The 72,089-nt window shown below is 38.9% G+C and overlaps 1 protein-coding gene, 1 long non-coding RNA gene and 1 pseudogene across 2 annotated transcripts; all 3 read left to right on the top strand.

Annotated features, from left to right (window-relative positions):
- The first annotated feature begins 8,507 nt into the window (after positions 1–8,507).
- On the top strand, positions 8,508–9,282 carry LOC131218435 (uncharacterized). Its single transcript, XR_009157733.1, has 2 exons — positions 8,508–8,640; positions 8,792–9,282. It is a non-coding gene; the product is annotated as an uncharacterized LOC131218435 (long non-coding RNA).
- Positions 9,283–28,611: 19,329 nt separating this feature from the next.
- LOC131218167 (E3 ubiquitin ligase BIG BROTHER-related-like) lies at positions 28,612–29,300 on the top strand (annotated as a pseudogene).
- Positions 29,301–50,899: 21,599 nt separating this feature from the next.
- Positions 50,900–61,283, top strand: LOC131218166 (cucumisin-like). The gene is made up of 9 exons (XM_058212845.1): positions 50,900–51,138; positions 51,757–51,848; positions 52,267–52,504; positions 53,439–53,952; positions 56,412–56,515; positions 56,679–56,912; positions 57,638–57,749; positions 59,991–60,204; positions 60,667–61,283. Exons 1-9 carry the CDS (start codon positions 51,044–51,046, stop codon positions 61,281–61,283), a joined length of 2,220 nt encoding a protein of 739 aa, XP_058068828.1. The 5' UTR covers positions 50,900–51,043.
- The last annotated feature ends 10,806 nt before the right edge of the window (positions 61,284–72,089 follow it).

Genomic DNA, 72,089 nt, shown 5'->3' with positions numbered 1-72,089 from the left:
TGAATATTAAAAGATGTTGACTACTTCATAAAATGCTCAGGCCTATAAAGAAATGGAACCAATGTCCACACCACCTGATTGATTTGCATATAAAACAACCATATTACAATGAACTATTTCAATTCCCAAAAAATTTAGAAAAGGGTGTATGAACATCAACCAATGTAGATTGTATACATTAATTCCCAAAACAAATAAGAACAAATAGATAAGTTGGATTACCTGTAACAACAACATCATTGAGATAATCTCCATGTATTAGGCTAATATGCTGGCCTCCTAATCTCTCCCTCCCACGCCCATACGAAGGCGATGGCTCTAACAGGCCATTTCTTGGGATCCTATTCCATCATTCAAAACAAGGAAAAACACCCAAATGAATAAACAAATACTACAACATTTGTAGGCTGTATAGATATGTCTTTAACAATATGTATTTATGGCGCATTTTTTCCAGCCAAGTCTCAACCATCAACATTTTGTCCTTGAGGTTGTAAGCACATCTCTCCAACCATGCTAGTCTCTGCTCTTGTCAGGAGCTATACTGTCCATGATGTTCTCTTGAGAAATTAAATGGACTTCTGGGGTTCTTGTCAGTAGAACAATGATGCTCAACTGCAAGCAACAAATTTAAAAGTGAAACTTATAACATGTTTTAAATGGAAAATGAAATTGAGCAATGCTACAGAGATTTGCCTGAGTGACTTGCATCTACAACAAAAAGGTCTGTGGAGCCAACCATGACATGTATTAGACATCCACTATATCCATCAGTTGCATCATATCATTTTTGGACATAATCCCAAAACTCAGGTTGATATAAAACTCAATTAAGCCACACCACAGGGAACAGTAGGAACGAGAAAGCCCACACATTTTTGGACATAAAACAATAATGACCTTTGATTCATTGATGAAATGATTACAAGACCTAGATGTCAAACAATGCAATGCTGATGTTTTTTCCCAATTATTAAAAAAACATCAACTTCAAAATTTATGGAGTATCATTGTGACACAGATTTATTTTTTTCCCTAATGAGAATAGACCAAGGGTTGCTGTTTGGGAAACAAAAAAGAAGAAAAAGAGAACCAACAATGATCAATTTTGTGAATGGCAGCACAATACCAACAATTTTCCTAAAGAGATAAGTTAGTGGGTGAAGTGTATAGAAACCTTCCCATACACAGTTGCATTTGGCCTCATGAGCACATCACCTACTTGGACCATCCATTAGGTCTAACCAATTCTTCTTCCACTACTATGCACAAAAAAAAAGCACATCAATCATCTGGTAACTATGAATTTTCAGGGCAGCCCAAGAAGAGTGGACTTGGCCTAATGGACAGAGTAGATAGGTGATGCAGAGGGCAAAGAGCAGGGGGAGAAGAACTGTGGAAGTGATGAAGACAATTCACTGCTACAGATTCTGGATTCTTGGTACAATAACAAGGATGATAGTGGTAAGGATCAGTTGCAGAATGGCGATGGGTAAACACCATAAACAAATCTGAATAGTTACCACAGATGATCCAAAGTATATACTGAACTTGTTCCAACACAAAAGCATGCCATGGTAAAAAAGCAGGACTTAAAAGTACAACACAGCGCACAAGGAACTATTTCAAATCAAAAGGAAATCTTCCCAACCTTATTTTCACTTCAGATAAGATGATGTAAAGTGATTGTATATAAAGATTCCAACAGGAAAATCATAAAACTGGCTTGCCAAACATAGGGTTGAGTTTCGTCATGAAAATTGCAAACTCCACCAAAATTGTGTAAAATAGTGAAAGGAATGGCCAAATGGTCATGTAGGTGACTATAGGATTAGGAAATCTCCACTATGGGTGTGTGTGGGAGAGATGGAATAAAATGCTTCTCCTTTTTTTTCTTTTTAAATGCAGGGTTTGATGATAGGGCGAAATTCAAGGCCTGCTGTGGATTTGGTGGTGACCCATTTAATTACAACCCTCTGATTCCTTGTGGGGGAAATCCAGCTGCCAAAGCATGCAGTCAACCAAGCAAGTATATGAGCTGGGATGGCTTACATTTCACTGATGCTTTTAACCAACGGTTTGTAGAGGAAATGATGAAATCCACACCATTCCCTAAGTTCTACTAAGAAACTGTTGCCACTCGAATCATGTCACCATGTACTTTTTATATATAAAAAATAATAATAATAAGCAATGCTTTGATAAAGAAGGCTTAGCCCTTCAATTAGGCTTTTTTAAGTAAATGGGCCCCATTTTGGGTACATTGGCGTGCATTTAATCCAAACAACTAATCTGGCGGTCCCTACCTTCCTTGGGCTGTGCCCCATAATTCACAGTGATCAGATTATCTTAACGATCTGATCAGATGATATATGGGCAATGGACATTCTTTCTTCGACCTTTCATTTTAAATCCTCGAAACTACTCGACTGGTTTGATTTTTAACGTATAACCACCAATCCATGGTAGGACCCACCAAATGAACTGTCGGGATCTTCAACATGTGGAACATGCAAGATAAAGATGTAGTGCTGCCAGCAGATAGTAAGCCATCCACTGAGTGGCAACATAAACCCTTTCCTACTGTCATTGGTGAAGATTTTTGCAACTGCAAAGTTGCATAACCCCAACCATGGAAATGATCTGAGGATGAAAAACGTGCCCACCGCCAGTTCAAGAAACATCAGACGGACCAGAGCCAGTAGGCTGCCCTGATAGAGCTGGTGAATGGTGGAGATTATGAATAATTTCTGGAGGCATGAACCACTTGATGTTTCCATTCAATCCCTATTTGGAAAACCCATTAATTAATTACCATGTTACTAGAACAAAATTTTCAAGCTCAGGTGTATGTGGATGATCAATCTCAATCCAAACCATCCATTAGATTCCTTCCTTTCGAAGTGGGCCACCATGAACGTAACACCCTATCTAATGACAGCGATCCCTGATCTAGAGGCATAAAGCACGAGAGCTCAGCTGAAAAACTACAACATGCTAATGTAAACATTATGAGGAATTGTAGAGGACTGTGCATAACATCAAATATAGAGATCAATGAAGCTGTATGAAGGGCATAGCTGATCAAACATACCTCTTGCAAGCTCAAGAAGAGAGATTCAATCAATCAAAAATCTAAAAATTGCAATTTCAAAGCCGTATGGATGCGAAAAGGGGGAAATCTGATTTTCTCCTTCATTTCAACTCCCATGCTCTTGAAAAAAACAACAAATGGACCCTCTTGCAAGCTCTAATGATCGGCCGAAATCTCCCCTTCAATGTCCTTGTGGATTGAGAGAATCAAAGAAGTGGAAGAGAGCTTGCATCGCATGCTAGGGTTCAAAAAAGGGGTTTTCGAAAACCCCTTTTCAAGACTCTTTTCTTTTAACATGAGTTTTTTAGTTTGTTTATGGTGTAAGTTCAACACCAATTTTAACAAAGAAACACCACTATTTTAAGTTAAAATCAAAAAAGAAATATTCAAAATCAACTTTACATTTTAAGGTTTTTAAAAATATGAGTTTTAAACCATTTAACATAAAGCTTTTTTCTCACATTTACTACCAGACATGTAGCTCATGTGTACCTAGCTAGAGATGGATGGTTCTGTCATGAGCTCTGTAGGAACATTGGATACTATTTCCATTAGGTCCTACCTAGAGATGGATGGTCCAGTCATGAGCTCTGTGGGGCTATTATGATGTTTATATTTTTATCCACGTGGTCCATTCATTTTTTACTAATATTTTAAGGCATGAGCTAAAAAAAGAATGCAAATTGAAGGGTAAGTGAACCACACCACAAGAAGCGGTGAGAAAATGCATGTGTAACATGTGTGTCACTATGCTATTAATCTATTGGGTACATGGCTTAGTGATGATATCTCAAAACAATTAGATTATCAATTGCATCACCATAATTACTTTAATACAAAGATCCATGCTGTCCAAACATTGCCCATGCAAGTCAACGGTTAAACATTACATATGCATACACTAATTAAAAATATTAAAATTGATATAGTAAATAAATTAAAATCCCTCAAATATACTATGTATAACTACTTTTAGATTGCAAGGGATTCTAAATCTAGGGTGCCAAACACAACAGGAGAATTTCAAATCCTATTGGTTCCAAATCCACACTCCCCAACAAGCCTTAAGTGTGATCTCGACGATAGTTTCACTGTTTTCATGGCATGATGTCTGGTACAAGTGATATTTTGTTCTCTTTTCCATACATGTAGCTCATGTTTATGTCAGACAATATCATTGTGTTGGTTCCACAATGATTAGTTCTTACTGCTTAGCCAAACATTACACTAATTTATTATCCAAACTGTCTGAACAAGGGGCTCTAAATGGATGATTGAAAAGTATGGGCAAAAGTACACATTCAATGTGTGTAAGTCCATCAATCAGTATACTAGGATCATTTGATTAGATCATTTTTCAGGTTTTGACCCATCCAAGGTGGGATCCAACTCTTGGACTGTCTAGGTTCATGTACACATGTATGAATGTAGGGGAGATGGCATGGGTATCAACCGTCATACTCGTGCTGAGCTTGTTGTATTTTCTATAAATATTTCTGCATGAACCTAAAAATGAATAAATCTAATTCTCAGATGGACCACATAAGTGAGATTGACTGCCTACTGTTGAATACTTCTTGGGCCCACAACAGTTTAGATCAAGCTGATATTTGTTTTTTTTTCCCTCCATCCAAGTTTATATGGCTTTATAAACAGGTTAAATGACAAATAAACATTATGGTGGGTCCTAAGAAAGTTTCAATAGTATATTGTGGTCTACTTGAGTGTTGGATCTACCTCATTTTTTTATTTATAATCTAAAATTATATGACAAATTGTTGATGGATTGCTTCCTACCACTGTGATTTTCGTACTTGCTCCATCTAAAGTCCTATAAGACTATCTCTTATAGTGCCTGCCTGGTAACTTGCTCCATCTAAAGTCTTATAAGACTATCTCCTATCGCTTTTCAATTGTTGTGGGACGATGAACTTATATACATGTATGGCATGTGTAATGGATGGTTGCCACACCATATGAAAACCTTAACCTTAGATATCCATCATTAATAATTCATAGATACTTTCAAAATCCTATTCATTTAATGGCCCATGGTCTTATCAAAGACGAGTGGATTCCGTTAAGTATCTGTGAGTTTTGACTGTGATTCCGTTAGTTATTTAATGGCCCACCTTGATGTATGTACATGTTGTCTATACGTTTTGCCAGCTTATTTTAAGTGTATGAGCTTAAAAATAAAGCAGGTTCAAATCTTAAGTAGACCATACCATATGAAACTCTGTAAGACCCACAAAGCACGTGCTATCCACTCCGATCATCGAGTCCTCATGTTTACCACCCTTGAAAACTAGTATGATCCAAAATTCAAGTCTCGATGAGGCCCACCTGATGAACAACTTGGATGTGGTGTTCTTGATGGACATTGGTGCAGCATAAAAACATGGTGGACCATGGAGCTTTGATGTACGATGAGAATTGTTAAGAATTCAGAAACTGGTTATCTTGGTTATGTGTGGCAACTACAAATGATTCCATTTTCATTCAGGGATTCATTTTCTGTCATACCTCATTGTTGAGTCTCTCTCCTACGGGGGTTGGGTACAAGTACAGCTAACAATTTGATATGTTGGGAACTTCTATAGGGAGTTACAAAACAGATTGGCGAGACGATGCATGAACTAGCTACAAAAGTTGACGAGTATGCTCGTGGAATGATTAGTGGGTTTGGTTCAACCCTATTTGAGGAGCTCATGGGAACTTCCCATGAGGTCGAGCTGTGTTGGCCCCACCATGATGTGTGTCAAACATCAACACTGTGTATTTGATGGGTCCCCTTTAAATTATGGGATATCCTAAAAATCAACCGTGCACTTGGTGGGGCCCCAACTGAAATTTGGAAGGGATTGAAACTTGGTATGACCTCTCATCCAAGGGGCACACACATAATGAATGCGTTGGATTTGTGAATCTAAACCAATGTGGCCCAAAAAATAATTATGAATGTTTTAATGGAGGGTAACCCCTCCCAACTTTTGTATGTGGTGTGGCCTGCCATGGGATGGTGCATCCGACTGATGGGGTAGATGTTTTACACGCATCATGGTGGGGCCCACAGAGCCATACCAGACCCCGACCAAAATTTAGGGCATGAGCCAAAAAATGAGCCAGATTTAAAGTTCAAGTGGACCACACCACCGGAAAAAGGGAATCGTACACCCACGGTTAAAAACTTCTTGGGCCACTGTTTACCTTGGTGTGGGCCACTTCAACGTTGGATCTGCTTCATTTTTCGGCTCATGCCTCAAAATGCCATGGTAAAGTAGATGGACGACATGGATATGTCATATACATCATGGTGGGCCCACAAATAACCATAAATGTTTTAATGGAGTGTAACCCCTCTCAACTTTTGTATGTGGTGTGACCCACACAAGTGATAGATTGATTTGATTTTTAATCCCTAGGCCCACCATGGGTTGGTGCATCTGACTGATGGGGTAGATGTTTGACACGCATCATGGTGGGGCCCATAGAGCCATACCAGACCCCACACAAAAAATCGGGCGTGCCCTCTTAAAAATGGGCGCTCAAAATAACCCCCAAATAGGCACGCGCTCTCTCACCCAAGCCCCTCTCCTGTCTCTCTATCGCCCTAATCCCCTCCCTCTCCTCGCTCTCTTTATCTCGATCTCTCACCCTCCACTCTCTCTCTCTCTCTCTCTCTCATACAGCTACCTTCGTCTCTCTCCAGCTGCAGCAACGAGATAACTCATCAGGTATCTCGATCTCTATGCTTTGCGAGTTGTTTATTTTTTATTTGTACTGGTTATGGTGGGGATTTACTAGATTTAGAGCTAGGGTTTTGGATTTCAGAAGATTGAAGTGAGAAGATGCTTTTTCATTTTTCATTTTTCTTTGCATTCATAGTTGTTTACCTGGAATGTATTTGTTTCCCTGATCAATAAATGCCCCTCACAAAATTTTAAGTTACAATCTCACAAAATTTTGATTTTTCTGTATTTGGTTGTGTAGATTTGGTGTTGAATTTGTGATGGTTCGTTGGGTTTGATTCTGTTTTCTGTTTGTTTTGATCTGATTGCTGCAAGATATGGGTTTTGGGCTGTGAACGTGGCGCTGCTTGGGCTTCCTTTTGGGTTATTTATTTATTTATGGGAATTTTAGTGATCTGGGGAAATTTTGTGAATTGGGTTTTTTGTTTTATGGGTGGTTGTGGTTGATTTTTTTTTGTTGGGTTGCATTGGACTTTTTGGGGATTTGTTTCTTTGTTTTGTTTGCAACAAGATATGGATCTTGGTTTTAAATGTGGGGGCTTGCATGGGCTTCTTTTTTGCTATGGTTTTGTTGTAATTTGTGTGATTTGGGGAGGGGGTTTGTGAATTCTGTTGTTTGTTTTTGGTGGGTGTGGTGGATTTTTGTATGGGATTTAAGTTTTTTTTTAGCACTTATGTTGGATTTTTAAGTTTTTTTGGTTGGGTTGTTTTGGATTTTCAGTTGGGTGTTTGGTAGCTATGGAGATTTTGGGAATTGGGTTTTGGTTTTCTTAGTGAGCTTAGTTGAAACTGGATTTTCGCTTAGTTGGGATTGTGGTTGCTTTGAATTGGAATTAGGTTTAGACATGCCACAATGGCTGTGAGGGGAGTAGGACACGATATTCATGTTTTTTGTCTTACAAGGAGAGTAAAAGTACCTAGCCCTTTTTTTAGATCAGCAATTACAATCCTATATCGCGTAATGGGTCCCACCGCCACCGCGATAGCTGTTACCTAACCATTTTTTAATACCTTGATTGAAACTGTGTGCTATTTGAAAATTTGCTGCGTGGATCTTATCCTTTCTCAAATGACTGCAATTTTCATATTTTTAACAAGAAGTTTTGGATGATCATTGCGAAGATGTACTATTCTTTTAGTCCGTTCTTAATGCAATGAATGCCAATGCATTTTGGGCCTGTTTGTTTGATGTATGGTTTCTCCAAAATGTCATGGACCAAGATGGACAGCCTTTTCGATTCTACTTCCTATTGTCTTTCTCTCAAAACAAAACTGATATGGCCATCCTATCCAATCTGATTTGATCTGCACCCTACATGAAAATGCTGTTTTTTAGTTCATGTGTTTTGATGGTTCCTGATGCCATGATGTAATGAGACTAATTTTTAGTTCATGTATTATGATGGTTGTTAAAGCTGTGAATGTAACGAATCTAGTCTTAGTTAATCAACTTGTTGCAGTTGTTAAGGACATTTGTAGTTTAAACCATTAATATGTCCATCCACTTCTTTTGAAAAGTCTTTGAAAATCTATATCTATTTTAGTTCATGTATTTAGATGCTCAATTGAACTGAATTGCCAATAAAAAAGATGCAACTTTCAAAGTGCCACCTGTTGAGTTCAACATCAGATCATGAATCCTCTATTTACTTGTCCCTATATTATCTTTTCTAGGAACTCCTTTCCTTCTAAATCTTTTTCTTACTCATTAGGAGGATGATGTCAAAAGCAGCATCATTCGACTGCGTGAGAATATGGATGTGGAGATAAATAATATCATGGTTTGCCATGCAGGTACATTGATCTAAAACCATGCATTACTTGACTTCCTGAGAATGGATATGGTACATTGATCTTTTCCCCATAGTTTTCCGTATCTTGGAATTTTTTTTCCCTTATGTTGATAGATTCATTTTAATATTTTGCTATGTGGCTATCATTGCAGTTGGTTCTGCATGATCTTAAGTTGAATTTAACATCATGAGACTGCATGTTAGATCTGCATCTTGTTTTTGCTGCATGGAGGATGGAAATTCTGCTCGAGATTGTTCAGTTTTAGTGAAAGTGGTGAACTAAACTTGATAATGTAGACTGAGGAGATCTAGTCAATGTGGGAGGATTAAATTTATATGATGATCTGAACCATTCTTTCGATCTGGGACAATCATGAATGGGTCATAGAACAAAATTATAGTGATTGTACAGTCTCAATCATTTGTTGGTATGTTACCCTTACCTGCAATTTCCTATTTTTGACTTTATTATAGACAAGATCTTGTAAAACTCGGTTCCCTAATTTCTGGCTTCTACGAAATGACTGAAGTGAACTGAATGCCGACCAAATACATACTCATACTTTCGCTTTATAAATTCAAGGCAAGTTACATTACTGAAGTGAAAGTGAACTTGACATATCTGAATGACAAATTTTGTGTACCTGGTTTGTTCCTGGAGTTTGGATGAATGGTTGGTGTTGTAAATGAATTGTTCCTCTTATTCAAAAGAAGAAGAAAAGAAGAAGAAGAAAAGAACAAAGAACAAAAGGAGGGAGGGTGGATGGGATTCTTCCAATCTGAAAGACTTTTGAAAGGGCCCTTTAAATGTATGTGTTTTTTTTTTTTTTTTTTTTTTTTTTTTTTTTTTTTTAAAAAAAAATAATTACATCTTTAGCTTATGTGCTTGTGTGGGTGTTGCTCCTTTCTAGCAGGAAGATATTTTTTGGTTGGTTGGCATCCCATTGGTAAAGAACTCCTTGGCTGGTTTTAACACTTCCATATTGTCATATGGATAGGTATGAATTGATAATGTGCATGCCTGTAAATGACATGGGTTTTAAAGTTTGGTGGATGGAAGGTCTTCATCCAAGTACTTATGCCCATTTCATGTTATGCAGGAAAATCACATTGATCCGAACTAGCTATTGCTATGTCCGGTACTATGATTTGTGCCCTTTGGCACTTAGCAAACTAGATTTCTGAGATGTCCTCTTTTCTAAACTGAAAACATAAATAATACTAGCTTGGTTCAAAATTTATATGTCCTCATGAATGTTTCAATGGTGGGTGTTCATTCTCCATTTTTATTTTTTCCTGTTATGTGGCTTACTTGGATTTTGTATTTGCTCCATCAGCTAGACATCATCATGATTAGGAACTCAAATGGACCTTCATCCGTATGATGTAAGGTTTATTTTTTAGTGTTTCTTTTTCATGCAAAATTCTCTGTTTTCATTGACAATTTCATTGAATTGAAGTTGGGTTTCTTTGGAAATTGGTTTGGGATCTGTTTGATAGTATTTTTATGTTTGTTGAGTTGAATTCTTGAAGAAACGATGACCAAGAAAAGGAGGCGGTTGAATGATAAACAGCCCGATGGCAGTAGTGGAGGTTATTCAGGTGGGATCCATGACCTTGAAACACAACTCAAGCTTTATGGTACGGATTCCAAAGAACTCAAGTGGATTTTTCTTTTCTTTTCCTTTTTGACTTTCTTTCTGGAAGATGACTTTAAAATGGCATTTGGTTGTTTTGTTTCTTTGAATTTGGCTCTCCAATGCTAGAAAATGGTAACTTTCATTTTGGGTTTTTAAATTCCTAGGTCCTCAACTGCAGAAATTCAAACCCCAAATCCAATTTTTGATTTTTGGATTCAAAATTGTTTGGCATTTAGAGAGCCAAAGTTTCTATGGCCTAAACATAGATGACTTGACCTTTTGTTGTGTAGATGTAGAAAGAAATAAAGGAGCTAATTCAACATTGAGATCTTGCTCAATCTCCTCTCAAGGGCTCGTCTCTTTTCTCAACACTTTTCAGGTATTTGGGATCTTCTCCTACTTTTGTTTCCACCATTGCTTCTTGAAAATCTGCTCAAGGGGTGAGAATGAGGAAATGTTGGGTTTTTGTCTATTTGATTTGGGCTGGATGAGTTCTTTTGTATCTACTCATGTCTTTTGGTAATTGATCGCAATGTTAACATTTTCTCAAATTCAAATTTCATAGTTTCACATTGAGCTGGCTTGCTAAAAAGGTGGTTGAACCCAATGGTGATCACATAGAGGATAAACCAGTAAGTTCCTCAGACTTTTTACTCCTGGATGGATGATGAATGTAGTTGTGAATGTAAATGAAAATAAAGAACTTATAATATATATATATATATATATATATATATATATATATATATATATATATATATATATATATATATATATATATATGTTATCAATGGAGGATACCTTGTTTATGGGGACATGAAATTCTTGTAGCTTATGGTATGGTACCCCAATATTGGTTATATATTACTAGTATGTAGTAGATAATACTAGGTTCAATAGTAGATAATACTAGAGGATACCTAAACCCGATCCGAAGCCGAAACCGATCCTAATTCCCTAAACCTAAACTTAAACCTATAACCTAAACCTAAACCTAAACCTATGACCTAAACTTATAACCTAAACCTAAACCTAAACCTAAACTCAATTCCCTAAACCTTAACCTATACCCTAACCTAAACCTATTCTCAAATCCCAAAACCTATAACCTAAACCTAAACCTAAACCTAAACCTATAACCTAATGCTAAAACCTAAACCTATAACCTAACGTATTCTCAAATCCCTAAACCTAAACCTACACCTAATCCTAATTTCAACTCCCTAACCTAAACCTAAACCTAAACTTGAAAACCCAAACCTAAACCCGATCCTGAACTTGAACCCGATTTCCTAAACCTAAACTTATAACCTTAACCTAAACCTATTCTCAAATCCCAAAACCTATAACCTAAACCTAAACCTATAAAACCTTAACCTAAACCTAAAACTTAACCTATAACCTAAACCTTAACCTATAACCTTAACTTATAGCCTAAACCTATAACCTAAACTCAATTTCCTAAACCTTAACCTATAACCTAACCTAAACCTAAACCTATAACCTGAACCCGATTTCCTAAACCTAAACCTTAACGTATTCTCAAATCCCTAAACTTAAACCTACACCTAATCCTAATCTCAACTCCCTAACCTAAACCTAAACCTAAACTTGAAAACCCAAACCTAAACCCGATCCCGAACCCGAACCCAATTTCCTAAACCTAAACTTATAACCTTAACCTAAATCTATTCTCAAATCCTAAAACCTATAACCTAAACCTAAACCTATATAACCTTAACCTAAACCTAAAACTTAACCTATAACCTAAACCTTAACCTATAACCTTAACTTATAACCTAAACCTTAACCTATAACCTTAACTTATAACCTAAACCTATAGCCTAAACTCAATTTCCTAAACCTTAACCTATAACCTAACCTAAACCTAAACCTAAACCTTAACGTATTCTCAAATCCCTAAACCTAAACCTACACCTAATCCTAATCTCAACTACCTAACCTAAACCTAAACTTGAAAACCCAAACCTAAACCCGATCCCGAACCCAAACCCGATTTCCTAAACCTAAACTTATAACCTTAACCTAAACCTATTCTCAAATCTTAAAACCTATAACCTAAACCTAAACCTGAACCTAAACTTGAAAACTCAAACCTAAACCCGATCCCGATTTCCTAAACCTAAACCTTAACCTATAACTCATACTTGTAACCTTAACCTAAACCTATTCTTAAATCCCAAAACCTTAACCTATAACTTAAACCTAGACCATAACCTTAACCTATAACCTATACTTATAACCTATAACCTAAACCTAAACCATAACCTATAACCTAAATCTAGACTTATAACCTTAACCTAAAACTATTCTCACATCCCAAAACCTATACATATAACATAAACCTATACCTTAATCTTAACCTATAACCTATACTAATAACCTATAACCTAAAACCTAAATCCAAACCTAAACCCGAACTCGATTTCCTAAACATAAACCTTAACTTGTAACCCATACCTATAACCTTAACCTAAACCTATTCTCAAATCTCAAAATTTTAACCTATAACCTAAACCTAGACCTTAACCTTAACCTTATCCTATAACCTATACTTATAACCTATATCCTAAACCTATACCTATAACCTAAATGTAAACCTTAACCTATAACCTAAACCTAGACTTATAACTTTAACCTAAATCTATTCTCAAATCCCAAAACCTTAACCTATAACCTAAACCTAGACCTTAACCTTAACCTATAACCTATACTTATAACCTAAAACCTAAAACCTAAACCCGATCCTGAACTCGAACCCGATTTCCTAAACTTAAACCTTAACCTATAACTCGTACTTATAACCTTAACCTAAACCTATTCTCAAATCCCAAAACATTAACTTACAACTTAAACCTAAACTTATAACCTATACTTAACCTATACTTATAACCTTAACCTAGACCTTAACCTTAACCTATAACCTATACTTATAACCTATAACCTAAACCTATACCTATAGCATAAACCTAAACCTTAACCTAAACTCAAATCCCTAAACCTTAACCTATAATCCAACCTAAACTTATACTTATAACTTAAAACCTATTCTCAAATCCCAAAACCTATACTTATAACATAAACCTATGACCTAAAACCTAAAACCTAAACCCAAACCATAACCCGATCCCAAACCCGAACCCAATTTTCTAAACCTAAACCTTAACCTATATCCCATACTTATAACCTTAACCTTAACCTAAACCTATTCTCAAATCCTAAAACCTTAACCTATAACCTAAACCTAGACCTTAACCTTAACCTATGCTTATAACCAATAACCTAAACCTATACCTATAACCTAAACCTAAACCTTAACCTATAACTTAAACCTAGACTTATAACCTTAACCTAAACCTATTCTCAAATCCCAAAACTTATACTTATAACCTAAACCTAGACCTTAACCTTAACCTATAACCTCTACTTATAACCTTAACCTAAACTTACAACCTTAACCTAAACCTAAACATTAACCTAAACTCAAATCCCTAAATCTTAACCTATAACCCAACTTAAACTTATACTTATAACTTAAACCTATTCTCAAATTCCAAAACCTATAACCTAAACCTAACATTTCCCTAAACCTATAACCTACACTTATAACCTAAACACCTATAACCTAAACCTAAACCTATAACTTATACTTACAACCTTAACTTAAACTTATAACCTTAACCTAAACTTATAACGTAAACCTAAACTTATAACCTAAACCTAAACTTATTCTCAAATCCTAAACATATAACTTATAACTTAAACCTATAACCTAGCCTAATCTTAAAGCTATTTCTGTAAACTGACTTTAGTCTTTTCATTGCAGACATGGATAAGAGTTGGATGCGAGTTTGGTGAGGGACACAATTTTAGGTACCACCAGAGAGCAGCTGGAGAAGAAGAGTGAGCAGCTAGAGAGGCAGATGGAGGAGCAGGAGAGGAGGATGGAGGATCTGACGAGGCAAAGGGAGGAGCAGGAGAGGAGGATGGAGGAATCTGACAAGGCAGAGGGAGGAGCAGGAGAGGAGGATGGAGGAGCAAGCGAGGGAGAGAGAGGAGTAGGAGAGGAGGATGGAGGAGATGCGGGTGGAGCATGAGCGACGGATGATGGGAAGAAATGTGGGTGGAGCATGAGTGACGGATGACGGGAGGAGATGCGGGTAGAGCATGAGACGGATGATGGAAGTGTTTCAGGATCTCGTTGCACGCTTATCCATTGATGCTTCACCACCTCCGCCTTCATCTTTGTGATTTTTTTATTTTATTTATGATGTTAAACTTATATGTATTTATGTGTGAATGAATGTCATGTTGATGGATGTAGTTTATATTTGGATGGATTTACGTACTTTGGGTTTAAATGGATGTGAATGTGAATATGATGAAATATTTATATAACAGGTGTATATCAGGAATATTGTAACAGGTGTATATCAGGGAATTTTTGCTGGAACGGGTAAAAAAAAAAAAAAAAAGACACTTTTACCAACGAAAATTTTCGTAGGTAAAAGTATCATCATCCACGTTTTTACCTACGAAAGGTTTCGTAGGGAAAAGTTCAATAAAATTGTTTACCTACGAAAATATTCATAGGTAAACGTTTTGAAAATATTTTTACTTACAAAAATATTCGTAGGTTTTGTTTTGTAAAATTATTTTACCTACCAAACAATTCGTAGGTAAAAGTTTCGTAAAAGTTTTTAGCTACGAAAAGACTTGTAGGCAAAAGTTCTGTAAATATTTTTGCCTGCGAAAATATTCATAGGTAAATGTTTTGTAAATATTTTTAGCTACGAAAGTATTCGTAAGGAAAACGTTTGTAACAATTTTTACCTACGAAGAGATTCATAGGTGAAAGTTTTCTAAATCTTTTTAGCTATGAAAATAATCGTAAGTAAAAGCTTTGTAAATCTTTTTAGCTACGAAAATAATTGTAGGCAAAAAGATTTGCCAATACTTTTCCCTATAAAAAAAAATGTTGGTAAAAGATTTTACCTACCAAAGAAAATCGTCGGCAAAAGTCTTATCTTTGCCAACGAAATTTTTTTTTCATTGGTAAAAGTTTTCTCCCTCGGTCTTTTAGCAACGAAATTACTGACGAAAAGTTTTGTCGGTAAAAGCGTTTGCCTAGGAAAAAAGACTTTTACCTACGAAAATTTTCGTAGGTAAAAGTGTCTTTTCTTGTATGCAAATCCCCCTTAGCTTCCAGATTTTCAGACTTTCATCTAATAAGCCTGTGCAACGTCATCTACAAGATTTTTTCAAAGATCCTGGCAACAAGACTTAGCGCTATTCTCCCCAAATTGATCACCATTGAACAAGGTGCTTTCGTGAAAGGTAGAGCGATTACCGAGAATTTCGCACTAGCCCACGAGGCAATGCGGGAGTTAGGTAGGAAGGTCTGAGGAAGTAACATCATCTTAAAACTGGATTTAGAGAAAACCTACGATCGTGTGAATTGGAAATTTCTCAAATAGGTGTTGATTAAGTTCGGCTTCCATGGTAGGCCTGATGGAAACCTATTGAGGAAATAATTGGTTCTCCATGTTCATTAATGGGGAGGCGTCGGGCTTTTTCGGGTCAACCAGAGGCATCCGCCAAGGCGATCCATTTTCCCCTAGGTTATTTTTACTAGCAGCAGAAGCCTTCTCTCGTAGCTTCAAGCAACTTGTATCTCAGGGCTGGTGTTAACCCTTTAAGTTGCAACTTGGATGTCCGTTGCTATCCCATCTCCTGTTCGTAGACAACACGCTTCTTTTCCTGAACAGTAGTCAGACCTCGCTTCTTACAATCAAGAATTTCCTCCATTCATTCCAAGAAGCATCAAGCCAAAAAATTAACTACAACAAGAGCTACTTCATATGCTCAGACAAGCTATCCATGGGTAGAATTAGATATTGAACGTCTCCTAGGTGTTGTCAAATCCAGCACAAGGGTCCATTACCTAGGCGTGCCTTTAACCAAGGGCAGAGTGAAGCAGTCTAACTTTCAGTTTCTCCCAGTTTCTCCTAGAAAAAGTCAAAAAAAGAATCAGCGGTTGGAACGTCAGATTCATTTCCCAAGTGGGCAGGGTGACGTTGATCAAGCACATCCTTGGGAGCATCCCCCTTCATGTTTTAGCTATTGTGCATGTTCCTGGCCAGCTAATTGAAAGTTTAGAATGTAGATTTGCTTATTTTTTTGGAGAAGGGCCAAAGGTAAAAGGAAGTTCCATTAGGTTGCTTGGCAGAGAATCACTTCTCCTCTTGAGGAAGGAGGTTTAGGCATCAGAAACCTTAAGGAAGTAATGGTTGCCCTCTAGATGAAAATGGCGTGGGCAGTTAAATTTGGAGTAATTGCTGGCCCTTGGGTGAAACTGATGCGTGCTAAACACCATTCTAACCTAGAAATGTCAGATGAGAGTAGGATGTCCAGCAATGGCTCTCAATTATGGAAGAAAATCAGAGAGTTTCTGCCGGTTTTAGCAGATAATGTGCAATGGGAAGTGGGCAATGGAGAACAAAACATGTGGATGTGCAACCGGACAGGGTTGGGCCCCCTTCACCATCTATCTGCCAGGCCAATCCCGAATGCTCTACAGTCTCTCACGGTTAACAACTTTCTTGGGCTTACTGGCCCCTTCCTCCGTCCTCCATTTTTTCATTTTTACCCCATGAAGTCATTAATTTCATCTTCCATGGAGGTTTTGTCACAACAAAAGGCAATCCTGTTTGCTTTTGGCCCCACGATTCCTCTGGAGACTTCTCTATCAAGTTGGCCTGGTCCATGAGTAGAGCAAGACTCCCTCCCACGAGTTGGTCTAAATGAATTTGGCAAAAGGAATTACCGCCTAAGATTTCTATCTTCACTTGGAGATTATTGTAGGGCGCGGTCCCAGTGGACACAAGAGTTCAGTCCAAAGGGGTCCAAATTGCTTCAGGATGCAACTGCTGTGATTATGGGTCCTCTAGTCGACCTGAGCCCGAGTCCCTCACTCACCTTTTTCTCGATGGCCATTAGGCCTCCACTATGTGGCGGCACTTCAGCACCATGATTGGGATCACTTTTCTGCAGCATCAATCCTTGGAAGGAAGGATTCTGTAGTGGCGTCGTGCCTCGGCCCCTAGTAGTGCTCCATCACACATCCACAAGCTCCTTCCAATCCTGATTCTTTTGGAAATTTGGAGAGCTAGAAATGAAGCGAGGTTTGACAATAAACCTATGAAGACCACAATCCCGATTGCTTGCATCTGAAGTAGCATCTCCAGACTGGTCGGAAGTAAGGTCGTGACTCCTCCCCAGCGATATCAGTCCTGGGAAGCGTTGGGTATCTCGTTTCAGCCTCTTCATAGTTATCAATATAAAGTTATTAGGGGGGTTAAAATGGATAGGGATTGGGTCAAATTAAATGTGAACAGTTCTACGAGAGGGATTCCAGGGTTGTTTAGCGGAGGAGGCATCTGCAGGAAGGATAATGGTGACCTCAATTTCGCTTTCTCTATTGGTTACGGTGTGGGCTCTAACAACGGAGTTGAACTTCGTGAGGTTCATGACGGGATCGCTATGTGCCTGGACTTGGGGCTGAATAAGATGGAAATTGAATTAGATTATAAGGTTGTGATCGATCGCCTTACGGGAAAATTTCACACCTCCTGGCGGTGGAAACCTTGGGTCTCTAGGATCTCTAGGTTGGAGCAAAGAGGATCCTTCATTTTTAGGTTGATTAAGAGAGAAGGCAATGGCCTGGCTAATGGTATGGCCCGAGAGGGAAGTAGATGTCAATTCACCTCCTTCCTTAACCAGGTGAAAGACCTCCTTACCGAGGTTTGTGGGTTGCTCTTCCATAATAAAGTCGGGCTTGGCTCCCTTAGGACATTCCTTCTGAGCTCTTAGTTTTTGTTTTCTTTGTTATGCCGCTCAATGGCTATTGGTGGCTGCTGGGGGCCGCTTTCACGATTGGAGCCCCCATTCTCTTTTTGCCTTTGGGGTGCCCGAATGTCCATATTTTGTATATTTTCCTCTCTTATAATATATAAAGATGTGTTTTTTATTAAAAAAATGTGGGGCCTACACGTTATCCACATTGGCAACACTATTGACCCCACACACTACCATATCAGCGTGGCGGGCCCCACTTGTGCTAAAGTGGGCCCTACTTGATGTACTTGTTGATTGATTGCCTTTGAGATTATTATTTTCTCGATTCATTAATATATATACTTGTAGATCCATCACATAGATGTGTAGTGGGACCCAATTAGATCCATGCTCATGTAAATGGACCCCACCAAATTATCTTAGATTAATTATAATTTAAATTAGATCATGTAAGAGGGTGAGATTTTGCCCAACCAAACCTTGTATCATTTAGATCATCACTTAATCGTGGTAGATCACTTAATATGGAATTTGATCAATAGTATAGATCACACCTTGATAAAGTATAATGGTCACCACATGGAAGAAATGGAAAATAAACACACCTTATGGATTAGATCCACTCTAATGAAACATGATCTTAACCATAGAAAATTCATATGTTACTACTCATGTCATAAGATGGTGGCCCATCACTAGATCAAGGGGTGTGGATGATGTAGTGATGTAGATTTTGAATATAGACTTGATATGAAACATGAAAGAGATGCATCTTGATCATTTCATACGGTGAACTTACAAGTAAGCAATCACGATCATTTACTTGAAAGTTCACCATACGAAGTGATCAAGATGTATCTCTTTCAACAATCACTTACTTGTAAGTTCACCATACGAAATGATCAGGATGCATCTCTTTCAAGTTTAATATCAATGGAATAGTTTTTTGAAAAAAAAAAGTGATCACGATCACTCAAGGTGGGCCCCACCATATGATCTTGACTCAAGAGGGAGGCGATTCATAACTTTGTCTCATATGCATCATCATCCCTAACTTTAGTCTCACATTTATCTTGTCATTCTGATACATAACATGCATATAGGATATGCTGCACTCCCCATGCACTCACTATGCTTTATAAGTTAATTCTTTCCTTTATTCCTTCCATGTGTAGGTACCAAGGAAGAGCAACAGCCAGAAACTTCTTGTAAATATATTGTGAATGTTAAATTAGGACTTGGGTTATATTTCATTTTTGGAGAATGTATAGAATGTATATATTCATGCCATGTACATATTTAGACCTAATGTATATAGTTGGTTGTGTGTAATAATGAGAATGCTAGGAAAAGACCATGGGTTTAAGTGCGTTTACGCATCCCTGGCGGATCGATTGTGGTTGTATGTGCCAAGCATACGCATGTATAATAGAATAATAGATATAGGGCTGGACATACATGGATTTCTGATGTAACATGATTTGAAAATCTGGCAAGTCACAAAACATATGTTTAATGAATGTTTAGCATGTATTGCGTGATAATCTGGACTACCACAAACATAGATAAGATAAGATTCAAAATTCTACCAAGTCACAGAGCTAGAGGAGGACCCATTATGCAAATGCATGAGCTAGGCTACCATAGGTCATAGGTGAGACAGGACCTGGGACTCCGGTAAGTTATAAAGAAGATGCTTCATGGATAGCTAGGGAAGAGGGATGAAGAAGGGAAATAATGATGTCATGAATGTCATCCTCACATCACGTGTACCCCAATCTTTTCATTTGGCGTGGAACCCCAATGGTGTGAAAGATTTACTTGACTTGTTTTGTTTTCCTTGGTTATGCAATACCTTTCCCAATGTTAACAAAATTGATCATTTGAGCACTTGAGTCACTACTACCTAGAAAATAGGGCTCCAAAATTCATGGTTGGCGAGAATATGTGGAATCTTTTAGAGAGTTGGACGTTCAAAGAATTCCTGATTTGAGTGATTCCTGAGTTGATATGCGTCATGGACTCTAGGTAAGAGCCTTGTTTATGGAAAAGAAAGGGGTTAAGTACCCTTTTTCGCCTGTCTAGAGCACGGTCTCTATTTTGTTGGGTCATACGTTTTAAGAGGGGATTCAAGTAACTTCCAACAAACTAAAGAAAATAATAATATTATATTAGCCCATAATAGATAAAGCAAAGCAAATGTATGAATTAATCAGAAAAAGAAGAATGATGAACACTAAACTTTTAGTTATCCCTTTCAACCACTATTTCTAATATAGAGGATCCCCAAGAGGGGTAACTGTAGAGCATACTCAAAATAGCGTCAGGACAGAGCCTACTAGTAAAAGTGTTTGTAGATCATACTCATGTCGTGAGATGGTCAAAGGCAACGAGATGAGGCGACCAGAGCTAAGGCAAGTTTCTCGATGTCTGGATACCTAGTCCAAGCTAGGACCAAGGCCTTGCTGACATAGTACACTAGGAGTTGTTTCCCCCATTGCTCTCAGATAAGGGCCGAGCTGACCGCTACGGCTGAGACTGCTAGGTATAACAGTTGTGGCTCTCCTTACTCGGGCTTGGAAAGTAATGGAGGTGACTGTAGGTACTATTTGAGTTGTTGGAAGGCTAGCTCATGGTCCTCGGTCCAATCTATCTTCTATTTTCCTTTCAACTGCTTGAAGAAAGGGGGCACTTGTTAGTGGCTTGGGAGACGAAGCAATTAAGGGCAATAACCTTGCCGGTGAGGGACTGAATTTCTTTTATCATCTTGGGCGAGCTCATGTCCAGGAGAGTTCAAATCTTATCGGGATTTGCCTCGATCCCTCTTTGGTTGACCAGAAAGCCAATGAATTTTTCTGATCCAACATCGAAGGCGCACTTGCTCGAGTTCAGCTTCATCTGATATTTTCGCAAGATTGTGAACATCTCCTCGAGGTCAGTGGTATAATCTGTAGCTCTAACGCTCTTGGCGAGCATGTCATCAACGTAAACCTCCATGGAGTGTCCGATCTGTCAAGCAAATATCTTTTTGACCAACCACTGGCATGTTTCTCTAGCGTTCTTTAGCTCGAAAGGCATCACTCTATAGTAGTAAAGCCCCTTGTCAGTGACAAAGGTGGTCTTCTGCTTATCGTGTGGGTGCATGGCGATCTGATTGTAGTCTGAGCATGCATCCATGAAGCTTAAGAGCTCGTGCCTTACGGTGTTGTTGACCAGCCGGTCGATCCCTGATATAGAAAAATTATCCTTGGGAGAGGCCTTATTCATGTATGTGTAATCGACACAGACCCGCCACTTCCCGTTGGATTTTTTTACTAAGACAATGTTGGCGATCCAATCGGGATAATAGATCTCCTCGATGAATTCTGCTTCTAGGAGCTTGCCAACCTCCTCTCCGATAATGGCATATCATTTTGGTTCAAACACTCGTCGCTTTTGTCTCATGGGTCGGTAGTCAGGATCGACATTCAGCTCATGAACCATCACCTCCGGGTTGATGCCAAACATGTCTTGGTTGGACTAGATGACTACGTCGGCATGGCGTCTAAGATGGTCCATGATTTTATCTCATAAATATGGAGATAGTGATGAGCTAACCTGTACAGTGCGAGTCGGGTCAAAATCACTGAGGGGGATGGCTATAAGGTCTTTCACTTGAGACCCTCTCTTGACTGACTCTTCCTAGAGATTAAGAGAAGTGATGGCCATCGTGTGATGCTGCATCCTTAAAGCTATATAATAACACTGGAGAGCTTCCTGCTGATCCCCTATGACATGCTCGACACCATGCTCGGTCGGGAACTTTATTGTGAGATGGTATATCGATACTACCGCTTGCATGGCATTGAGGGAGGGCGTCCGAGGATGACGTTGTAGATGGAAGGACAGTCAACCACAAGGAAGTCGATCATCATTGTCGTTTGATTCTGTCCATCTCCTGCAGTGATCGGGAGTAGTATGGATCCCTTGGAGGTGACTTTGTCTCTTGCGAATCCGAGCAGAGGAGTCTTGATAGGTCCGAGTCGGGACCTTTTGACCCCCATTTTGTCAAAGGCATTGGCGACGAGGATGTCGGTCGAGCTACCAATGACCACCAGAATTCGGAACACTTTGCAGTTGGTTATGGTCATGGTCACCACTAGTGCATCGTCATGGGGATGGTGGATTCTTCGGGAGTCCTCCTTGGTGAATGTCAGATCACAGGGGATTACCTTTTGTTCCTTTGGAGGCCTGCAAGTGAGGTGGACTTGATGTTTCGAACTATCATGACTAATGCTCCGAGCATGGGTTTGCGTTCTTGGTTCGAGTCTCCTCCTCATGTAGGCCCAACGAAGATAATGCAGATTTCTCCTATAGCCTCGTTGTTGTTATCATTGTTAGGCTGCTCGTTCTTCTGATATAACCATGTGGGTATGAATTAATTAGAAAAAGAAACAAGATGTAACACTAAACTTTCAGTTATGCCTTTAAGCCACTATTTCTAAATAGAGGATCCCTAAAAGGAGCAACTGCAGAAAATAATCAAAATGGCATCAGGACAGAGCCTACTAGTAAAAGTGTATGTAAAGCATACTCATGTCATGAGATGGTCGGAGGCAACGAGATGATATGACCAGAGCTAAGGGGAGTTTCTCGATGTTTGGATACCTCGTCTTAGCCGAGACCAAGGCCTTGCTGACGTAGTACACTAGGAGTTGTCCCCCCTTGCTCTCGGATAAGGGTCGAGCTGACCGTTGTGGCTGAGACTGCTAGGTATAACAGTAGTGTCTCTTCTTGCTCGGGCTTGAAAAGTAATGGAGGTGACCACAAGTACTATTTGAGTTGTTGGAAGGCCAACTCACAGTCCTCAGTCCATTCTATCTTCTATTTTTCCTTTTAACTGCTTGAAAAAGGGGGGACACTTGTTAGTGGCCTGAGAGACGGAGCGATTGAGGGTAGCAACCCTGCTAGTAAGGCACTGAAATTCTTTTGTCGTCCTAGGAGAGCTCAAGCCCAGCAGAGCTTGAATCTTGTCGGGATTTGCCTTGATCCCTCTTTGGTTGACCAGAAAGCTAAAGAATTTTTTCGATCTGACGCCGAAGGTGCACTTGCTTGGGTTCAGCTTCATCTGATATTTTCGCAAGATTGCGAATATCTCCTCAAGGTCGGTGGTATGATCTGTAGCTCTAACGCTCTTGACGAGCATGTCGTTGACGTAAACCTTCATAGAGCATCTGATCTATCGAGCAAACATCTTGTTGTCAACTGTTAGCACGTTCCTCTAGCATTCTTCTGCTTGAAAGGCATCACTCTTTAACAATAAAGCCCCTTGTCAGTGACAAAGGTGGTCTTCTACTTGTCATGTGGGTGCATGTCGATTTGATTGTAGCCCGAGTATGCATCCATGAAGCTCAAGAGCTCGTGCCCTATGGTGCTGTCGACCAGTTGGTTGATCCCTGTGAGAGGAAAACTATCCTTAGGAGAGGCCTTGTTCAGGTATGTGTAATTAACACACACCCGCAACTTCCCATTAGATTTTTTTACTACGACAATGTTGGTGATCCAGTCGGGATAATAGATCTCCTCGATAAATTTAGTTTCCAGGAGCTTGCTGACCTCCTCTCTGATGATGGCATATTGTTCTGGTTAGAACAATTGTCACTTTTATCTCACTGATAGGTGGTTAGGATCGACATTCAGCTTATGGACCATCACCTCTGAGTTGATGCCAGACATGTCTTGGTGGGACCAGATGAATACGTCGGCATGGCATTAAAGGAGGTCCATGATCTTATCCCGTAAATCTGGAGAAAGTGATGAGTTGACTTGTACAGTACAAGTCAAGTCAGAATCACTAAGGGGGATGGCTATGAGGTCTTCTACTGGAGACCCTCCACTACGTGAAAAATGGAAAAAAAAAATGACAGATTTAGAGACGGTTCTGGACCGTCTCTAAAATTGCTTGGTTTAAAGACGCTTTAGAGACGGCCGTAAACCGTCTCTAAAATTTTAGACGGCCCTTGACCATCCTCAATATTGTCTTAAAAATTTGAACGTCCACAAATCATTTAAGACCGTCGTTGACCGTCTTATATGGGTCATCTGAGATGGTCATTGGCCGTTTGCATTAAAGACGGTCCTTGACCGTCTTATATGCGGCCATCTGAGACGGTCATTGGCTGTCTCTATTAGAGACGGTCATTGGCCGTCTTTTACTTGTAATCTGAGGCCGTCAAAGACCGTCTCTATTAGAGACGGTTCTTAGCCGTCTTATAGCCCTGGCAAAGACTGTCTCTATTATAGACTGTCCTAAACCGTCTCTATTAGAGACGGTCAAGGACCGTCTCTATTAGAGACAGTCCTAAACCGTCTCTATTGGAGACTGTCAAAGACCGTCTCTATCAGAGACGGTCTTAAACCGTCTTATAGCCCTGTCAAAGACCATCTCTAATGCTCAGGTCAAATTTTAAGAAGCTCAAAAAAATTATGAATTTCGAAAAAAAAATTAGTTGAGAAGCTTAGAAAAATAATTAAGAATGTTTAAGGAAATTTTAAATTTTGAAAAAAAACTGTAATTTTATAAAAATCTAGATTTTGAAAAAAAAAATTAAGAACTTTGAATAATGTTGATAATTTTGAAAAAAAAATTTGATAAAAAAATGGTATTTTGAAAAAGAAAATTAAAAAATTAAATAAAATTGTGAAAAAAATTGATAAATTGTAAAAAAAATATATATTTTTTAAAAAAGAAAACTAGATTTTGTATTTTTACAAGAAAAATTAAAAAGTTATATAACAAAAGTGAGATTTAAAAAATGATTTTTTGAAAAAGAAAATTTAAAAAATTAAACAAATTTGTGAAAAAATTGACAAATTGTAAAAAAATATATATATTTTAAAAAGGAAAACTAGATTTTGTATTTTGATAAGAAAAATTAAAAAGTTATATAACAAAAGTGAGATTTAAAAAAGTGAGATTTAAAAAATGATATTTTGAAAAAGAAAATTTTAAAAATTAAATAAATTTGTGAAAAAATTGACAAATTGTAAAAAAAAAAAAAAAATTTTAAAAGAAAACTAAATTTTGTATTTTGACAAGAAAAATTGAAAAGTTAGATAACAAAAGTGAGATTAAAAAAATGATATTTTGAAAAAGAAAATTTAAAAAATTAAACAAAATTGTGAAAAAATTGACAAACTGTAAAAAAATATATATTTTAAAAAAGAAAACTAAATTTTGTAAAAAAAAATGTTAAATTTATTTATAATGAAAATGATATTTAGTTAAAAGAGTAAAAAAAATATACATTTTGAAAAAAAAATGTTAAATTTATTTGTGAAAAACAAAATTACTAAATTATTAGGCACATCTACTAATTGAACCTTTAATCGTTTTTGGACAATATAATCAGTTCAAATTGAAGAGTAAATAACTTCAGATGTTTAAATCAAATTTCACTGAAATTGTTGATCAATCTTGTATGCCCAATATCTTTCTCATATGTAGCATGATTGAGGTGAGTAACTAGTTAAATTGAGAGTATTGATCAGTAAAATAGAGTGAATGGACTAGACATGTAAAATGGGCCAAATATTCTGGTTAGAATTGTGACCCAACTTACTGACTTCGTGAGAACCTAAGAATTGATGTTAGTAAGTTTTGTGGGCCCATCATGATGTGTGTCGAACATCAACACCGTGGATTTGATGTGTCCCCTTTAGGTTATGAGATATCTCAAAAATCATCGGTAAACGAAACTCAAGTGGGCCATATCATTTAAAACTATGTGAAGACATCCTAAAAAATATAAAAGCATTTGGTGGGACCCACATGAGTTTTGGATGCGGTTGAAACTTGGTCTGACCCCTCATCCAAGTGGGACACACATAATGAGTGGGTTGGATATGTGAATCACATTTAGGCAGGCCCAATATATGATTATGAATGTTTTAAGGAAACCTTTCTCCACTACATTTAAGTGAGTTACTCATTACCTTTACCAGAGTAAACTCTGTGGGATTCACCGTTATTTATTTATTTTATCCACTCCATTCATCCATGTTAACAGATAATTTGAGGTCTAAAGAACAAAAAGGAAGCATATCCAAAGCTCAAGTGGACCACACCATAGGAAATAGTGTGATTGAACCTCTACCATTTAAAATTTCTTGGGGGCCATAGAAGTTTTGAATCAAGCTGGTGTTTGTGTTTTCTATTCATTTATATATTTTTGATATTATGAACAGCCTTTAACTGTTTTTGGATAATCTAATCAGTCCGGACATGAAGAGTAAATAACTTCAGATGTTTAAATCAAAATTCACTCAAATTGTTGATTAATCGTGTTTGCCCAATATCTTTCTCATATGTAGTATGATCGAGGCGAGTAACTAGTCAAATTGAGGGTAATGATCAGTAAAATAGAGTGAATGGACCAGACATGTAAAATGGGCCCATCATGATGTGTGTCGAACATCAACACCGTGCATTTGATGTCTTCCCTTTAGCTTATGAGATATCTCAAAAATCATACGTATACGAAACTCAGGTGTTGATTACCATTTAAAACTATGTGAAGACATCTAAAAAAATATAAACAGTACAATATTGGATGTCATACCATTTTGGGGCCATAAAAGTTTTGGATCAAGCTGATTTTTGTTTTTTCCCTTCATTTGGCCCTGTATGACCTAATTAACATATTGGATGTCAAATAAGCAGTACGGTAAGCCTTAGGAGGATTTTAATGATGGATATCCAATTACTATTGATTTCATGTGGTGTGGTGCACCTAAGATTTCTGTGGTGGGGTCCACTACAGATTTTTATCTGCCTCATTCTTTGGCTCATGACGTAAAATGATATCTCAAAATGGATGGATGGTGTGGATATAACAAATACATCATAGTGGGGCCCACAAAACTTAGTGGATGTTGGTCGATGCTCTATGGGTCCCACCATGATGTATGTGTTTCATCCAAGTGGGACACACTTAATGAATGGGCTGGATCTATGAACCACATCTAGGTGGGCCCAATAAATGATTATTTTTAAGGTCGTGGCCCACCATGGAATGGTGCATCTGACTGATGGGGCAAATCCAAAGTTCAAGTGGACCCACCATAGAAAAGAGTGGGATAGTGACACCCACTATTGAAACCTTCTTTGGGCCTGCCACAATGTTTATTTGAGATCCAACCTGTTTATAAGTTAATACAAACATGGATGCAGTTGAAAATTGGTTTGACCCCTCATCCAAGTGGGACACACGTAATGAGTGGGTTGGATATGTGAATCACATTTAGGCAAACCCAATATATGATTATGAATATTCTAAGGAAACCCCTCCATTATATTATGTGGTGTGACCCACATTTACGCTGATGTTTGTGTTTTCCCTTCATTCATATTTTTTTGATATTATGAACATGTTGGATGATGCTCTGTGGGCCCCATGGCTGGAGGTCAATGTATGTGTTTCATCCTATCCGTTCATCCATTTTTACTGATGATTTTATGGCTTGATCCCAAAAAGAGGAGTTACCCTCCATTAAAATATTCAAAATCATTTGTTAAGCCCACCGAGATGTGGTTCACAAATCTAGCCCATCCATTATGTGTGTCCCACTTGGATGAGGAGTCAGACCAAGTTTCAAATGCATAAAAATTTTAGGTGGGCCCCACCAAGTGCTTTTATATGTTGTAGGCATTTCTTCACATGATTTTAAATGGTATGGCTCACCTAAGTTCCGTATACGGCTAATTTTTGGGATATCCCATAATTTAAAGGGGGTCCATCAAATGCACGGTGTTGATGTTTGACACATGTTATGGTGGGGCCCACACAGCTTGACCTTTGTGTTTAATCCAAGCCGTCCCCATGAGGTCAAGCTGTGTGGGCCCCACCATGACATGTGTCAAACATCAACACCGTGCATTTGATGGGTCCCTTTTAAATTATGGGATATCCCAAAAATCAGCCGTATATGGAACTCCGAGGGGCCATACCATCTAAAATCATGTGAAGACATGCCTAAAACATATAAAAGCACTTGGTGGGCCCCACCTGAAATTTGGATGCGTTTGAAACTTGATATGATCCCTCATCCAAGTGGCACACACATAATGGATGGGCTGGATTTGTGAATCACATCTCAGTGGGCCCAAAAAATAGTTATGAATGTTTTAATGGAGGGTAACCCCTCTCAACTTTTGTATGTGGTGTGGCTCACACAAGTAATAGATTGATTTGATTTTTAATCCCTGGGCCCACCATGGGATGGTGCATCTGACTGATAGGGTAGATGTTTGACACGCATCATGGTAGGGCCCACAGAGCCCGGACTGATCACGACCTAAATTTGGGCGCGCGCTCAAAAATAGAGCCGCGCCCAAAAAAACCCCCAAATCCCAAATCTCTCTCTCGCTCTCGCTCTCGCTCTCACTCTCACTCTCTCTCTCCGTTCCCTAACCCACATCTCCTTCGATCTCTTTCTCTGATCCAAGCTTTAGGGTTCTCTTCTCTCTTTTCTTATCTACATGGAGAACGCCAAAGAATCTAACCATGGCAACAAACCCAACGAAGAAAACCCTAACCCTAACTCCGAGTCCGAACCGGAACCCGAATCCATCCCCTCATCTCGACAGCCTTCCCGCGCGCCCTTCACCAGCCTCAGCCAAGTTGATGCCGATCTGGCCCTTGCCCGTACACTTCAAGAATAGGTTCGATCCGTTATTCTGTTTAGGGTTTGGGTTTTCTTGAATCAGCTCCTTCTTTCATTCTCTGTCTTTTTTGTTGATTGGGTTTTGTTGCTTATGGGCCAGGAAAGGGCGTATATGATGCTTAGAATGAATGGCGGTGATGGAAGTGGTTATGGAAGTTCTGATAGTGGTAGTTATGTTTATGAAGCTGAAGCTGGTGATGATCCGAATGATGATGGGAATGATGCTGGGAGCATTGATGATCGTGAAGATGCATTCGATGTGCATGGACGGGCCCCGAGTGAGGATGAATTGGGTGTGGAGATCGACCCGTCAGCGTTTGATAGTGATGAGGCATATGCGAGGGCCCTTCAGGATGTAGAGGAGTGAGAAGTTATTTTTTGCTTGATGGCCCTTGCCGGCATCAATGATTGTGAGTTCACTCGAACTATGGTATTTTAAATTAGACAAAATCTGGTTGGATTGCATGGCATGAATTTCCATGACTGCTGCACTACACTTGCATTGGACACCATTAGCACCTGAACCGTTTGTGGGATGGATTCTACTGTGGTCGGGCCTCTGTAGATGATATCACCAATTGGGTTGTCTTATCTATCCTATCTGATGAGTTCTAAATGGATTACAGCATTGGAAAAGCTCGCCAATTGGATCTGTAGGATAATCCAATCTGTGCAATTTGAGGAGACTGGTCTATTTATTTGGGGGCCCACTCAATTCAAAGTATCATCATTGTTATATTTGGGCCTCTTTCAACTTCCAATTGTTATGTACAATTACAGTTCAAAATATGGGTCTCAATTTTTTTAATCAAAATGATGAATGAATAACAATGGAATGGAGCATGTAATTTTATCTAAACAGCGATTTTAAAAAACTAAAATTTATTGACAGCATGAGATTGAAGGAATTTACTAGCTGCTATGGTCTTAAGATAAGCTTTTGATTGTGTGGGTGATTTGAAGTTATCGACCATGATAAATTTATCATGCTAAAATTTGCATATTCAATGTGTTCAACATGCAGCTATTTCTCATATGCTTCTCATATTTGCTAACCTTTCATTTGCAACTAGTCCATGATCAATGTTGGTGCATGAGTATTAATTAACTGAGTATATTCTTATATGGGAGATTGGTATATGAGAGGTAGATGATGCATGGGAACCAGATTCTTTATGAAAACTTTCAGTTTCCTTTATATCCTACTCCATCTATCATCTATCACTTCCGGCAGCCTTTTTTCAAAGTCTTCACATCTTATGACTACAAATTCCATCAGACAACATAGCCCACTGGATTATTCAAAGCACCCATATTTTGAAGGGAATGGCATTGTGAGTTGTTTCATGCTTTCTAGGGAACTAGATGGTCATGATCTCTCTTTTTTGGTTCTTTCATAGATCCAGATAAATAGTTCTTGGTGGAGTTTTCTAAAATTCTTTTAGGAAGTTCTTTTCTGGAGTTTCAGATATAGTTCTCAAAAGAAGCTTACCAAGATTTTAAGTTTGAAAGAAGCTTACCAAAATTTTCTTCTTCTTTTGAGTGTGGATGGTTGGAATACATGTAGAATCATTAAATGTACAAATGCATGCCTTAGATCAGATTTTTTGCATCTCATTTTCTATTGTTTTTATATTTTATTTTCAGCTAAATTTTCAAATGAATGGTGTCAGTTCATAAAATTCAGAAAAATGAGTGTTTGAACTATAATGGTGGTTGTTGGGAAGACGAGGTTGCCAACATTACTGGTTGCAAGGTATTAAAGGGTACAATTAGCCCAGCATACAAGTTGAGATGTTTCCATGTATGCTGATAGTTGCTTTGTTTCTTCAGGATACATTCCGTGGAAGGGTGTGTGAGTGTCCGTTGGTTCAGGAAGTGCAGTTTAAGGGAGATGTTTATAGCAGTTCTCAAGGTAAACCTCTCTCTCGCTCTCTAGGGTATATATCCTATCTCTGTATCTCACACACACTTTCTTATAAAAGAAAGTGAGTTTTTATGTTGTAGAAGGGTGTCCTATTTCATGGGATTGCTAATTACTAGTTTTACTTCTTTTCCATTACTCTTACCACTATGTTATATGCAGGTACATATGGTCTCCTATATATTTGTTGTATATGATTACTTGGAACTGAATGTGCATGCCTTCATTACTAGCTATAGTTGAGATCCATCTATATGATGGATGAATGGAATGGTTTATTTGAATGTAAAACTGTCATGATATGTTCGTGTGATGTCTGGACAGTCTCTGTAGGTATTTCACACCCTTTTATCATACTTATCTGCAAAATGCACTTATCCACAATGCCTTCAAATTGATTTTGATATATTCTTTGGTGACATTAAGATCTTATATATATGGCTTTTATCATTTATGCAAAACACGCTTATATATAGTGTTTTCAAATTGATTTTGAAACCCAGCATTGTTTCAAGAAGAACCTTCATTTTGTTTCATGAACAGAGGATGGACAAGTGATGAGCTTTTTTGTTGTATTAGAAAGAAAATTTGTTAGGAGATGTCTGAGTGAGGCACATGGCATAATTGTAAGTCCATCTCTCCATATGTCACATTGGTTATATATGAAAAGATCATCAACTATCTACCCTGTTTCAATCTAGAAAAAAAGAAGCAGTATTTGGTCTAGCTGGATGTATCTGACTAATAAATTGGACCTTACTGATAAATTGAAAATTTTTTATTTAGTAAATGTTTTCTTGATGTACATGTACTGTACTAAACCTAACCTTAACCTAAACCTAAAACCTAAACCTTAACTTATAACCTAAAACCTAAACTTAAACCTAAAACCTAAATGTATTCTCAAATCCCTAAATCTAAACCTACACCTAATCCTAATCTCAACTCCCTAACCTAAACCTAAACCTAAACTTGAAAACCCAAACCTAAACCCAAACGTGTATTTGAATTTTTTTAAATGCACCAACCAGAAACGATTTGAGACGATGTTTAATGATACTTTGTTAAATATGAAATTTATGACCTTTAGTAACTTGGGTTAATTAAAAAGAACTACGTAGTGGCTTGATCCCAATCTGACTTTTTGGGTATGTAGGCAGCCGTTCGTAATGTCCTAGAATATTGGTGCAACCACAAATCTTTTTTCTTCTTTGAATTGTAACAGACTGTATCAGTTGCATTTTTCTCTGTCATACAGGTTGTGGCTATCAAAGATATAATATCACCTCCTTATAAGGAAACATTTAATGATGTGTACAGGTAAATTCATTTTTTCTTATTCCTTATATTGTTTCCCAGTTATATTTGTGTTGGTTTCAGAGTACAGGTAGCAATAGAAAGTGTTGGTCGATTGTGGCTTATAGACAAAGGGATGAGTAACCAACAATACGAATATGGGAGGCCTTCTCTAGGTATCCAGATGCTTTTAGATATAATTATGTTGTTTTTCAATGTATTAGCTCGAAATTGATGGAGCAGACCCGGATGTGCGTCGGAGCTATCTGGATGCTGAGCAGGGGTCCTTAGAAGGTGGGAACCGCTGTTATGACCATGATGAAGTTGTCCATTTCCTATGGATAGCATTGGAGTGGCCTGGCCGTTTGGACAGTCCATGTTTATGTATTTAATCGAAATTGATGGAGCAGACCCGGATGTGCGTCAGAGTTATCCGGATGTTGAGCGGGGGTCCCTGGAAGGTGGGAACCGCTGTTATGACCATGATGAAGTTGTCCATTTCCTATGGACAGCATTGGAGTGGCTTGATCATTTGGACAGGCCATGTTTATGTATTAACTCGAAATTGATGGAGCAGACCCAGATGTGTGTCGGAGCTATCCGGATGTTGAGCGGGGGTCCCTTGAAGGTGGGAACCGCTGTTATGACCATGATGAAGCTGTCCATTTCCTATGGACAGTATTGGAGGGGCCTGGCCATTTGGACATGCCGTGTTTATGTATTTGATCGAAATTAATGGAGCAGACCCGGATGTGCGTCGGAGCTATTCGAAAGAGCGGGGTTCCCTGGAAAGAGGGAACCGCTATTATGACCAGGATAAAGCTGTCCATTTTTTATGGACAGCATTGGAAGGGCCTGACCATTTGCGCCGGATGGCCGTGTTTATATTTGTATTTGTAGGGACCATACCCTTAACCTAAACCAAAACTTATGACCTAAAACCTTAACCTATAACCTAAACCTCAACCTTAACCTAAACCTAAACCTTAACCTAAAACCTAAACCTAAACCTAAAACCTAAATGTATTCTCAAATCTCTAAACATAAACCTACACTTAATCCTAATCTTAACTCCCTAACCTAAACCTATACCTAAACTTGAAAACCCAAACATAAACCCAATCCTGAACCCAAACCTAAACCTTAACCTTAACCTATTCTCAATTCCCTAAACCTATATCTTATAACCTAAACCTAAACCTAAACCTAAACCTTAACCTATACCTATAACCTTAACCTAAACCTAAACCTAAACCTAAACCTAAACCTTAACCTAAACCTATAACCTTAACCTAAAACCTAAACCTATAACCTAAACCTAAATCAAAACATATAACCAAAACCAAGACCTATATCCTAAACCCGAACGCATTCTCAAATCCTATAACCCATAATCTAAACCTAAACCTAAACCTAAACCTAAACCTATAACCTATAACCTAAACCTAATCCTAATCCTATAACCTAAACTCAAATCCCTAAACCTTAACTTATAACCTAACCTAAACCTATACTTATAACCTAAAACTATTCTCAAATCCCAAAACTTATAACCTAAACCTAACCTTTCCCTAAACCTATAACCTAAACTCAATTCCCTAAACCTAAACCTATAGCCTAAACTCAAATCCCTAAACCTTAACCTATAATCTAACCTAAACCTATACTTATAACCTAAAACTATTCCCAAATCCCAAAACCTATAACCTAAACCTAAGCTTTCCCTAAACCTATAAGCTAAACTCAATTCCCTAAAGCTAAACCTACACCTAATCCTAATCTTAACTCCCTAACCTAAATCTAAACATAAATTTGAAAACTCAAACTTAAACCCAATCCCGAACCTGAACCCGATTTTCTAAACCTAAACCATTACCCATTCTCAAATCCAAAAACCTATACGCTAAACCTTAACCAAAACCAAAACTTATAACCTAAACCCGAACCCATTCTCAAATCCCAAAACCTATAACGTAAACCAAAACCAAAACCTATAACCTAAACCCGAATCCATTCTCAAATCCCAAAACCTATAACCTAAACATAAACCTTAACCTAAACTTATAACCTATAACCAAAACCTATAACCTAAACACAAACCCATTCTCAAATCCCAAAACCTATAACCTAAACCTAAACCTTAACCTAAACCTATAACCTATAACATAAATCAAAACCTAAACCTAAACCTAAAACCTAAGCCTATAACCTATAACATAAATCAAAACCTATTACTTTTCCCTAAACCTTAACCTAAACTTATAACCTATAACCTAAATTAAAACCAAAACCAAACCTAAACCTAAACCTAAACCTATAACCTATAACCTAAACCTAAACCTAAAACCTAATGTATTCTCAAATCCCTAAACCTAAACCTACACCTAATCCTAATCTCAACTCCCTAACCTAAACTTAAACCTAAACTTGAAAACCCAAACCTAAACCCGATCCTGAACCCGAACCCGATTTCCTAAACCTAAACCTTAACCTATAACCTAGCCTAAACCTATACTTATAAGCTAAACCTATTCTCAAATCCCAAAACCTATAACTATAACCTAAACCTTAACCAAAAACCTATAACCTAACCTAAACCTAAACATATAACCTTAACATAAACCTAAACCTATAACCTTAACCTTAACATATAACTTTAACCAAAACCTATAACCTAAACCTATTCTCAAATCCCGAACCCGATTTCCTAAACCTAAACCTTAACCCATTCTCAATTCGCTAAACCTATAGCTTATAACCTAAACCGAAACCTAAACCTATACCTTAACCTAAACCTATAACCTATAACCTAAACATAAACCTAAAACCTAAATGTATTCTCAAATCCCCAAACCTAAACCTACACCTAATCCTAATCTCAACTCCCTAACCTAAACCTAAACCTAAACCTGATCTTGAACCTGAACCCGATTTCCTAAACCTAAACCTCAAACTATTCTCAATTCCCTAAACCTTAACCTATAACCTAACCTAAACCTAAATCTATAACCTAAACCTAAACCTATAACCTAAGTGTATTCTCAAATCCTTAGACCTAAACTTACACCTAATCCTAATCTCAACTCCTTAACCTAAACCTAAACCCGATCCCGAACCCGATCTCGATTTTCTAAACCCAAACATTAACCTATTCTCAATTCCCTAAACCTATATCTTATAACCTAAACCTAAACCATAACCTAAACCTAAACCTAAACCTAAACCTAAACCTAAACTTAAACCTGTAACCTATAACCTAAACCTAAACCTAAAACCTAAATGTATTCTCAAATCCCTAAACCTACACCTAATCCTAATCTCAACTCCCTAACCTAAACCTAAACCTAAACTTGAAAACCCAAACCTAAACCTGATCTTGAACCTGAACCCGATTTCCTAAACCTAAACCTCAAACTATTCTCAATTCCCTAAACCTTAACCTATAACCTAACCTAAACCTAAATCTATAACCTAAACCTAAACCTATAACCTAAGTGTATTCTCAAATCCTTAGACCTAAACTTACACCTAATCCTAATCTCAACTCCTTAACCTAAACCTAAACCCGATCCCGAACCCGATCTCGATTTTCTAAACCCAAACATTAACCTATTCTCAATTCCCTAAACCTATATCTTATAACCTAAACCTAAACCATAACCTAAACCTAAACCTAAACCTAAACCTAAACCTAAACTTAAACCTGTAACCTATAACCTAAACCTAAACCTAAAACCTAAATGTATTCTCAAATCCCTAAACCTACACCTAATCCTAATCTCAACTCCCTAACCTAAACCTAAACCTAAACTTGAAAACCCAAACCTAAACCCGATCCCGAACCCGAACCCGATTTCCTAAACCTAAACCTTAACCTATTCTCAATTCCTTAAACCTATAGCTTATAACCTAAACCGAAACCTAAACTTGAAAACCCAAACCTAAACCCGATCCCGAACCCGAACCCGATTTCCTAAACCTAAACCTTAACCTATTCTCAATTCCTTAAACCTATAGCTTATAACCTAAACCAAAACCTAAACCTATACCTAAACCTAAACCTAAACCTATAACCTATAACCTTGACCTAAACCTAAACCTAAACCTGTAACCTATAACCTAAACCTAAACCTAAAACCTAAATGTATTCTCAAATCCCTAAACCTAAACATACACCTAATCCTAATCTCAACTCCCTAACCTAAACCTAAACATAAACTTGAAAACCCAAACCTAAACCTAATCCTGAACCCGAACCCGATTTCCTAAACCTAAACCTCAACCTATTCTCAATTCCCTAAACCTTAACCTATAACCTAACCTAAACCTAAATCTATAACCTAAACCTAAACCTATAACCTAAGTGTATTCTCAAATCCTTAGACCTAAACCTACACGTAATCCTAATCTCAACTCCTTAACCTAAACCTAAACCCGATCCCGAACCCGATCCCGATTTCCAAAACCTAAACATTAACCTATTCTCAATTCCCTAAACCTATATCTTATAACCTAAACCTAAACCATAACCTGAACCTAAACCTAAACCATAACCTTAACCTAAACCTAAACTTAAACCTGTAACCTATAACCTAAACCTAAACCTAAAACCTAAATGTATTCTCAAATCCCTAAACCTGAACCTACACCTAATCCTAATCTCAACTCCCTAACCTAAACCTAAACCTAAACTTGAAAACCCAAACCTAAACCCGATCCTGAACCCGAACCCGATTTCCTAAACCTAAACCTTAACCTATTCTCAATTCCCTAAACCTATAGCTTATAACCTAAACCGAAACCTAAACCTATAACCTATAACCTTGACCTAAACCTAAACCTAAACCTGTAACCTATAACCTAAACCTAAACCTAAAACCTAAATGTATTCTTAAATCCCTAAACCTAAACCCACACCTAATCCTAATCTCAACTTCCTAACCTAAACCTAAACCTAAACTTGAAAACCCAAACTTAAACCTGATCCTGAACCCGAACCCGATTTCCTAAACCTAAACCTCAACCTATTCTCAATTCCCTAAACCTTAACCTATAACCTAACCTAAACCTAAATCTATAACCTAAACCTAAACCTATAACCTAAGTGTATTCTCAAATCCTTAGACCTAAACCTACACCTAATCCTAATTTCAACTCCTTAACCTAAACCTAAACTCGATCCCGAACCTGATCCCGATTTCCTAAACCTAAACATTAACCTATTCTCAATTCCCTAAACCTATATCTTATAACCTAAACCTAAACCTGTAAGACCCGTGTCCTAATCCGTACCATTCCGTTAGCATCCGCGGTTCTTCCGGTCAAATTTCGGCAACCTTCGCACACTATTCGGTGTTTGCGCATGATCCTAAGCCAGGTCCCGTGCACCGACGTCGGCTTAATCCAAAAGTTGTATCATAGCGACCGCGTTGTCGCCGCGGTTCCAACGCCGTGACTTGCGCACCGAACCAATACCCAGGTAAGAAGATGCCGATCAGCGTTTATTCCGAAGAAACACCGCGCGTTGCGAATTTCGAGGGAATCTCTACATAATAAGTCCCATCAATCAACATTTAATGCATCCCATACATCAAGTACTACACCCATTCCCTCTTTTTCCAAAAGTCCACCATTCCTTTCACCTCACCCATCCTTATCACCCCTCTCTCTCTCATTTCTCTTATCTCTCCAAGCAACCCCCAAGCCTCAAACGTCCAAGCTCCCATCTCCCTCTCAAGTGTGGTCCACCTTCCATCTTCCATCTACACCCTCTCATCTCTCATCCACACCATTAATCCCCCATCATCCTCCATTAAAAGTGAAGGTAAGGAGCTAAGGAGTCCAAGGGAGCAAGGAGAAGGAAGATAAGGTGGGTGATTTTCCATTATTTTAAATTTTAGGGCCCACTTGTTGGTGGGACCCATTTGGATGTATGTGATCTAATCAAGAGGGCCCATAGTGGCGGGGGTTCCTCTATCTCACCGTATATCTCCATTTATCTCTCTCTTTCCCTCTTTGTAATGGTGTGGATCCCACCAATATGTGCTACATCTACCCCGTCCATCTACACCAGACGGTGTGGCCTACTCTATTGCAGGTAATGATCCACACCATCCATTGTTTGGATGGACCTAATGTATTTATATAAATATATGTATATATGTTATATTTTATATAATATATATAATATAATATGTATTATATATATAATATAATGTATATATATTATTTATATGCATATATGTTGGTGGGCCACATCTACGTGGGACCCACCCCAATGATACATCTGTGTATGCCGTCCAGCGTCCCTGGACGCTGGACGTTGGCAAGTGGCATGGGTGTGTACTAAAAAAAAAAAGGGAGAAAAAGGTAACCTTTAGGGTGGACCATTCATATAGGCCCCACCTTGATTCAAGTATTTGATCTAATCCGTCTATCCTCTTCCTTGGATTAATTTAGACGTTGAGCTAAATTTTGGAACCAATCCGGTTCTCAAGCGGGCCATGCCGTAAGAAACAGACGTATCACCATTGAAATCCACTTTGATCCTTCCATCCGCCAACAACACATTGCATATTGGTCTCGTTTCGTCGATCTTGAGTCGTAGAATCCTGTGGCTGGGACGGATCGGACTGAAGTGGGCCCTATCATAGAAAATCCGCAGAAAAACTTTGTTTCAAAAAAAAAAAAAAGAATAGAAGGGATGCAGCAGCGCCATGCCGTACGGCTGCTGACGGACGGACGAGCTGGGGCTCACGGCCCCAGCTGTGGGCCCCACTTTGATGTGTTTCGTTGATCAACACCGTGCATTTGATGGGTCCCCATGGACCACCCGTTCACCCCAAAAATCAGCCATAAACGGAACTCAGGTGGGCCATACCATCTAAAATCATGTGAAGACATACCTAAAACATATAAAATCATTTGGCAGGGCCTACCTGAGTTTTGGATGTTGCTTAAACTTGGTCTGTACCGTCATTTAGAGGGGACCCACATAATGGATGGGCTGGATTTGTGAACCACATTTCGGTGGGCCCCACATCTGCCCAAAGGTCCAATGACCTTACCAACAGGTTCGACGTCAAATATATATTACAGTGGGCTCCCTGCCCGCGTAACCTGTTCAACAGGTTAGATGAGAAATAAACATTGCGGTGGGCCCTTCACCACGTGGCCTGTGTGAGCAGGTTGTACGGAAAATAAACATTTCAGTGGGCCCATTCAAGTGTGCCCTACCCCAGGTGCACGTGACCAACGGGTTGTGTGGTAAATATGCATTAATGTGGGCCCAGGTCACGTGTGACCTTATCAAAAGGTCGGGTAGAAAATAAATATTACAGTGGGCCTTACCTGGCCTAAATGACCTTATGAGGAATTGGATGGCAAATAAACATTACAATGGGCCCAGGTTGATTAGAAAATAAACATTTCAGTGGGCCAGGTTGGGGTGGAAAATAAACATTATTGTGGCCCCAAGTTTGAGTGACCTTATCAATGGGTTGGATAGGAAATAAACATTATGGTAGGCCCCACACGGGACCCACTTATATATGTATGATAATCCACACCCTCCTTTAGTGTGGGCCCCACCATGATACGTGTGTTTCATCCAATCATTCAATCACCTTGAAAATTAATTTTTTTTAGGCCCATTATTGAGGCCCACCTTAAATTGCATAAGCCCTCTGTAATGTATGCAAGGCCCGTGTGACTAGGCCCATGTTGATACAATTTTGGCCCGTCATTGAGGCCCACCTTGATATGTATCTGTGAGACCCTTGTATGAGGCCATTTGATGTATTAGAGGCCCACGGGTCAAGGCCCCATAGGACATACATAAGGCCCAATGTAGTGTAATTCCACCATGATATATGTATTGAATTTGTAACGGGCCACGCCTTGGGAGCAATGCTGGTTTGACGTCCACATTGATAATGTTGGTTAAATGTCCGCATTATAACTCTCCCTAAGGCCCACTGATAGGCCCAAACTTGTGGTAAGTAGGCCGTCTAGGCCCATCTCCATTATACCTAGAACCCATCTCTTATTACATGTTTAGTATAGATGCATGATTCATGATCATTCGCACCATATGTATGCCTGATGTGAGGAATGACCGATCATAGCATTTACCTTGGATAGACTGTTTATGGGCTCCCTGATAGGCGGAGTTGTCTCATATAAGTGCATGGTATATACAGGGCTGTTGCATGACTGATAGTATGATTCATGCACTTGCATTAATATGATTGTGATTACTGTATGCCCTAGTGACATCAGGACTATAGCCTCCACAGACACATCATGGGTGGCTGGATTGGATACCGAAAATATTGTCACTAAGCATCGGGGCACCATAGATGTCCCTAGGTGAAAATCCCTAAACCCGATGGTACCAGAGGATAACTCCAATGTCGAGACTGAGTGGATATATGAGTGCACGAGGGCTAAATATGAGGAGGCCGCGTCTCCCACTGTGTCGTGGTCGGTTGGAAAGGGGTGTGGCCTTACTCGCCTGAGGGTAGGAGGCAATACTAGGCTGAGTTTGACTAGCTCGCGAATGGGTCCGCTATTGACATGTCGGATAGGTATTGGCAGACTATTGGCCAGGCGGATAGTGAGGTTTCTTACGCTCACTTGGACTGTGCGGCTAGGAGAGCGACAGTGCCATTTGGAGTGTATTGAACCCCGGTGATTATCCAGAATGAGAACTGTACTGATACATGATGAGGATTGGCATGCTTGAGTTGCATCTCGCATCGCATGGCTGTGTATGGCCGATAGCATTCATATCTTGCACCGCATAGCCTTGGTACGGCAATTTGCATTCATGTACTCATCACCATGATTCCGCATCACTCTGCCCTTGCATTTTGAGTATGTTTATATTACGCACACACTTACACCACCCTCTAAGCTTTCCATAAGCTTATGCACGATTGATGCGTGCAGGTGACGCCAGGACGCAGTCGCAGCCATAGTCTCGCTGTAGTTGGAGCGTGCAGCCGAGCTTCTGGAGTTTTGTTTCTTTTATTACATTGTATTTTCCCCTTTCAGCCGCATGTACTAAAAAGTTTTTGATCATAGTGGATTTTGTGGTGGTGTTCTTGTGGTTATTGTTTGTGGGTTATGCTTTTGTTATGCTCATTATGATTCAGACTGATGATTTGAAATCCTCCTTGTAGTCTCACAGGATCGGAACCTGGTGAATGGGCGCCGGGGTCCGAGAATGGGGTTCTACGGAGGCTGTCGGCGCCGGATTCGGCGATCGGGAATTTTGTGAGCCCGGTTTCTGAGTACGGGGCGTGACAAAACCTAAACCATAACCTAAACCTAAACTTAAACTTAAACCTGTATCCTATAACATAAACCTAAACTTAAAACCTAAATGTATTCTCAAATCCCTAAACCTAAACGTACACCTAATCCTAATCTCAACTCCCTAACCTAAACCTAAACCTAAACTTGAAAACCCAAACCTAAACCCGATCCCGAACCTGAACCCGATTTCCTAAACCTTAACCTTAACCTATTCTCATTCCCTAAACCTCTAGCTTATAACCTAAACTGAAACCTAAACCTATATCTAAACCTAAACCTAAACCTATAACCTATAACCTTGACCTAAACCTAAACCTAAACCTGTAACCTATAACCTAAACCTAAACCTAAAACCTAAATGTATTCTCAAATCCCTAAACCTAAACCTACACCTAATCCTAATCTCAACTCCCTAACCTAAACCTAAACCTAAACTTGAAAACCAAAACCTAAACCCGATGCCGAACACGAACCTGATTTCCTAAACCTAAACCTTAACCTGTTCTCAAATGCCTAAACCTATAGCTTATAACCTCAACCAAAACCTAAACCTATACCTAAACCTAAACCTAAACCTATAACCTATAACCTAAACATAAACCTAAAACCTAAATGTATTCTCAAATCCCTAAACCTAAACCTACACCTAATCCTAATCTCAACTCCCTAACCTAAACCTAAACCTAAACTTGATAACCCAAACCTAAACCCGACACTGAACCCGAACCCGATTTCCTAAACCGAAACCTTAACCTATTCTCAATTCCCTAAACCTTAACCTATAACCTAACCTATACCTAAATCTATAACCTAAACCTAAACCTAAAACCTAAGTGTATTCTCAAATCCTTAAACCTAAACCTACACCTAATCCTAATCTCAACTCCCTAACCTAAACCTAAAGCTAAACTTGAAAACCCAAACCTAAACCGGATCCCGAACCCGAACCCGATTTTCTAAACCTAAACATTAACCTATTCTCAATTCCCTAAACCTATATCTTAGAACCTTAACCTAAACCTAAACCTAAACCTAAACCTATAACCTATAACTTTAACCTAAACTTAAACCTGAACCTGTAACCTATAACCTAAACCGAAACCTAAAACCTAAATGTATTCTCAAATCTTTATACCTAAACCTACACCTAATCCTAATCTCAACTCCCTAACCTAAACCTAAACTTAAACTTGAAAACCCAAACCTAAACCCGATCCCGAACCCGAACCCGATTTCCCAAACTTAAACCTTAACCTTTTCTCAATTCCCTAACCTATATCTTATAACTTAAACCTAAGCCTAAACCTAAACCTTAACCTAAACCTCAACCTAAACCTAAACCTGTAACCTATAACCTAAACCTAAACCTAAAACCTAAATGTATTCTGAAATCCCTAAACTTAAACCTACACCTAATCCTAATCTTAACTCCCTAACCTAAACCTAAACCTAAACTTGAAAACCAAAACCTAAACCCGATCCCGAACCCCAACCCGATTTCCTAAACCTATACCTTAACCTATTCTCAATTCCCTAAACTTATAGCTTATAACCTAAACCTAAACCTAAAACCTAAATGTATTCTCAAATTCCTAAACCTAAACCTACACCTAATCCTAATCTCAACTCCCTAACCTAAACCTAAACCCGATCCCAAACCCAAACCCGATTTCCTAAACCTAAACCTTAACCTATTCTCAATTCCCTAGACCGATTGCTTATAAGCTAAACCGAAACCTAAACCTATACCTTAACCTAAACCTAAACCTAAACCTATAACATATAACTTAAAAATAAACCTAAAACTTAAATGTATTCTCAAATCCCTAAACCTAAAGCTACACATAATCCTAATGTCAACTCTTAAACCTAAACCTAAACCTAAACTTGAAAACCCAAACCTAAACCCGATCCCGAACTCGAACCCGATTTCTTAAACCTAAACCTAAATGTATTCTCAAATCCCTAAACCTAAACCAACACCTAATCCTAATCTCAACTCCCTAACCTAAACCTAAACTTAAACTTGAAAACCCAAACCAAAACCCGATCCCGAACCCGAACCCGATTTCCTAATCCTAAACCTTAACCTATTCTCAATTCCCTAAACCTATAGCTTATAACCTAAACCTAAACTTAAACCTATAACCTATAACCTTAACCTAAACCTAAACCTAAACCTGTAACCTATAACCTAAACCTAAACCTAAAACCTAAATGTATTCTCAAATCCCTAAACCTAAACCTACACCTAATCCTAATCTCAACTCCCTAACCTAAACCTAAACTTGAAAACCCAAACCTAAGCCCGATCTCGAACCCGAACCCGATTTCCTAAACCCAAACCTTAACCTATTCTCAATTCCCTAAACCTATAGCTTATAAGCTATACCTAAACCTAAACCTAAACCTATAACATATAACATATAACCTAAACCTAAACCTAAAACCTAAATGTATTCTCAAATCCCTAAACCTAAACCTACACCTAATCCTAATCTCAACTCCTTAACCTAAACCTAAACCTAAACTTGAAAACTCAAACCTAAACTCGATCCCGAACCCGTACCCAATTTCCTAAACCTAAACATTAACATATTCTCAATTCCCTAAACCTATAGCTTATGACCTAAACCTAAACCTAAACCTAAAGCTTAACCTAAACCTAAACCTAAACTTGAAAACTCAAACCTAAACTCGATCCCGAACCCGTACCCAATTTCCTAAACCTAAACATTAACATATTCTCAATTCCCTAAACCTATAGCTTATGACCTAAACCTAAACTTAAACTTAAAGCTTAACCTAAACCTAAACCTAAACCTATAACCTATAACCTAAACCTAAAACCTAAATGTATTCTCAAATCCTTAAACCTAAACCTACACCTAATCCTAATCTCAACTCCCTAACCTAAACTTGAAAACCTAAACCTAAACCCGATCCCGAACCCGAACCCGATTTCCTAAACCCAAACCTTAACCTATAACCTAACCTAAACCTATAACCTAAACATAAGCCTAAAACCTAAACCTAAACCTAAAATCGAAATGTATTCTCAAATCCCTAAACATAAACCTATACCTAATTCTAATCTCAACTCCCTAACCTAAACCTAAACCTAAACTTGAAAACCCAAACTTAAACCCGATCCCGAACCCAAACTCGATTTCTTAAAACTAAACCTTAACCTATAACCTAACATAAACCTAAACCTATTACCTGCACTTATAACCTAAACCTATAACCTAAACATAAGCCTAAAACCTAAACCTAAACCTAAAATCGAAATGTATTCTCAAATCCTTGAACCTAAACCTACACCTAATCCTAATCTCAACTCCCTAACCTAAACTTGATAACCCAAACCTAAACTTGATCCCGAACTCGAACCCGATTTCCTAAACCTAAACCTTAACCTTAACCTATTCTCAATTCCCTAAAGCTATAACCTATATACTATAACCTATAACTAAAACCTAAACCTTAACTTAAACCTATAACCTAAGCCTAAACCTTAACCTAAACCTAAACCATAACCTATAACCAAAACTTTAACCTATAACCTATAACCTATAACCTAAAACCTAATCCTAAACCTAAACCTAAACCTATTTTAATGATCAGTTTTATTTTTAAAAAGTGCCCGCTTTTTTGGAAGAAGTTTATGCAATTCTTCATGATTCTGAATTATAATGTTTTGTTGGTTTAATATTTTTTTTTCAGGTGAAAGACACACAAAGAACATTGTTGCTGATTTTTTTTCTTTTTTTATTTATGATGTTAAACTTATATGTATTTATGTGTGGATGAATGTAATGTGGATAAGATTGCTTGTGTTTGGATGAATGTAGTTTATATTTGGATGAATGTAGTTTATGTTGGATTTACGTAGTTTGGGTTGTTTAGATGGATGTGAATGTGAATATGATGAAATATTATTATATAACAGGTGTATATCAGGAAGAATACAATGAAATATATATATTGACCCTCTTATAAAGGATGGTCTATGGCCGTCCTTTGAAGGCCTATAAGAGACGGTCCATGACAGTCCTTTTTAAGGACGGTCCATGACCGTCCTTTTAAAGGACGGTCTATGGCCATCCTTTGAAGGCCTATAAGAGACGGTTCATGACAGTCCCTTTTAAGGACGGTCCATGACCGTCCTTTTAAAGGACGGTCTATGGCCGTCCTTTGAAGGCTTATCAGAGACGGTCTACGACGGTCTTTTTTAAGGACGGTTCATGATCGTCCTTTTAAAGGACGGTCGATGGCTGTCCTTTAAAGGCTCATAAGAGATGGTCCAAGACCGTCCTTTTTAAGGACGGTTCACGACCGTCCTTTTTTAGGATGGTCCATGACCATCCTTTTTTCGTCAATAAAAATGACGGTTTTCGACCGTCCTTTAAGTAATACGACACGTCAAAATTTGACGGCCCTTGCCACAGTCCATGACCGTCCTTTTTGGTCATTTGAGACAGTTTTGGACCGTCCTTTTTTTGCAGTTTTGGCGTAGTGCTCTCTCAACTAACTCTTCCCGGGGATCAAGGGAAGTGATGGCCATCATGCGATGCTGTATCCTTAAAGCCGTAGAATAGCACTTGTGAGCTTCCTGCTGATTCCCTTTGACCTACTCGACACCATGCTCGGTTGGAAACTTCATTATGAGATGGTATGTTGATGCTATCGCTGGCATGTCGTTGAGGGAAGGTTGTCCGAGGATGACGTTGTAGATGGAAGATAGTCAGCCATGAGGAAGTCGATCATCATCGTCGTTTGATTTTGTCCCTCTCTTGTAGTGACCGGGAGCAGTATGGATCCCTCGGAGGTGACTTTGTCTCTCACAAATCTGAGCAGAGGAGTCTTGATAGGTCAAAGTTGGGACCTTCTAACCCCCATTTTGTCAAAATTGTCGGTGAAGAGGATGTCGGCCGAGCTATTAGTGTCTATCATAATTCGGAACACTTTGTGGTTGGCTATGGTTATGGCCACCACTAGTGCATCATCATGGGGATGATGGATTCTTCGGGAGTCCTACTTGGTAAATGTCAGCTCACAAGGGATTACCTTTTGTTCCTTTAGAGGTCTGCAGGTGAGGTGGACTTAATGTTCCAAAATGTCATGGCTGATGCTCCGAGCATGAGCTTTGTGTACTCGGTTAGAGTCTCCTCGTCCCACAGGCCCACCAACGATGGTGCGGATTTCTCCTGTAGCCTCGTTATTGTTGTCATTGCTGGGCTGCTCGTTCTTTTGATCTGACCATTCCTCCCTCCTACTGACATACTCCCATGGATGTACGTTGCGGATGAGAGCTTCGATCTCTTCTTTAAGGTAGAAGTAATCACTGGTGGAATGGCTATGATCGCGGTGGAAGTGGTAGTACTTCCTTTTATCCCACCTATCGGCGTCAGTCTTCATCTGGTTTGACCACTTGAGGATTCGTTTGTCCTGAACTTCCATGAGGACTTGATCGGGCGTAGCGTTGAGGGGAGTGTAAGAGAGGAATCTACTCTCTAGTTGTCTACTCGAACATTGACCCTTGGTTGGATCATCGTGCCTTCTACACTTGTTTCTAGGAGCTGATGCTTGCTCTTCCTTAAGCTATTTCTCCCTGGTCGAGCTTCCTCCACCCCTGGTGGCTTTTCGCGAGCTAAAAAGCTCTTCGACATTGGAGTATTTCTGAGTTCAATTAAGGAGATCAACTAATGTCTTCGGGGGATTCTTGCCGAGAGAGAAGAGGAATCTTCCCTCCTTCGGGCAGGCCATCATAGCGGTTAGGGCGATCTGATCTGGATATCCCTCCACTTGCATTGCCTCTAGGTTGAAGCATTTGATGTAATCCTTCAACAACTCGTCTTCCTTCTTTTCAGGTGGGAGCTCGAATCTCTATCTAGTCCCTGTATAGTTCCTTTTGGTATGAATATAATATCAGTAGGGGTATTAGTGAGGGCTAGTTTTAATGCATAGTCATATGATAAGCTCCCCTGCTTTTTTGGGTGGGAGCCCGAATCTGTCTAGTCCCTGTCTAGTTCCTTTTGGTATGAATACAAAATCAATTTCTCTATTAAAAAAAAAAAACTCGTCTTCCTTCTGAGTGATGGTGAGGAGGTGAGTTGTTGGCTTTCGCCTTTCTTTTCCTTTGATGAAGTTGGTAATGAAGGCCTTTCTGAGTTGTGTGAATGAGCTGATGGACCGTGGTTTCAATTGCCGAAACCATTTCTGAGATGCTCCTAATAGAGTTAAGGAGAATGCTCGGCACGTCACTGCGGTCGAGGCACCATGAAGATCTATCCACGCCTTGAAAGATTCTAGATGCTCTGCCGGGTTGATGGCCCCGGAATAAGGAGTAATATGCAACATCCAGAATCTGGGCGGGAGCTGAGCTTGCATGATATCGTCGGTGAATGGTGGCTTAGTTTCCTCCAACATAGCTTCTATCAAGGTCGGAGCATGCGCACAATAGGCCTGTTGTATGTCGCCAATCTAACCTTGTATCTTGTTAAGTTCAGCCTCCCAGGGGTCCTCGATCTCAACCACCATCTCGGGAGCGGCCATTGTCTTAGGAGCCTTACCACGCCTCTTCTTCTCTAGCGCATGATGTATGTCGGAGGCAGCCAACATGATAGTGCCTGAAGCGTAGGAAGGTTGGCATCTCTGTACTTCATAGGCTTGTTTGTTCCTCTAGGAGCTAACATGTGCTTGAGATGGTGTAGAAACTTTAGTGGTTACCCAACCAGCAACCTCCTCAGCCCTCGGGTTGTGAGGAGGATTCTGTCGCTCTAGCATCTACCTTATCTGATCAATGTTATTGGTCAGTGCTTCAACTTGCTGTTCCAAGGAGATAAGACGACCTCCCCGCGGGTGCACAATCAGCCTGAAGTTGGGAAGTTAAGTCCTAATAGTTCACAAACTGTTCTGCAGTGTAGGACTGGGTGTAGCAGCAGCGGTTTGGGATTTCGTTCTCCCTTTCGCCATTGTTGGATTACTATAAATGATGGGGACGACTTTCAATGTCGTTCCCACAAACAATGCCAAACTGTTGATGCATAAATCTGGATGTCTTCCTTAGACCACTTGATCCCTACAAGAGAAGACAGATGGAGACCCTGACTGCAGCAGGGGACCCTTTAAGCCAAAGTCAGACAAGCAAGATAGGTCTAGTAGAACGTAGGGTTTTTGGGCAAGATTTGTACATAAGATTGTGTGTACCTTTCACCATTGGAGGTGCTCTTTTTTATAGCTGAAAGGGAGGTGGTAGCATAGATGACAATCTCCCTACTTAGTAGGTGAGTATTGTAGAGAGAATCGTATCCTGAGAATGTTGTGGTGATCTTTTGAGATCTTCTGCTGAGGTCTCAGGCAGATCTGTGTCACAGTCATCTTTTAAGATCTTCAGCTAAGACCTTAGACGATCTCTTCAATAAGGTCTGAGCATTGAGGATCAAAGGAAACATGTAGTAGGACGCCGAGGTCGAGCATCTGAGGTAGCTTACATAGTTGTCCTGAGGAATAGTTTACAAACCTAGATTCTCTAGTGAGCCGTGACCGAGTTTTCCTTTGAGCATATCACCGACCTACCCACCTGCCTTCTTGAATGCCGTATCCAAACATTGAGACAGAGCTCCCTTCCTAAGACGAAATCGGGGATGACCACCTTCTTCATCTGGTCATTCGGTGCGGGGCTTCCCAAGTGTAGCAGCTCGGAGTTTTGTTTCGTACTGGGCCATGCTTCGAGGGCTCTTACTAATAAATGATCCTAACAATAGCTTGGAAATGTAGTGGACCGTGGAAGAGCTCGGTGTTTGATGGACGCAGAGATACTTGTTCATCTTCTGATGGTCGAGCTCGAGCAACAGTCGTGTTTCCTAGCAACAAATTATTGCTTTCTAGTCGTTAAGGAGCTCTTTGGTCATGCTTGGCACTAGCCGACCACGTGACAAGCAATGATATCCGATCTGACCTTTTCTCCCTAGTCGGTCCATTTTTACCCATAACAGGGGTCACTAGCGAATCCACGTTCGGTGAAGTCAGGCCAGATGCCGATTTCCTACTAAAGCATTTTGTAGGAAGCTCCTGCGCTGATAACATAGTTAGGGCCCTCCATGATTTTAGGACATGAGACAAAAAATGAGCTGGATCCAATACTCAAATGTGTTGAAAACACAGTTAAAATTTTGTGGGGCCACAAAATTTTTTAAATCAGGGTAATATTTATGTTCTCAGTTCATCCAAGTATGAATGACGTTATGAACGGTATAGATGGCATTTAAACATCACTGTCGACCCCAAAGAGGTTTTAAGGGTAGAAATATCCCTACCCAACTTTTCCTTTAGTGCGGCCCACTTGAGTCTTGGATCATGCTCACTTTTGGTCTCAAGTCGTAAATTGAGGTCATAAAATGGATGGACGAATTAGATTTCTCAAAAATATCAAAGTGGACCCAACCTAAGAACTTAATGCGTGCGAAAGGCTTTTGTTAGAGACCAAATCGGATTGCTAACTGAATTACTCTGTATGCTCCTATCGTTCTGAGTAAAATCATTTTGGCCAACGTTAATGTATTTTGTTTATCTACGCCGTCCATCCGTTTTTCCATATCATTTTAGTTATTCAACCCAAAATTGAAGTATATCAAAAGATATAGTCAACCATACCACAGGAAACACTGGGAATAATGATTTCCACTAATGAAACCTTCCTATATCGTGATGTTTATTTGTCATCCAACCTGTTCATAAGATCACAAAGACCTGGTTAAAGGGAAAACAGAAATATCAGCTTGATCCAAAACTTCTATGGCCTGGAAGAATTTTTCAATGGTAGACGTTCAATTCATACTGTTTCTTATGGTTTGGTCCACTTGAACTTTCCTGTGTTCTTCATTTTTTAGCTCATGCAATAAAATTATCCATTAAAATGATAGACGGAGTGGATAAAATGCATAAATCACAATGGACCCCACATGTTTTACTCGGTACGCTAAACTCTCATTCCGTTAAAAGATATACGCAATAAAAAAAAATTTAAAACCTAACGTATACTATTACAATACGTAGCAATATTAAAATAAATTACTACATAAACTCTATAAATTAGAATTAGAATTTTTATTTCTTTTCTTTCAAACAGGCTAACATGGCGGTTTCATGGCGTTTGGCAGCATTAATGGTGATATTCTTCGTCCACATCATAGCCGCACAAACAGAAAGAAAGGTATATTTTTAGCTTGGAAGAGGATTAGGTGTGCCCTTAACCGTGGGCCCATGTTAATGTATTTATTGTTTATCTATGCTTTCCATCCCTCTTTTTATGTCATTTCAGTGCATGATTCAAAAATTGAAACCGATCCATACATCTCAAAGCAAACTGCACCATAAGAAATAATGGTAATTGAACGCCCACCATTAAAACATTTTAAGGCCCACCACAATGTTTATTTACCATCCAAACCATCAACTGTTTGGATTCATAAAGTGTGGGAGCCACATAGATGGAGGGTACATTTTATTATTATTATTTTTTTGACCAAAATGATATCAGCTTAAAGATGGGTAGATTTTACTCTTTAATTTTAGAAGCTAAATTTTCTTTATTTTTTCATTTTTTATATACGTCGGTGTAGGTTTATATTGTATATATGGGCGCACTGCCAAAGGATTATGAGTATTCGGAAAATGAAATATCACTGGAATCACTCCATCATAGCATTCTGGAAGAAGTTCTAGAGGGCAGGTAACTTTTTTCAGTTGTTTTAGTTATTTTGGACAAAGGTGGGCCCACTTGCAATCACGGTAGAGCTGTTCAGGTCCCACTGTGTTATGCGTGTGGAAAGTACCCAAAGCATCAGCCACACCCAAAACTCAGGTGGGTTACTTCATGGGTAACGATTTAAAATCACGCTTAAAACCTAAAGTAGCGGTGTGTCCCATTTTAATTGTAGGTCCACCCTTATGAATGTGTTGGATCTCACTCACATACCACAGTGGGCCCCACATGGAGCTAGTTGAATTAAGCTTAACCTACAGGGGCCCACTATAATGTGCACATGACATCCAATCCGTCCATCATGTGTGCCATCTCACGTTCTCCTTGGCACCCAAACAATCATGACATCCAAAATTCAGGTGGGCCACAACTCAGGTAACAGTTTGAATAGGGACACTTGCCACCTAATACCTTCCAGATTTTCTATGGGCCCACCATGTTTTCCATATGCTATATCCAATACATTCACAAGTTGTGTCCCCACACAGAAAGTTGTGATAATCTGATATCTGGACTTTTTGGTAAAATTATTGGTTTTGAATTTCTCATAAATGGTTTACTGTTTTATCTGAATGTTTGGAGCAGCTCAGCAAAAGAGTCCATAATCTACAGCTATAAAAAGAGTTTCAATGGATTTGCAGCGAGGCTCACCGAGCAAGAGAAACAAAAGATAGCTGGTAAGCAAAAAAATATAAAGTGGGGCCCACTTGTTGAGTGGCCATGATCTAGTCTTTCAGGTGGGGCACATTAGTGTGTTGAATAAGTTGACTATCTGTTTTCTTATACTTCACATATGGTGGGTGGGACCCACTTGAGAATGTCCTGGATATCTCACACATGTTTCAAATCAAGTATTAGATTCAAAAGGTAAGATTCATGGAAAGAATTCTCGGTGATTCTGTGTTGAACATAATCAGACTCGACTGATCAGTCCGAGTCAACTCAGACGAGTTGGCAGTCCATGGGACTCAACTAAGTCATACTCGCCGAGCAGGATCAGAATCGTCCGAGTCTGAGTCAACTCGGGCGAGTTAGCAGTCCATGGGCATAGGTTGTATTGGATGCTTATGAAAAGTTTTCTGAACAAACATGTAGGCATGGAAGGCATAGTATCAGTGTTTCCAAGCAAAACTCACAAGCTTCACACCACAAGATCATGGAATTTCATGGGCTTCTCTGAAATGGTGAGAAGACAGCCAGACGTCGAGAGCGACATCATCATTGGTATGCTAGACAGTGGAATTTGGCCGGAATCAGACAGCTTCAACGACGAGGGAATGGGGCCCCCTCCAAGTAAATGGAAGGGATTTTGCGTAAGCATCAGTTGCAACAAGTAAATAATATTCCTCCTTTCCCAACATGTTTTTTTGGCCTTACCCCACCATTGAACGGTCTCAGCAGTCTTGGTAGCTTCAATTCAGGCCCATTTCTAGCTTTTGATCGGCCGGCTGCTATTTTAATAACACAGTCCGGCAGGCTCATGTCCTTAGCTTTAGGTCAGGTGCAAGTTAAGCATAAAAGAAGTCATCTTGGCTACATTGTTATCATATGATCATCGTGTTCCTCAATCGATAACTACCTTGAATCCATTAGGCTCTCTTGAATTCACAATAAGAAAAAAGAAAGAATTATTAAATTAATGAATGAATAAAAATGAGTTTAACATTCCTTAAATAGCCTTAAACAAACCCTAAAAATGTAATTAAAAAGTTCCTTTCAAAATAGGAAAAAAAAAAGAAGAAAATCATGCAAATTTTCCGTACCTGTCGTCATCGACAGGTTGAAACAGCAAAAAATTATGTGATTTTTGACTTATTGACCCAATCTTGTTGACATGTTCAACTTTTTTTCAACCTACTTGTTGAAATGGACAAAAATCAGCGAGCAAGTAACCTGGAATTTCTGGCATAATGTTGACCTGTCGTCTGGTTGAACTACGCTGAGTGTATTTAATCCTTCTCAGCTTCTTTTCTTTGGTCCATCTTAGCCACAAATGACTCTAAGACCCGTCCTACATCATCATAGTTATCCATGAAACCAACTTGGGTGTGTCAGGTCCAACTCGTACGAGTTGTGACTCGATTTAACGAATGGTTCATCTGAGTTGGTGAGTCTTATAAACATGCAGTGAGCCTCGTTTTGATGCATTAATATGACAAGAGGTTGTTTTTGGCCGGCGTTTTTGAACTGGTTGGGCTGGACTCATGTCCATTGGCTCAATTGGGGGATCTAGATGATAATCCAACGGTCCCATTGAAAATTTGCAGTAAGATCATCGGCGCTCGCTTCTACAAACATGGCAGTATTTACCCTGATGGGGAGGACCATTCACCCCGTGACACAAAAGGACATGGGACCCACACCTCATCGACGGCTGCCGGACGTGAAGTGAGGAATGCGAACTTCTTCCATTTGGCAAGAGGAACGGCCCGCGGCGCAGTTCCATCTGCGAGGCTCGCAGTCTACAAAGTGTGCTGGGGCAATGGGTGTGCAGATGCAGACATCTTCGCTGCATTTGATGATGCGATCCACGACGGTGTCGACCTCATATCTGTATCTATTGGGGGAATGAGTGCCCTCCCTTATTTCCGAGACACTTTGTCCATCGGCTCATTCCATGCCATGAAGAATGGGATCTTTGTGTCCATGTCCGCCGGGAATGGTGGGCCCGAGAGCTTTAGTGCAACCAACGTTGCACCTTGGATTTTGTCTGTAGGGGCTAGCTCCATTGATCGACGATTCACAACAAAGCTGACGCTCGGAAATCAAAGGTCCATTGTGGTAAGCATGATCTTACTTAATCTGATTAGTGTCATTAAAAATTAGCAAAGTGAAATGCATGCGACCCGATCTGTCGACCGATTATTGGATGGATAGGATTTCAAGCATCTGCCTCGTAGGTGTTTGTGGGATACTTGTTTTTCACTAATGCATATGTGCGGCTGGGAGCTGCATTTCATTGTTATTATAATCATGATTCGAAATATCTGAACTTGTTTTGTTTATTATTTCTTGTAATTTGTGTGCATGTTTATGGCATATATGGATCATATTTCTAGAAACCCCGAAAATGACTCGGTGAACCACACTTATATGGTGCTATTTATCAATGACTATAAAACATTTCCTATGTTGCGGCCCACTTGATGAGTAGAGAAGTTTAGGTGAACCTTATGGTGGGGCAATCTATTGGAAGGGTTGGATGTCACATCCATGCAAAATGTTAGAGTAATTGTTGCGTCAGCTTTGGAAAAAAATAAGAGTTTTTTTTTTTTTTTTCTTGCTTTTCATAATAAAAATAAAAATAATAATTATTATTGTTGTTGTTGTCGTTGTTAAATATATTTGAGAACTGTTGAGAGCACTAAATTAGAGTGCTCGTAGTTGCATCAGAACACTTAGACACTCCAATCGATTGATCTAGACTGTTCATTTAAGTCCAACATATATTTGATGGCCTACCATGCAAACATTACACTACTTTAATGAATGTACAATCGAGTTTTCCACTAGACCTCATAGTTTTCATCTTTGGCTCAACCATGCTATACTCTTAATTATTCTAAGCACTTTTCATGTTGGACACAATTCCTAAAGCCCAAAGCATGAAGAGATATAACTAAACTAAAACTTACTATAAATAGTAAAAACAAAATTAAAATAGGAATTCGACCACCATCTGATGGTATTTCGCAATTTCGGCATGGGCAACCTGGCATAGCGGGGTTGGGTGGCTAAAGTAGTTAGTCCTACCCCAAAATCATATACAGCATGTCCAATAGTGGATTCCAGTTTGCAAGATACGTCCTTTTTAAGTTTTGATGGTCTGGATCACTTTTGTCATTGACTGGGCTTTTTCTGACCCATCTTGGCCATGAAAGTCTACATCAAATCAACTTGTTTGTGAAAATAGGACTGTCCGATTTTTATTTTTACTTTTTGCAATTTTCATTTTCAATTGTTCAATAAATCTCCACCTATAGTCAGTAAATTAAATTAACCTAGTTTTTTTTTTTTTTTTCCGAAACAAAAAACCATCAAGCAACACCTGCCACACCTATCATATAACATGCTCTCAACCTAGAAAGGTAAAGAGAAAAATTGACCAGCAGGATAGCACTTAAAAAAAATTCTGGGCAACACTTGCAAGAGCAGGCAAGTCTGCCAACGAAAGCCTTAGTGCATGGGGCAGAAATAGATCTTGACCAAAGCCTCAGCGCAAGAGACGAAGTTCAACCTCGATGGCCCCCTCAAATCGGGATCCGGAGTTGGAAGCAAGCTCGCGCAGAATCTGCCAAAAGCTGAAAATGTATTCCAGTAGCTTCCCAAACAACCACCGCTTATCCGAAGGAAGCAACCGTAAACTCTCCAAGATCTAGCTAGGGGAAGGTCAGCCCATACCCTTCTTAGATTTGTTGCGTAACCTAGTTGTTTGTTCATAATACATCTTCACAGAATACCTTAATTTATTTTACTAACTGTATGTTTCATCTGTGGGATTAACTTGATGCGGAAATCCCTGAGATCAAGCTGTGCATAGGACATGGGGATCAATGGTTCGGATGGCTTACTTAATTGAGACGCTATTTATACCAGATGAGAATACCAGAATACTATTGTTGTAGTTTTCCTTTCCTTCACACCTTTATATAGAATATCCGATAGGAATTCGTCTTCTGTTGTTGTGTTGGATCAAGGACCCAACAGTATCTAGTATAGAGTATGCGGAGAGAGAGTTTGAAACCCATCAAAACTCTATCCCACGCTCTACATCTTTGTGTCCTTGTTCAACTCAGGTAGCCCTGCGTAAGGCTATAGCATTCCACCCCTAATACGCATTACTGCGCAGCGTATCAACTGAAGTAGGGCCCACTAGTTTACTCAATCCAATAGTCCAACTGATAGGACAATCCAGACCGTTGATGGTAAGGCCCACCACATAGAGTTCTTACATCATCTGCAATTTCTAAGTAATTTCAAGTGTTTGTGTATAATCCATCCAACTCTGCCAAGTATTAATGTTTTCTATTTTTTTATTATTATTATTTTATTATTATTATTATTATTATTATTATTATTATTATTTTGTGTTATACTCATCTATTACAGCGGGCCCACAATTCGGATAATCACACTGCCATTTATATTTAGATAATGTACATACGTATGCATGCATGATGTATACAAGCCAATTTGTAATATTTCATTAATCTTTAACTCACTGATTTAATTTTTATTAGGGAGTTTCCGTCAACACTTTCGCCACCGAAAAAACGTTCGGTCCCTTCATATTTGGAGCTGACGCAGCGAATTCATTCGATTCTTATACTCTAGAGGATGCAGAGTAATGTTTCTAGCTTTTCCCATGATCATTGTTTTTCATATGGTCCCATCAGGAAGTAGATCGTGCGATGTATATTGTCTTTCAGATGGGCCACAAACAATGCATGTATTCTGATATTTTAATCAAACTCTACTTTCAATTATATCATCTCTTTCCTTTTCTTTTTTTTTTTCAGTTCATGTTCTCTTGGAACTTTGGATCCCAAGAAAGTGAAAGGGAAGATTGTTTACTGCAACACCGATAGGTCGGAAGGCGAGGGGCCATATGAAGCTGGGGCCCGCGGATCTGTTATGATAGCAGACGGTGAAACTGATTCTGCGTTCTCTTATGTTCTACCGAATCTTGTACTCACCACTGCTGCAGGAAAAGAGGTTTCTGAGTACCTGAACAAGACCAGGTGAGAATTGCACTTATCATTTGGTCCCGAGTCGATTGGGCCGAGTCGAGTTGTGACTCGACTGAGTCAAGGGTGAGTTGGGCTGAGTCACCCCATTTTCAATTCGGACTCTGGTAGCCCAATTGAATTGGACTTGACCAGTTGCGAGTCGACTCAAATGAGTCGTCAGCCCATGGGTCTTGACTCATTGGTCTTTAATTAGTGGCTGGGTCTTATTTTTAGACATTTGTGCAGTGTGAGGGTCTTTTTTTTTATTTCACTGGTCTATCAAGGTATTGGCAGCTCATGTACATATGACCACATGTCCAGTTTGGCACGTGCCTACAAGTCAGGGTGGTCGACTGGTCAGGTGGGCCACAGGATATTAAACAAATGAACGGGTGAAAAAGTTTTCAAACTTATCCAATGTTCCTCAGGTTTATCAGGTTCGTCCAGTAGAACTAACTTACCTAGGGTGCCATCCTAACGGTCTGATCAACCTATGACCCCCAAATGAACGGCTGGAAACTCGTATTTCCAAACATTGTATGTGGCCCATTTGTCAATCTTTTTGGGAAGATTTATTTATTTATTATTATTTTAGATGATTTTTTTCTTTTGAGTTGGACTAGATGGGTTGGGCTCGTTCCAACATCATTAGGCCAAATCAAGACCAATTAGCATCCTTATCTGAAGAAATGCATGAAGTTGTTTCAATATCTGATCCGTTGATGTATTTTGAGCAGAAATCCAGTGGCTAGGATTCACAAAAGTGGAGCAACCTTTGATCGAAAGGCCCCCCAAGTCGTTTCATTCTCTTCCAGAGGACCCAACTCCATCACGCCAGACGTTCTTAAGGTAGTCTTCAACTTAAAACTTTAAAAAAAGAAATAAATGAATTCACCTCATTTTAGTTAACGGTCATTATTTATTAGAGATTTTTGGAAATGATTAAAATAATATTTATATCATGGTGAGGTTAAGCAAAATATCATAAAATTTCATGAGAATCAAATTAAACTGATTAATCATGAAATATCATGATATTTGGGCAACCAAATGCCACCCAAACCACGATCTCTACTACATAATTAGGAAATGCTCCTAGTTGCATTGGGTAATTTGAACAGTCTAATCGATCAATCTGAACTGCCCATTTAGTGTAGAACACATTTCATATGTTACCATGCCATGATCCAATCAAATCCTTGATTTGGCCTGCATGTTTGTAGCCACCTTTCTCTAAGTCGTTGATGGAATGGTTATGGTTGTCTAACAGAATGACCCTTTACAATCATAAACAATCTATGATGATTCTAAGTCCAGCCCAAGATGAACTTTTTTTTTTTTTTTACAAAAAAACTTTATATATATATATATATATATATATATATATATATATATATATATATATATATATATATATATAACAAATAAAGCAGGGCTTCGGGCTGTCTCTTGGGAAAAAAGACCAAGAGCAGCCTATCATGAGGAAAGCAAATAAACCCAAAGAAAAGCAAAAGAGCAAAAACAGGGCAGCCGGACTCTGAACTAACAAAGGAGCCCCTAGCAACCCCTACTAACCACTTGGGCATAGCCTGATGGATCCCAGCCCTACTCTATCTAGCAGAACTAGGCCTCGAATGCAATGAGGAAGATCTGAGGATTTGGTGAACGTGGAGTGGGACTGGTGGGAGCTCCCCAATTTGGCCAGACCATCTGCCGCGGCATTCCTTTCCCTATAGATATGGGTGAAAGAAATCTGTCCTCCTCTCCTGATTTTTTGAATACGGGACAGCCAATAGGTCCATCTTGCATTCCCTTGACTCTTACCATTTCATAAGTCCATAATCAGTTTTGAATCCGATTCAACTTAAACCTTCCTCAGCCCCTTCTGAAGACACATGACCAGACCATCCCAAATTGCTCTAAGTTCAACAATGTTGTTTGAACCCAGGCCGTAGCTAATGGCGAAAGCGAACAAGAACTTGCCTTTATCTCCCCTACCGATCCCTCCACCTCCTGAAAGGCCCGGATTACCCCTGGATAATCCATCAACATTCAATTTGCACCAATCCCTTGCCGGTTGAAGCCATCTCACAATCGAAGGAAGCACCCTCTGCAGGGTGGGGGCGCCAATCCCCAGGGCCTTGAGAATGCTGCCAGTAGCCAACAATTTGCTGGAGGTTTTTGGAAACGCCAGACAAAGCATTTTAAACCACCCGAGCATCTCAAAAATTGTTTTGGAGGGAAGGGCTTCTAAACCCTCAAATCTCGCTTTATTTTTGGATTTCCAAATCTCCCATACCATGATTAGTGGAGCTAGGCCATGTAGAAGAGATGTATTACCCATAGAATAGGAGTCTTCCACAGACTGGTTGGTCAAGATAACAATGGCAAAAATTTCTCCGAAGTGGTTCCACACTGTTTTTGCTAGGTAGCCTTCAATGAAGAGGTGCAGCAGTGACTCCTCAACAAACACACTTAGAAACCATGAAAACAACCCTGGCCTGCACTCTGGAATCTGTTAGGATGGAGCCCTGTAAAACCCTCCAAGAAAAACAGGATATCTTAGTGGGGAGCATGGAGTGCCGGACCCAAACTGCCCAAGTTTTCCTCTACCCACTCGATCAAGTAGCTTGCCACTCTAAATTGACAGAGAACGAGCCCGACGGTTCCAGTGGCCAAATGTACACGTTTGGGTCCTCAGATGTGCAGAATCCACCATGGAAAATAAAGTATATGACTTCTTGAGGGAGAAAAGAGTAAAGAAAGTTCCTAACCTTCATTTCCAGCGGTCCCTCTGGAACAGGGCTCAAGGCACGCTGCTGCAGGCAGCCCAGATTAGTCCAATTTTCCTTGCAGCCCAAGATGAACTATTACAAATGAAGAACTACCCTTTCATAGGTCTTGTATTGATTCTATTTGTGATATTTCTATCTATTATTTTGGAGATTTATAATTCTTTTGTTTCACTTGATGAAATTTCAATGAGTTAGGTACAAAATTATCGATTTCACCCATTTTACTGGCTGTATGCCATGCTTCTAATCTCTTTCCAATTAATTTCATTTTTAATTGTTACTTACCGGCATACAGCCAGATATAACTGCTCCCGGGGTCGATATCTTGGCTGCATGGTCACCAAAAGGCTCAATTACGGGGTACGAGGGTGATACACGACAATCTGAGTATAACATCATTTCCGGCACATCCATGGCTTGCCCTCACGCAACCGGTGCAGCCGCCTATGTCAAATCATTTAACCCGTCATGGTCTCCGGCAGCCATTAAGTCAGCTCTTATGACAACAGGTATTAGAATAATCTCATTGATAGGACAATCTCCACCATTTGATGGGCCATCTATCTGCCTGATAAAATGTTTTGTGTGTCCAATGTTTTGAAAAATACTGTTGATTAGATGGTCTAGACCATCCGATCAGTCACCTATGTGATGAATGAGTCCAATGTTTAAAAAAAATCTAATCAAACCATACCATCTTGGTCAGTTGATGCGCCATATACGTGCACCCACCTGATAAAATGGTTTATGTGCCCCATACTTGAAAAATATCATTGATCAGATGATCTTGGTTATCTGATTGGTCACCTATCTGGCATATCCAAATGAATATGTCCAATCTTTAGAAAAAATTCTCATCAATCAGATGATCTTGACTATTTGATCTGCCACCTGATTAATGGTTCTTATAAATTTCAATTTGAGCTTATTGTTATTGTTATTATTTTTTTACTTTTTTCGTGCATCTATAGCTTTTCCCATGGATTACTCCGGCAGTCTAGATCATGAATTCAGTTACGGTGCGGGCCATATCAACCCTAAGAGAGCAGTAAATCCCGGTTTAGTGTACGATGCCACTGAAGCTGACTACATTCAAATGCTATGCAACCAAGGCTACGACGCAATGCATCTTCTGCTCATAACAGGAGAAAGCACCAACTGCCCCAATGCCACTCTTGGATTTTCCAGTGATCTCAACTATCCATCGATGGCTTCTGCAATCCTGGAACCGACGTATTTCACAAGGACATTCCCACGGACGGTCACAAACGTTGGCCCACCAAATTCCAAGTATAAGGCGACAATCAAATCTAACCATCGGGTGAACATCACCGTCGAACCCAGTGTTCTACATTTCAAGTCAGTCTATGAGAAGCTCAGCTTTACGGTGACAGTGATGCTCTTAGGCGAGCCATTGGATAATTTGAATATCCTCCCTTCTTCGCTAGTGTGGTCTGATGGGAAACATAGAGTTAGAAGTCCCATAGTTGTGTATTCATACTATGAGTCTGAATTACCATCGGATGGGAAACATACAGTTAGAAGGCCCATGTATTCAGAGCCGCCAGTGCCAGCGCTGTCTCCTTGAAAATGCTAGATAGTGGTAGTGGTAGAAAGGAAAGAAAATAGTTCCTTTGAGTTTTCCAATTTCATTGTTTGATAGTCTTATATTGAATGAGTTTTAGTTTAGTTTTTAAGATGAATTGGGTAGAAAAAAGGATTCAATTATATTATTTGAGTTTTCAAATCTTCACCTCCTCTTTCATTATTTCTTCTCTCTTATTGCAAGAGATTTATTACACTAATGGATTATTATTAAAATGAGTTCATCTTAGACTTCCAACTTTTGAAATGTTCAAACAATGAAGAATTTTTCAATGGGTGTGAAAAAGTGCTTGTTCGGGTACTAAAGATACTTTCTCAAACTTAGGGCACAGTAACAACAACTAACCACTAATCCAGAGAACAGGCACTGCTCTGCTTACAGCTTTTCACCTCTGCAGCTAGGAAAGCTGTTAGTTAAAGCAGCAAGTATTCATGCTAGCAAGCAAAGCTACTCACCCCAAACCAATGAAATAAGACTCATTTTAACCATTAAACCTTAAAATCATAACCATCCAAGACTCATGTAATCCAACTATCGAGATGGAATGCCCACTGTTAGTTTTGTGAGGACCTGCTGCGGTGGTTAAATGCCATCTAATCCACTCATATATATGATGTGCCTAATCATGATGAAAGAATTACTCAAAAATATAGTACTGGATAGGAAGAGTTATCAAGGCGTGTAAGAGATACTTTAATAAGCTCTTTTTTGTTTGGCATCTCTACTTTAATTCAACAGGAGCTTTTTCAATAAGAGATACTTTAATAAACTCTTTTTTGTTTTAGCTCTTATTTTAAATAAGCTTGTTTGTTAGAATCATTTTTTCAGGTCTAAAATAAGCTCTTATTTGAAATAAGCATGTTTGGTAAAACTTTCAAATAAGATCTTTTTTTAGTTGTTTTTTTAATTTTTAATTTTTTATTTTTAAATAATATTACAATGAATCTATTAACTATAATATTCATATTTTAAGACATTTGAGCTATCCATTATGTCATACATTAGATGTATCAACCATCATATGGAGACCACCTTTATATGTGGATCAACCATCGTATGTAGACCACCTTTGATGTAGACCATCCATTTTGTGAGCCAAACCTTCGGAGTGGGCTGCCCATCATACAAGGCCCGTCTTGGATGTGGACCATTCATCATTGGGGTCCACCTTGATTTAGGTCATCCATCATGCCAGGCCCACCATCAGGGCTAATTGTCTTTTATGTGGAGCCCTTCAATATCCACTATCCATCTGATGTAGAGTGGGTCGCGGACACTTTCATGGCAAAGATGGACCAAAGAAGTCTCGATCGGAGGCGGAAATGATCCGGACCGTCAAAACCTTAAAACAGTCATATCTCATAAATCGAAATGAGTTTTTAGACATTTCATATATGATTTTGGGGTGGGATGGACTACTTTAGCCAACCAACCCCCGCTACGTTAGGTTTCCCACACCAAATTTGCGAGATTCCATCATTTGACGGTCGGAAGTTTATTTTATTTTCATTTTTACTATAAATAATAAGTTTTAATTCGATCATAACTTTTGACCCTTTGAGTTGTAGGAGTCTTGCCCAACATAAAAAGGGCTCAGAAAAATTAGGAGAGCAGCGTGGTTATGTCAATTTGACCTCATTATTTAAAGGACTGTATATTCATTTTTATCATCAATTAATTTATTGTCAATTTATTAGAAGTTATTTATATTTCTATTCCTCGTAGATTCGAGGAAACTCTGTGAGGAGTCTAGAGAAGCTCCATGGATTCGGAGTAGATATCCCTGAGGAAAACGGTGATTGTTCTCATCACGTCCATCCTTGTGTCACCATTAGCCATCCCGTGGAGTCCACATTTGATGTGTCATAATGTGGGCCTTACCTTCGAAGTGGATTGTCCATCATGTGGGGCCCACTTTTGATATCCATCATTCATCATGTGGGGTGCACCTTCTATATGGATCATCCATCATGTGAGAGATTGGATGTGGAATGCCATTAGGTGGGGCCCACTTGATGTCGACCATCCATTATGAGGGGCCACACTTTGATGTGGGTCATCCATCATGTGAAGCCCACTCCATTCATTATGTGGGCCCTCCTTGATATGGATCATTCACTTTGTGGGGTCCCATCTTCAATATAGGTAATTCATCATGTGAGCCTGGATTAACCAAAGATGAGGTAGATCCAAAGCTCAAAGTGGGTTGCATGATGTCCCCAGGAATTTTCAACAATGGACATTCACTCATCACTATTTCTTGTCTTTTGGTCCGATGGTGCTTGATTTTGGCATCATTTTTCGGGCTTATGACATAAATGAGGTGAAAAAATGATGAGATGAAAAAATGATGGACAAGGTGCAACCAAGAGGTTTAGTGGCCATTTAAGGTAGGTTGGGCCACTATAATGTTTGTGACAAATCCACTCTATCCATTTTCTACCTCATTTTAGGGCATGGGCCAAAAATGAGGCAGATTCAAAGCTCCCGTGATGGCCCCAAGATGTTTCAAAGGTTGGTATTCAGTATCAATATTTATTGTACTGTAGCCTACTTGATCTTTGAGTCGCTTTCTAGAATGAGCTGGAAAAAATAGATGGATTGAGTCGATTTGTCATAAGTGGGTATTCAATATTAATATTTACTGTAATGTAGCATACTTGATCTATCATGGGTGGCAGACGCAATCACAAAAGCAACCTGAGATTAGTGACCAAAATGAGAAATTACATCTTTCCCCGAAATATCCACCAAGTATGAAAAAAAAAATAAAAAAAAATAGAGAGAGACGAAGAAAAAATATATAGCCCAAGCGGTAGAGAATAATAAGGACATGAAATAACAAAAAGAAAGAAAAAATTAATAAAAATTGGCCCCTTGGGGGCAAAACCCTCCATCCCTACCATAAAGGTTTCTCAAACTAGTTTAAAACCTTGAGCTTTGTTGTTCAAAATCGCATGCTCTATATAAAGATGCAATTTGGCTAGCAATGAAGGAAATCCCACCATCAATCATAGCACTTTAAAAAATCAAAGTAAAAAATCAAAAGGGCATCCCAAGCACAAAGGATGACGTGAAAATCTGCAAGGACACTTCAAGTAAAAATAACAGATGCATAATGAACTTGGTGAAAACCTGAAAGAGCGTCAGCGGCAATAAGGCACAACTACCAATGGACAGGTAAGATAAAATACCTGGGATGTGGTAAAAACCTGAAAGGGTACCACGGAAAAAATGGTAGGCAGATCGAACGCGGTAAAAATCTGAAATGGCGCTACAGGTAAAAATGGTAATGTAACGTCCTGGATTTTCACTGTTTTGGATTTCCAAAAATCCTTGAATTTTTTTATTTATATAATTAACTTATATTATCACTTACTGACCATTAGCACTCAGTGTTAGTTTATACACGGGTGGTACCAGTAAAGAACCGCACAAGTTCGATTAATCAACCGTAGGAAGCCACCAAATCCGCCCGATCACTTAAACACCGAATTTAGCCACATGATTTGCTCACACAAAGCCTAAATTTAACCGACCCACCACTAATTAATCAATACAATCGTAACTAAATTAAAATATATACTCGAAGCCAAGTTAGATGAGGCCCGGATCTTAACTAATAGACCAAATCAACCCCGTCATTCTTTTAGCCTAAAACCGACGATTTAGAGTAATCATGACCAAATCTCTACTTTCACTAGTTATAAATAAGTCACACTATGAACATAGTTAATCTAAACCCAAATTATTACTCACGAGAAATCTCAATACCTAATTCATTCCAAAAATGCTCCGATTTTCTGAATAAGCTCTAGACCGCTCGTTAGTGGGCCACTAGTTTCGAAATTATAAAATAATGTCCGTCTCACTGGGCTTGACGTCCATCATGGGTGACGAACCAAGAAAGTGCATAGAACAGCTCAACTTGGGCCGAAAGCTAAGTGCTTACAATGCGCGAATCCCCTATGCCGAAATCTGAAACTCAAGTGAAATAGATTTTTCGCTTTTTCGTGAAGTTGTGACTTTCAGACTGTCAATCTGTAACCAAAATTGAAATACCGATTAATGATATTTCCTTACTCATATCCGTATAGCCATGGCCCTGATCGACCATTGGTGACCGTTAAATAGATTTCTAAACATATCCATTGATTGGCACATCCAAATGGTGGGCCAATCATATCCATACGTAGATCATCATTAGGGCTAACTATCCTACAGTGTATATTGACTTGTACACCCCATAATGGGCCCTAAAGGTTAGAAAAATCCTTCCATAGGGCTAGTATAGTAAAAACCCAACCATTGGGGCCATTTACACCAAATTTAGCACTATATAAGGGCTTCATTTGGGCCCCCCTCTTCCCATACGAATTTGCATTTTCAAAGGAGAGAAAGAGAGAAAGAGGAAGAGAAAGAAGAAGAGAAGAAGAGAGAGTAGGGTGGGGGAGGCTTTAGTGCTTCCCTTCATCGGTTTCCTCCAATCAAAGCCCTAGCATCGATCATTTTCCTCCACCGAATCTGCCTCATTTGTGATTGGAAGGTAGGAAACAAAACCTACTTCCCAACCTAGGATTTTCTAAAACAAATTGCATGAATCTTACCTAATTGATTCTAAATTGGTATAGGAATCATTTTTCCCAATTTTCTAACCCAAGGAGCGTCATGAGTTGGACGAAACATCACAAGGTGCGGACCATTATCCTTAGGTGGCCAAGTACCAATTTTAGGATAAATTTAATGATTGTAGATGTTAGATAGATTTGCTTGAGTAATTTTAGGAAAAACTAGCTAGGAACCTACATGATAAGTCAACTCAACATGCATGCGTTAATAGATTGTTGTTCGAATGGTCTTCAAATTGTTTGGGCATGGAATTGTTGCTGCATGTTCATCCTTGCATAAGATCTTTGCATATTCATCCTTGTAGTGTGCATTATTGTATTTTTACTACTGTATTTTATGCATTATGGATGTTGTGTTGTCTCTTGTCTCCTAGGTAATCTAGCACCACATGCACACACGTCTAACCTTTGTTGTTAAGAGTAGATGCATTCATTGTAATATCCTGAATTCTATGCTGGATGTATATTGTGCATAATTCCATCTGTACTAAGATGAAATTTTTAGCTGAAATGATATAGAATACAACCCATTTTCTGGGTTGGACAGTAAACCGAGATTTTTTAGGGTGGTCTCGTTGGTTGGACCATCCTGTGACTAGTCCGACTGATTTGGGGGGACGCGAATGGGCGACGATAGCGGGACTACATGGGTTGCTTGCACCCGATGTCGTGCGTTGCGTGCTCGCCTGAACTTGGGTGGTCTAGTCCACCGATTGACCAACCATGTTTGTTAACCATATTTGCTCATGCCTATTTAGAACCTGGATCACCCCTTGCCCACTGACGCCCACTGATAACAACTAGAAACTGATCCAGTCTCATGAGCTGGGGGGCATGGTGGAATGGGACACTATGTCCATGCTGTTGGCCTACGCTGGGGTGACAAGCTTCCTCGTAGTGATCCGCGAGCGATCTCTCTTCCTAGCACTCCTCATGTGCTTACAAATCGGAGGTGAGGAACCCGATAGGATCAAGGATCATGGGGCCCTGGCCTCATACGTTGAGGGATCATAGCCTCACAAAAGGATGATGACATTGATATCGTCGGGTGTACAAGTTTTCTCAACCTGCTGGATGAACAGACTTAACTAAAAACTCGGCTAACATGTTCACGATCGCATTGTATTAGTTAGGTTGGTGACTCGGCAATTGAGGTCGTAATGAGGGAGTGTTGGTCATGCGCAATTATAAGACGAAGTCACTCGAGGGAGTGTTGTTGCGAGAACATGCATCATACCATAATTCATGCACATGCATTAATAAGTTTAGTCAGAGTTGTGTGAATGCATGCTTTTAATTAAATTCATCATAGAATTGATATTTGATGTAACTTACGGCTAATGACTCCCACTGAGTTGATCACTAACTCCCACTCTAGGACAATGTTTTAAAATACCAAACAGACCCTTTACTAGATGCAAGTGAGGCGGAGCTCGACGAGCCAAGTGAGCTGAGCTTGGATAAAGAAGAGAAGCTTCCCTGCCTCCAGACTTTCAGCGGATCCTTCTAGCTTGAGTTCGGGATACTGCGGGATATGGGCCAGGGCTCTAGTCACTTTGAGTCATATATGGGTGGGACTAGTTCCCTATTTAGATGATTTTGGATTTGTGGTTTGGATATTTTTATAATTAGTAGCACTTGATACTGCTTTATGACTTACTTATGCTTCATGCCTAACTACACTTTCCATTGTTTATGAGATCATCTAAATGTAATTCAAATCTGAAGCCTATCAGGGCACCCGTGGCACCTGGGAATTCGGGAGCCGAGTTCTTACACGGCCCCTGAAAACCCGGGGAATTACAGATAGTATTAGAGCAATGGTTTGGATTAAATTGAGCTGTGGATTATGAACTTGCCATAATGCATTCGCTGACTTAGGAGGGAGCGATCGAACTTAAAGACATTTATAGGATCCCGGGATCATGCCATTTGGCAAGTCCGAAGACTAAAACGTTAGGGTTTACGAATAAAAAGACTTAGACTACGCAAAGTGACTTTTAATTGGAAGGTTAGACGACTTGATTTGACCCGACCTAAATGAAATAGGTTCAAACTGCTGAAGTAGCTTGTGCGATCCTAACATCTAGTGTATCCTGGCCCGACAAATAGGTGGGGCCGTCCCACATGTAGGGACCCCCTCCTTGCCTCTTCAAGCTCCTTAATCACCCTAGGGGCTTCTCCCTATGGTCAATTCTAACCAATCCTACTCCTTTTACCCTCAATTATCATCTTATGTTCTTCCCAAGCTCTCAAAACTTAATCCTTAAGTCTCTACTCCCCCTTCCAACCCATCTTCTTTAAAATCTCACCTTCCGCCACTTTATTCTTCTAATTTTTTCTATGTACCTTCATTTTAGACACAAATCCTAAATTTTAAGGATGAAGAACTATAATTAAACAAAACTTTACTATAAATGGTAAAAATAAAACTAAAATAGATTTTTGACCATTAACCTGATGGAATATTGCAAAATAACTATGTTATTTGAATAGAGTAGCTTCTCCTACCTCAAATTCATATATGGCACATCAAATAACTTATTCTGAATTGTGAGATATGCACGTCACAAAGTGCCCCACCCAGGGAGCCAGATTTCGGCGGGGCTCCCACCCGGGGAGCCAGTTTTTAGCGTTGCCCCGCCAGAATTTCCTACAATTTTGGGTCGACTTCACAAATTCATATCTCCTTCGTTACAACTCCGATTTAAGTGATTTAAATGCCAAATTAAATCTTGATGAGTCTAGTTTTATATAAAAATAAGTAAAAAAAATAAAATAAAAATTATAATATAGTAAACTTTAGGATGTTTTACCAACTGTCCAAAAACTATTAATTTCGGACAGCTGTTACTCATAGAATTTTCATAATTTATTTATAACTCCAAATGAGATGAAATTTTGTGAGATGGCTTTAAACTCAATAATAAAATATTATAAAATTTTTAAAAATAATTTAATTACTGAAAGTACAAGAAACCTTACAAGAAATAGAGACATTTTGCAATCATATAAAAAAAAAAATCGTTAGTTTCAGACAAATGTCACTTCTAGATTTTTAATATTTTTTTCCCATAACTCCAAATGAAATAAAATTTTATGGGGTGAGTTTAAAATTAATTATAAACTAGTATAAAATTTTTTAAATAATTCAATTACTAAATACATAATAAACGTTACAAGAAATAGATACATTTTGAAATCATACAAAATTCATTGGTTTTGGACAACCATTACTTCCAAAAAATTTTATAATTTTTTTGGATCTTAAAATGAAATGAAATTTTGTGAGATAAATGTTAACCTAATTATGGATTACCAAAAAAAAATTTATAAAAGTAATTTAGTAACTAAATGTGAAAAAAATGTTATGAACAATAGATTGGTTGAAACCAAAATTTTTTTTTTTTGCAACTTCGAGTTACCGATAGTCCGGACGTATCTTTTTTATATTTGAGTTTTAGAACTTTGCGTCTTTTTAGAAATTGCTTCTAATCATGCCAGAGATCATCCTGTATAATTATATTAGATTATTTTTAGTATAGTTTTGTACTTCAAATAATTTATAGTACGGTTGAACTATGGCTCTAGAGTAGAGTTGAGTTTAATTGTTTAATACTCTCTAAGTTCGTATTTGGGGCGAACTTCACTAAAATATTGTAAGTTTTTTTATTTTCTTATGGAATCAAGATTCATACCACATTGAGGAGATGATGTTCTTCCTCTTTCCATTCCCGCGGCCTTTCTAGGGTCACCATCCCTTCAAACCTCTAAAATATCCTAGAACTTTCAGTTCTTTATTCTCTCTTAAAATTAACGAAACCCAAGCATGATTTTCTCATAACCCACTAGTCATAGGATCGAGACGATAACATAAAGATACAATCTTAGTCCATTGAAAACCTTTTTAGGATAATTGCTTGACCGTAGGTATAGTGAAAGATTTATTAATCACTAATTTAGACATTAATTAAGATGAGAACTATCTTTGTACAAGACCCGAATGACAACTTTATAAATAGGAGATTTTAACTTTTTAATGATGTGTGATTTTTTCTAAACATTTAGGTTGATTAGACTATGGAATCACGGGACCATACACTTGCGCACTATTCGTGGCTTGACTCAATTCTCAATCCTAAGTGACTACCAACGAATTCACTGCTTTGACCGAGCAGAAGACCAGGATCCACTAGGATGAAGAAGGGATACAATGAGCCTTTTACCCTGGTCAGGTAGATGATTGACGTATCGGGTTCAAGCCCACTATAACCGTCTCTCCATGTTGGTCAAACATTGAAAACAAATATTTTTACTCTACATAGATTGAAATCGTCGTCATGAATCTCAATCTTTAAAAATAAATAAATAAATAAATTGTAGTAAACCATTAAGGTGAAAAAGTTTTAAGGGGGTAGACAAAAATGAGTCAGACTAGCATAGATAGTATACACCTTACCACGTATATAAATTTGAAATTAATAAAACTTAGGAAAATGAAATAATAAAATATTTACTAATTACCCTTAAGCAATTTTGAAGATGAAATTATTTTTAAGGGGGGTAGATTGTAACGTTTTGAATTTTCATTGTCTTGGATTTCTAAAAATCCTTGAATTTTTTTAATTACGTAATTAACTTATATTATCATTACTAACCATTAGCACTCAGTGTTAGTTTATACACAGGTGGTACCAGTAAAGAACTGCACAAGTTCGATTAACAACCGTAGGAAGCCAACAAATCCATCCGATCACTTAAACACTGAATTTAGCCACATGATTTGCTCACACAGAGCTTAAATCTAACTGACCCACCACTGATTAATCAAGATAATCGTAACTAAATTAAAAGATCTACTCGAAGCCAAGTTAGATGAGGCCCGGATCTTGACTAATGGACCAAATCAACCTCATCACTCTTTTAGCCTAAAACCGACGATTTAAAGTAATCATGACCAAATCTTTGCTTTCACTAGTTATAAATAAGCCACACTATGAACATAGTTAATCCAAACCCAAATCATTATCCACGAGAAATCTCAATACCTAATTCATTCCAGAAATGTCCCGATTTTCTGAACAAGATCTAAACTACTGGTTAGTGGGCCACTAGTTTCGAAATTATAGAATAATATCCGTCTCACTGAGCTTGACGTTCATTACGGGTGGCGAATCAAGAAAGTGCCTAGAACGGCTCAACTTGGGCCAAAAGCTAAGTGCTTGCAACGCGCGAATCCCCTTGGCCGAAATCTGAAACTTAAGTGAAATAGACATTCCGCTCTTTCGTGAAGTTGTGGCTTTTGGACCGTCAATCCGCAACCAAAATTAGAGTACTGATTAATGATATTTTCTTGCTCATATTCGTATAGTCGCGGCCCCGATCATTGATGACCGTTAAACAGACTTCTAATCATATCTATTGATTGACACATCCAAATAGCGGGCCGATCATATCCATACGTAGATCATCATTAGGGCTAACTATCCTACCGTGTATATTGACTTGTACACCTCATGATGGGCCCTAAAGGTTAAAAAATCCTCCCATAGGGCTAGTATAGTAAAAACCCAAACAATGGGTTATTTACAACAAATTTGGCACTATATACGGGCTTCATTTGGGCACCCCCTCTTCCCATACGAATTTACATTTTTTAAAAGAGAGAGACAGAAAGAGGAAGAGAAAGAAGAAGAGAAGAAGAGAGAGTAGGATGGAGGAGGCTTTAGTGCTTCCCTTCATCAGTTTCCTCCAATTAAAGCCCTCACATTGATCATCGCGATTGGAAGGTAAGAAACAAAACCTACTTCCCAACCTAAGATTTTCTAAAATGAATTGCTTGAATCTTACCTAATTGCTTCTAAATTGGTATAGGAATAATTTTTCCCAATTTTCTAACCCAAGGAGCGCCATGAGTTGGGCAAAACGTCATAAGGTGTGGACCATTATCTTTAGGTAGCCAAGTACCAATTTTAGGATAAATTTAATTATTGTGGATGTTAGATAAATTTGCTTGAGTAATTTTGGGAAAAACTAGCTAGGAACTTACATGATAAGTCAACTCAACATGCATGCGTTAATAGATTGTTGTTCGAATGGTCTTCAAATTGTTTGGGCATGTAATTGTTGCTGCATGTTCATCCTTGCATAAGATCTTTGC

This window comes from Magnolia sinica, chromosome 11 (assembly GCF_029962835.1).
Source record: "Magnolia sinica isolate HGM2019 chromosome 11, MsV1, whole genome shotgun sequence".
NCBI classification, from domain to species: domain Eukaryota; kingdom Viridiplantae; phylum Streptophyta; class Magnoliopsida; order Magnoliales; family Magnoliaceae; genus Magnolia; species Magnolia sinica.
This window is presented reverse-complemented; position numbering and strand designations above follow the sequence as displayed.

Coding starts and splice junctions, on each gene's coding strand:
- LOC131218166 (XM_058212845.1), top strand. CDS start 51,044: ATGGGCGCACTGCCAAAGGATTATGAGTATTCGGAAAATGAAATATCA. Junction 51,139..51,756: donor GAAGAAGTTCTAGAGGGCAG/GTAACTTTTTTC, acceptor TGTTTGGAGCAG/CTCAGCAAAAGAGTCCATAA. Junction 57,750..59,990: donor TCACGCCAGACGTTCTTAAG/GTAGTCTTCAAC, acceptor ACCGGCATACAG/CCAGATATAACTGCTCCCGG.